The sequence below is a fragment of the Microcebus murinus genome, chromosome 8 (genome assembly GCF_040939455.1).
Source record: "Microcebus murinus isolate Inina chromosome 8, M.murinus_Inina_mat1.0, whole genome shotgun sequence".
Classification (NCBI taxonomy): Eukaryota; Metazoa; Chordata; class Mammalia; order Primates; family Cheirogaleidae; genus Microcebus; species Microcebus murinus.
Genome location: NC_134111.1, coordinates 87,490,009 through 87,561,231, shown reverse-complemented (window position 1 = coordinate 87,561,231; position 71,223 = coordinate 87,490,009). Strand labels below are relative to the sequence as shown.

Here is a 71,223-nt window from a genome sequence, read left to right as displayed (position 1 = left end):
CGAGTTTTTCTTCCAGGACTCTAAGATGGGAAGCCATCAGGACCCAATAAATAAGAAAATTTGTTCATCCATGCATCTAATAAGAAATGAAGAGTCACATTACTGTGTGTAGCAGTGAAAATGTCCGGGAGGGTCCCAGACACTCTGCAGGTTTGGGGGTTGTGACTATGTCCCACACTCCTTGCAGCACACTAAATAGAAACCCACTTCCCAAAGTGACTTGTGCATCTGACCCAGTCCTGAGCCCCTCAATTTCTCCGGCCTCTTGGACCGCCAGTGGCTGCTCAGTCCCTGGCAGCCAGCGGGAGGGCCATGGTCCCTGAAAACCACTGGACCAGGGAGGCTCAGAAGACAGCCTGGGAGCTCCCCAGAGGCCCCCTGGGACACCTGGAAGTGGGAACATGTGGTCGGTGTCCTCAGGGCAGCTCCTTGGGGGACAGCACAGCGGCGGACACCTCTGTGTGTAGGACTGTTTGAGAACCCCTGATCGAGGGCAATCGTCGTCTTGTTTAAAGGACGGGTAGCTCTGGGCAGGCAACACGTGTCAGACCCCGGTCTCTGACATGCCCCCACCAAGCAAAGGCCATGCAAGGGAGGTGCCCTGTGGTCACACAGCCAACTCCCACAGGGCCGGCAGTACCCCAGGCCCAGCCCCTTCGGTCCCCTTCGGTCCCCTGCCCACCCTGCGTTACACCCTTCCCATGGCTGGTCCTCCCAGCCGCTTGGCTCCCTCTGGGGTCGGTGCTGGCCCCGGCTCCCCTCACCCTGGGCCCTCGAGACCCCCACACGCTGGCGGTGCTGTGCCCCCTCTGCAGCAGGCGCTGCCGCGGCATCACTCCCACGTCTCCGTCCGCTGCTGCCCTGCATCTCAGAACCGCCTCCCTCGACAGGGGCGGTTTTCCCGGCCCCGCCGCCCCACGGGAGAGCCTCTGGCTGGCAGCGCCTGGGAAGGCCCGCGGTGGAAGTTCAGCTCACTGCTGGGGTGCACTGTGGGAGCGGGGGTCTCTGGGGGGCCAAACCTCGGTGTCCCTGGAACCTCTGCGCTGGCCTGGGTGCCCCCACCTGCCTTGAGGATTCCGACCTCATCCTCCAGAGCTTCCGAGCCTGCTGTTTGAGGATTACCTGTTGATTACTTCCTCACTGTCAGCCCAGGGCCTGGGCCCCCAACCGAGTCCTCCGGAGAACAGGACGTGGATTTAGAAACGTAAAAGCAGGGAGTTAAACGCACCTTGGTGGGACTCAGCGAGAGGATGCTCTAGATCTGGGTGGGTGAGGTCCAGGACTCAGACAGTCTAGACCTGTGTTTTGTTCTTCTTAACAAGCCTTCCTGCCTCAGAACCTCCTCGGATATGTGTTTAGAATCTAGATTCCTCAGGCCCACTGAAGCAGGGTCTATGAGGAGGTCCTGAGAACCTATACTTTATCCAGCTTCTGGGGTCATTCTAAGCATGGCGAGGCGTGAGAACCACGGACCACATGGGGCCTGGTCCTGCATCCTCCACGGGACTGGTGGGCTTCTTGGGACCTCTTGGGACCTTCTTGGGACCTTTTCTTTTCTGTAAAAAGAGATTGCGTGACTCCTTTTACTTCTGGAGATTTTACAGTGTACACTGTGCTTTCATAGATACGGTCTCATCTGGTTCTCACAAGCACCTAGGATGTGGAAAGGGGAACCACAGTCACAGGACAGGCTGGCCAAGCCAGGGAACGGGTGTAGGGACAGGTGTAAGAAAGGCAGGCAGAGGGTGTGGACACTGGGGTGGTTGAAGGAGCCTCCTAAGAGGGTGCACCCCCTTAACTAAATTATCACAGCAAGAGGAAGAAAGAGTGAGGAGATCTCGAGAACACCTGTGCGGGGTGGAGCTGCACCCACGGAGAGGTGACATAGGGACAGTCACAGGTGAGGCACTGGGGCCCAAAGAGAGGAGGGCAGCAACCTTGGGGGGCCTGATGGAGGGCGGGGCGGAGAGGAAACTGCGGAGAGGAAGAAGCCGGTGTCGCAGGGCCACCGCGCCAGGCCAGGCCGTCCTGGGAGGGCGCCGGGAGATGCCACCCTCACCAGCGTCCTGGGCCTGGCAGGGAGTGGCCACCGTGGTATGGGCACGAAGAAGTCACCATTCCTGAAGGAGACATCTGTCTGTCTGCGTCTGTTTCCAGCCAAGCGGAGCAGGAAAGACGCCGGGATGGCTGCGAGCCCAGGGAACCACTTGGGAAGGAGAGAGGGGAGGAGATGACCAGGGCATAATCCTTTCTCCTCCCTGCCAGCCACGGTTGTCTCCTTTCTCATTCTGTTTTCTCTCCATCCTGGTGGCCCAGAGCCAAAGGGCGGCTCTTCCCTCCCACCCGACAGAGGTCCCCCGAAGGCCCCTGCCGGACTGCACACCCAGCTCCACCGCCTGCAAGGAGAGGGACCAGGCTGCCTTTGCCTTGACAGGCTATTGTTTTTTGAGGCTGAAGAGCGCGATCCAACATTACGGAATAAAGAATGGGTCCACACGCAGGCCTTCAAGCAGGACTGCAGGACCGCACGGGGGGGACACCTTATACCCACAGAACAACAAGGCGCCTCGGGGGCCATCCAATCTGGACAGGATCCTCTTAAAGGATACAGCTTCGCCCACCTGTCCCCTCCCTCTATGTCCCTGTCTTCTCTGAACACAAGAACACCTCACTGCAGACGGGCGGAACAACGCCCGCGCCATGGGAGCGGGGAGGCCGCGATTGGATTGCGCCCGTCCGGCTTGCTCTCCTCGCCCCCCAGCCTCTCAGAGCAGCGCCCGCCTCGCTCGGAAGCTGCCCGGTGTTCTCAGGAAGGGTGGGAAGAAAAATGAAAGGATCCCAAACCAAGGTTCCAGAGCACTGTGCCAGCCTGGGCATGCTGACAGCCAGGACGGACGGGAGGGCGCAGGCCCTGCACTGTTTGCAGGGACCCTGGGGTTTTGTGAACTCGGCCTCACTTGGGCCAGACGCCCTGAGCAGCAGCCCGGCAGGCAATGCAGACGGTCACACCTTCAGCTCTCTGGTCCCCACACACAGGTGCATGTGGGCCACCTGCTTTATTGTGCTCCCTTCTTTCTCCCGCAGCAAAGACTTGAGCCCGAAGAGGGTTCATATCAAGCAGCAGAAAGGAGAGGAAACATGTTCAGACAGTTGCAGGAGACAATGTCTGTGCCCTACCCTTGTCCCCTCTTCTTGAAGGCCACCTGCCCACCAACACCTTCCCACCTCAGTCCCCAGCACCTGTCTGCCCCGGGGCTCTCTCTGGCCTCAGGAACATGATTTGCCCACACCTGGGGGAGGTTGAGAGTGCGGGAGAGTCAGTGCCCTGGGCCAGCCCATGAGGAGCAAGGTTCAGTGGATAAACACCTGGCTTCCTCCTGGGCCATGTGGCTCCCCAGGGATCCCTTTTGTGACTGATCGCAGGTGCCACGTGGGCAACCTGCTCATTAGCATATCTCCTCCCTATCCCACTGTCCCTCTTCGAGGCTGTGCTTCTTAGAATAGCCTCATACATAAATCGTTGCCCCAAACTCATGATCAAGGTATGTTCTGATGTAACTCCAAATAAAAATAGCATGGCATATATAGAATCAAATGTGGGGGTTATCCATACCCCCCTGAACGGAGTGTGTTACTATGCACCACTATTGGCTCTGCCAGGGCAGCAGCCGGCCCATCTGAGACACAGAGACAAGCAGAAAGAAGGAGCTGGGCCACAAACATTGCCTGGCTCTAAGACTGCTCGCCAGAACTCCAAGGCCACAGAGGGGTCGCTTCATCTACTCTGGGCCACTTTTGCCCAGCACAGAGATGAGTGAGAGGTGTTCTGAGAAGCTGAGGAAACTCCAGGGTATGACTTCTGCTCATCAGTGCCTCACCTCGGGGAGTTCAGCCTCGCCTGCCCCAGCCCCTGCAGAGACTTGGGCGCAATCTCCAGAAAACCCAGGCAACCTGGAACACACAAGCCAGTACGCACGGATCAAGAGAATGTCATGTCACTTAGAGAGAAAGAGAACATCTTGAACCACTTTCCAGAGAGCCCCAAACCTGAGGCCAGCACGTAGTCATGAACTTGGTCCTTCCCTGCACACGGCACACGGCCCGTGTCCTGAGCTGTGAGCTGGCCACTCCCTGTGCCTCCCCTCCTTCCCTCACTCATCCCTCTCAGCAGCTGACCTTTCCTTTCTTGGCCCACCCCAGCCACTTGGCCATTAAACCACAGGAGAGAAGGAGGAGTTCCAGGGCGAAGCTGGGAGCACGCTGGGTGGCCGGAGAATGAACAGCCTCAGCAGTGAGCCGATGGGGGGTCGGCAGGGAGGCTCCTGACCCCGAGCCAGAGCCAAAGGGGGCGGGCGGGGCGGGGGACAGGGGTGACCCCGCTTGATTCCCGAGCCCTTGCGTATTCTAGGGAAATTCTATCCATATGTTTCTGATTCATTAACACTTAACTCATCAACACGTTATTTGGTGAGAGCTATTTGAAGTCCAAGACGCCTGTTTAATGAGCCTAAAGAGCTTTTTTTACTCTGTTTTATTTTTTGAGAAGGGATGGGATTTTTATTTTTCCTCTCTTTTTCTCCAGAAAAGCAAGCAATCATATCCTGTACAGTGATTCAGGACTATGAAACTTAAACCTCTGGAAAAACCACGAGACAAAAAGGCAAAAGCCCGGGTGTTGGATTTGGAGCTGCCATGAGCAACGTGAGCTTGTCTAGATCACTCATCTTCCCGGAGCGGATTCCAACACCCAGATTCCTTAAGCGGTCAAAAGCCAAGGGTCCTCACGGCACTGTGGTTCCTGCAATTCCTGACTCCTGCACTTGTTGTCACCTCCTTACCACTTATGCCTTGTCCAAACTTCAGTTAGGTAAATTCTGTTCTTAACTAACATCTTTAGGACGAAAAGAAGTTCGAAGGAGCATGAGTGAGGCACAGACCCAGAGCAATTATGTGGTGGGTATCAGGGCTTAGGTCCCAGGCTCAGCTCAGGCAGGATAAGCAGACGTGGGGAAAAAAGGGAACTATTAGATGAAAAGAGAAGCTAGAAGAACTGACCAGCAGGGACATGGGATCCCAGATTATGAACAAGGGAAATTGTAGGATCTTCCTTCCCGCACATCCTAAGAAAGGGAGACCATACTCACTTTCTCCTCCCTTGCATCTCTGAAATATGAACTCGCTAATTAGCCGTCCTTCCCAGAGGCAGAAGAAGGGCCAGATGACCTTCTGAGGGCACCCGCTCACCCCAGGGCTTTAACTGTCCTCCCATTAGCCCCGCTGAGCTCAGCAGAGCCCACTAAGAACAGAGGGCCATTATGTCATTCTTCCCTAAGTCCACAGACTCCCAGGGATGAAAAGGTCAGATGCTTCCAGTGCCCTCTGGGGCAGCCGCAGTGGCCGGTGCTTTGTCATTCTGGGTGAGGACAAAGACGCAGGAGCAAGCCTGGGCTCTCACAGCTGGTGACTCTAGCCCCCAGCCTCTCTCTCACTCAGAGTGGGTGTGGGGACACCGTGTGCAAGTGAATGTTGAAGTCTGTAGAATCTCAGACAGAGAAGGTTGCTACTGAGTATCTCAGTCCAGCCATCCCTGCGGCAGAGACAGAATCTAGTCCTGCCTTGCTTTTTCCTCCCAAACCAAAGTTCCAGTTTACAGATGGAACAATCAATCCCTGTGTCAATCAATGCACCTTTTTTAAATGCCTAGGAAGAGAGGGAGAGGGATAAGGCACCCAGGACAGAGGCCTCCGTCCTTTTGCAACCTAACCTTAGAAGTGGCATCTTGTTGCTTCTGCTGTTTTCTATTTGCTAGAAGCAAGTTGATAAGTCCAGCCCACACTCAAGGTGAGGGATTCCTCCAATGCAGTGAGTGCCAGGAGGTGAGGGTCACTGGGTCGTCTTGGCGGCTGCCTTCCTCATCCCACCAGGCTGGAAGCCAGGAGATGTGCCTTCCACTGGTTCCGTCTCTGCCACTTTCTGGACATAGGCTAAGTCTTCTCATGCCCCTGGGATTTCCATTCCATCTGCAAAGCCACTGAGTTAGGGTGATTTCCCAGTTGATAAGAGCCACAACCTGGTGCCATTGAAGAGTAGGTGACAGACTTGCCTGGTGGCTAAATGCCTTGGAAAGTCAGCCATCCCTGCCTCCTTATAGAAAGTCTTCTCCCCAACCCATACATGTGAGCCCAGAGTTTAACAGCCCCTTGGGGAGGTCACCACCTCTTCCACTCTCAGCCATGCCTAGACTTCTCCCTCCTACTGTCGGGATGTTTCCTGCAGTCTCTCCTTCCACCTGTTCCACCAGAGCCTTGTCCCTTCCTGTCTGTGCCTGGTCTCACTGGTATGTAGAACAGCTTTCCCAGGTGTCTCTCTCTAATAACCTCACATCACCTGCAGACAGAGCACCTGGCCTCCTAGGAGCCTGGGTGACAGACGGCTTACTGTTAACAAGCTGGGTCCCTGGTGCCTGATTCAGACGAGAGCAGGTTGTGTCAGCTGCCCTTGCCCACGATGCTCACTCTCTGGCTGCCGTGCCCTATGGCTCTTTCTAGACCAGATCCCATCCAGTCAGGAAGACACTGGAGAGATGGAGAAAACTACACGGAATTACAAAAAGAGAGGAAGAGGAGGAGGCTGTCTGGAATTGAACTTCACACCGCTTAGCACTCAACACTGCAATCTCATGGTCTCTTCCGGGCAGACCTCTGTGAAGGTCATTTTCTCATGGTCTGGAGGAGACTCAGGCTCTGTGTCCACACCTAGTTATGTGTCAGAGTCAAGATCAGGCCCAGGTCTGTTTTACATTAAGCTGTGAACCACTCTTAAATCTTGCCTTGGGTTCATTTGAGGTAAAGCAAATCCTTTCTTTAACCGATAAAAGAAAGCAGTGTCAGAATCCTGTTCAGGTGGAATGGACAAGGGCCACCCCAACCTGTGGTTGGTTGTCTTCCCAGTGTCTTCTGCATACTCCAACTTCCTTTAGGGAGCCAGGCCTCATTAAAACTGTGGCTGTCATCAGGGACAGATCAGCAGTGAGAACCCAGGACCCAGCCAGAGAATGGGTGGATCCTAACCCTAGCCCTCCTCCCCATGACCGTGTACAACATGGGCAGGCCACGTTGAGGTTAGCCCGAGTGCTGGGAGAGGCTAGACCATCATTCCCACCTTCCACTTCTCTCCTGACCTCCTTCTTGGAGCCTCCTAGGTCTGCGAGGAGAAGGCACCTCCGTTTGTGCTGACTTCTTTCTGGACCATGTACAGCCTGGCTAAAGAGGAGGCAGAGCTCATAAATGACCTATGAATTTTACTTAGTGCCGTAAACACATCAGAACAATAAGAACTTGATAGTCCCTCACGACCTCCCCGTCGCTCGCCTGGCATAGAGAGGAGAGCCTGAGAACCACCCACCAGGGCCAAGTGTGCCTGAGGCTTGGGCACATGCCCCTCTGCTCAGGGGACCTCCCAGTGCTCATTAGTGAGTGACTCATGGATGAAAGCAGCAGTCCCCAAGTGACTGCAGAAGTCCCCCGTCCTGCTACGCTGACCTGGTGCCCGAACTCTGCCTGCTCAAGTGCATAGAACAGGTCTGTGCTTCATCTGCGAAACCACGAGCCCCTTTCAGTGGATCGAAGGGCTGGAAGCACCAAACGCCCAGGGTGTTCACTACGATGACAACGCACCAGCGGCTGGAGTGCTGGAGGCTCTGCATTCCTGCGTGGTAAGCATTATCTCGTAATCCTCAGAGTAACCCTCTGAGGCTACGTGCAAATGAGAAAAATGCGAATGAAGGAAATAAGAAAGAAAATGCAGAAAGTTACACAGCCAGAGTGGTTGAGCCAGGACTTGGACCCAGGCAGTCTGGCTCGACCATGGCCCAGTGAGGCCCCTGGTATTCCACAGCTCTCCCTAAATGCAGCTGGAGATAGCATCTCCCTGTTTGGAAACATCTCCCATGAGTGACTGACATGTCAGATGTCTGCAGGAACAAGCTCTCCCTAGGGAGAATGTTCTCCCAAATCAGGCAGCCAACTCGATCTGAGGGCCTAGGAGATGGGGACCGCTTTGCCACCCTTCATTCTGGGGTAGCACTATTAGATAATAGCCATCCTCCCCCACAGCCTGTGCTCAGTCTCCTGAGGGCCCCAAATTTTGCAAACCAGGCAGGATAACGGGAGGGTCAAAGGGCAGGAGATCCCCTACTTGGAAACCAGAGTCCAGCGTCTCCGCAGCCTGTCATCAAACCCAGGGCTTAGCCCCTGTGATCTGGGAACTGGAAGGAAAGGCAGGACAGGCATCTACAACCTTGGCCATAAAGCTACTATCTCTTGAATTGGGCCCCTGGCATGTGCGTCCTCTAACTGCTGTCCAGACGTGGCCCTGATGACATCACTGAGAAGCGAGTGAAGCAGGGGACAACACAGCAAGGCAATTTCATGCCTGCTGAAATTCCTCTGTGGACACAAATGCCCTAGCTGCCGGGGGCCTTAGGAATTGCCCCGTGCAGTTCCTTCATTTCACAGACGAGGAAAAGGAATTGTAGAGAACTGCCTTCGGAACCCTTTGCTGGGCTGCATCCAGTCCCGGGTGACCTAGTTAGTGCATGTGTCTCCTATGGCTCCCACCACCTGCATCTAGGAACTCGCCAGAACCTCTGGGAAGCTTGCAGCTGGCAGTCCCAGTGGCAACTCTTTGGCCCAGGAATATTTATGTTTTAAGAAGAGGCACTCTAGAAAAATGAGAAGATTCTAGATAATAAGACTATGTGGCTTATTATCTAAACTGATCCACTTTTGTGAAGGTTGGAGATAAGGGGAAACGAGGAGAAAACGGGACAGGCACGCTAACAAGGGAGACCTCGGGGTCCCTCCTGGGGGAGAAAGAAGCATAGAGTAAGCATAGACTTGGGGTACAGGGGCCTGGGCTGGCTTATTTGTCACTCAATAGACACTTCCTGGACACTAACACCATGACCACTCCGGCACTGAGGACACAGCCGTGAGCAAACAGGTAAGGGCCTGCGCACACGCAACCTAGATTTGGGAGGTTCAGCTCCTACTACCAACTAGATGTGCCTTTCACAAGTCACTGCTCCTCTCCGGGCCTCATTTTCATCTTCAGCAAATAAAGGCATTGAGCCACATCACCTCCCAGGCCCCTCCCTTCAAGCTGTAGCGTCTGGGAATCCATGGGACCCCTGGCTGAGAGAGGGGGTCCCAGCACAGCAGCCCCCACCTTGCCAGCCCAGTGCACTAACAGCAGAACACATGGCCCGGCCCCTCCCGCAGGCTCCCGGGCCCACCAGCCTGCCCCAGCCCCCCTCGCCACATGTTGGAGCTCTTCCTGTTCCGCATAGAGGGACATACTGGGAGACCCTGGGAAGGGGCTGCAACATAGATATGCACACATGCACACACAAACACCATGGAGTCAGAATAAATATTAAAAGCCACGACATTCAAACAAGTGCAAAGGACACGCCAGGAATCCCCTGGCACTGCCTTCTGCGAAGCACCTGGTCATGTTTAACCCGAGCTGCAAATCCGATTTCCACGTGGAGACTCCCAGCAGGGGTGGTGGGAGGCAGACTGGACGTCCCCAGCATGGGCCAGGCCAGCCTGCGTCGCCCTGTCTTCTCTTAAGGGAAAGGCTCCACCCCTGCCAGCCAGCATGTGACAGAGAGGGAGAGTGCTGGCCCTCCAGTCTCTGCCATGTCCTCGCTTCAGATGTGCTCCTTAACCCCAGCTCTGTTACCACCTCCCCAGGAGCCAGCAGATGGGGGAACAGAAGGGAGATGGCAGGTAGGGCCCACCAGCTTCCCGTGGAGGACCTCAGCCTAATAGAAGTTGTCATGTGTCAGCTCAGGGCATGAGCAGAGCTCTCCCGGGCAGCAGCTGCTCCAGCGGCTTGTGGCCAAAATGGCGCTGTCCAAGAGGCTGGACAGGGGAAGTAGCCCAGGACCCATGGCATGAACACAACCAAGCAGCAGGTGAAGGGGAAAGAGACTCTAAATACAAAAGTGGCTTTCCTTTAGCCAGCCCAGATGCTGGTATTTAAGGACACTGCCTTTCAGGTGTGGTGAGAAACAGGAAAGCAGGACGGGCCAGATGATTTGGAACCCACTGTTAAGCTTTGTTCAACTTTTCCCCAAAATCCCAGATTTTAGAGTTACAGATTCAGAGGGATCATGGTGTCCAGCTCTCTTATTCTACAGATGAGACATTCCAAGGCCCCATCCTATGCGGTTCAGCTGGCTCAGTCTGAGTCACGCAGCCTAGTACTTTGCTTTGGACTAGGTTCTCTTCCCTACTCCTCACCATGAAGATGTATAAACATCATTATAAGGTCAGCCATGGATTTATTCATTTACCCTCTTTAAAAATATTGTAACATTTTTTGTTTTAAATCTTTACAAATCTCAAAATATCACATTTTTGCAAGTAACGATACTAAATTTTATAATATGGTGTATCCCAATAACATTTTTACTTAAAATAGTTAAAGTTTAGAAGTCTATAAAAAATTATTTAAAATCATAAGGAAATTATAATATTTTACCAACCACCAAATTTTCTTTATAAGTAGCCAAGACACACTAACTGTTTCTGATCCTGCAGTTCCCCTTTATGCAGCATTTGAAGATGTAATACATGGATCTTCTCGTGATTTATGTTTTCCTTGTTCATGAGGTCTTGAGTGGTCATGAATTGTGAGCTCTTCTGTTGGGAATAATTAGAAAAACCAGTTACTGTTTGCAACAAATGGGTAAAGGAAGTACAATTATTATAGGCACGTTGAGGATTTTGCAATTAAGTTATAGAAGAGAGAAGAGTGGCTAAGGGCAAAGCTTTAAATCTCATCCTGAGGCTGTCCTGTACCAAGTATTAGGAGGAAGGGGTCTGAGGGATAAGCAGGTATTGGTTAAGACTTCTACAGACCAAGCCTTTGAAATCGCATGTGTCAAGAAGGAGGCATAAAAAAGGCCCACCCCGCCCTTCCAAGCACGTTCAGTAAAAGTTAACCAAAGTGTTCAAACAATCCAACTTACCAGGGCTTCTCTGGGCCCTTTGCTTCCAGAGGCTTCCCTAGCATCCCAGCTGTAAAATCATGTTGGCCATTTGTGTGGTGAGCAGATGCAGAAAATGCACCTTTTAACACACTCATTATAGGCAGCAAAGCAAAATGATCGTCCAGCCTGTCGTAAAACAGCAGGGAAGCAAAATCCTGAAAATTTCTAGCAAACAAGGGAAACAAATGGAAATTAAATGGATAATAATGGATCGACTGTACCAAGAAGATGTGTAAAATGTCTTTAACAAAGACAGAGCACTGAATAAGTGCACCATATTTTACTTCAGTGAATATATTTATTCACTATCTAATCCTCTGTGGATTTTCTTGTGCCCTCAAACCAACCCCCTCCACACAGCCTCCTTCTTGGAGTTCTTAAGTTTGCTAATAGTAAATTAACAAATTTTCCTACCATTTTTATGTATTTGTTTCTTTTTTTAGAAATCTTGCCATCCTCTTAAGACAAACAATTAAACACATACACACCACACACACTACACTAAGAAAGAACTAAGAAAAATCAGGATTATGACTGATCAATAACAAACCTGAATAACTGAGGAATGGCAAAGGCCTCAAGCTAGTGGCTTGCATATGCCCACAATCCAAAGTGAGATGTAGTATTGGCAACATGGTGACCAGGTGACTAGTTTAATGATCTGTCAATAGTTTTAACTAGCTCTCTGGTTTGAAAGACAGTACAGTGGAGATATGGACCTGAAATTGATTCTCATTTCTGCCCCTCCTTAGCTTTGGAACTTGGGGTAAGTTATTTACATTCTCTGAGTTTTCATTCCTTCACTTGTAAAATTAAGGAAATAATGCCTATTCTATAGCCTTGTGGTGAAGATTAAATGAAATGATGTTAAAATCTCTGTACTACCCACAGTGATCTACAGAGTTAATGCAATCCCTATTAAAATACCAACATCATTTTTTGCAAATCTAGAAAAAAATAATTCTACATTTCATATGGAACCAGAGAAGACCCCATATAGCAAAAGCAACAGTAAGCAAAAAGAACAAATTAGAATGCATCAATTCATCAGACTTCAAGCTATATTACAAGGCCATATTAACCAAAACAGCATAGTACTGGCATAAGAACAGAGACATAGACCTATGGATCAGAGCAGAGAACCCAGATATAAAATCGTTGTCATGTTGCCATTTAATCTTTGGCAAAGCAGACAAAAACATTCACTGGGGAAAAGGACCTCTGTTCAATAAATGGCTCTGGGAAAATTGTGTAGCCACACATAGAAGACTAAGACAGAATCTGCACCTCTTACAACTCACAAAAATCAACTCATGATGGATAACAGACTTAAACCTAATGCATGAAACCATAAGAATTCTAGAAGAAAAGGTTAGAAAAACTCTTATAGACATCAGCCTAGGCAAAGAGTTTATGAAGAAAACCCCCAAAGCAATCACAGCAACAATAAAAATAAATATATGGGACCTGATTAAATTAAAAAGCTTTGCATGGCCAAGGAAGCAAGCATTAGAGCAAACAGGCAACCTACAGAAGGGGAGAAAATATTTGCATGGTGTTCATTCAATAAAGGGCTGATAACCAGAATCTATAAAGAACTCAAGCGAAGCAATAAGAAAAACTCAAACCCCATTAAAAAGTGGGCAAAAGATAGGAACAGAAACTTTTCAAAAGAAGATAGACTAATGGGCAACAAACATGAAAAAATAAATTACTCGGCATCTCTAATCATCAGGAAAATGCAAATCAAAACCACAATGAGATATCACCTAACTCCCGTGAGAATGGCTTTCATCAAAAAGTCCCCAAACAACAAATGTTGACATGGAATGGAAAGATAGGAACACCCATATACTGCTGGTCTGACTGGAAATTAGTGCAACTTCTATGGAAAGTAGTACAGAGATACCTCAAAGAACTCAAAGTAGAACTACCATTTGATCCAGCAATTCTACTATTGGGTATTTACCCAAACGAGAAAAAGACATTCTATAAAAAAGACATCTGCACTCAAATGTTTATAGCAGCACAATTCACAATTGCAAAGATGTGGAAACAATCCAAGTGCCCATCAACACATGAGTGGATTAATAAAATGTGGTATATGTATACCATGGAGTACTACTCAATGAACTTGGTTCACAAATGTTGAACCACTTTTATTAACCTGGATGGAACTGGAGACCATTCTTCTAAGCGAAGTATCACAAGAATGGAAAAACAAACAGTACCATGTACTCACCATTATATTGGAACTAATTGATCAACACTTATGTGCATATACAGAAATAACATTCATCAAAAATCAAGCAGGTCAGAGGGGGGAGGAGGGGATCAGCAAATTCACACTTAACAGGTATAATGCACACTGTCTAGGTGATGGGCACACTTATAACTTTGACTCAAACGGTACAAAAGCAATTTATGTAAGCAAAATGTTTGTACCCCCATCATAGTCTGAAATAAAAGTGAACAAATAAAAGTACTTTATAAATTCAAAAAAGGAAAAAAAAGAAATGATGTTTATGGAAAGTGGCTGGTGTGCTATAAATTGTTTTGCAATTAGTATTCTAGTGGCTAAAACTCCAAATCTCAGTTTAGAAGCTGAAAGGTGATTTTTAAAAAATTAGAGAGAAAGAAAATGAAGGTAAAATAAAATATTTTATTTTTCTTTTCTTAATTGATCTAACAGATAATAGTTTGTTCAAAAGAACATTACCAAAAATGTCTTTGGTGATTATAGCTTATGGATAAGTGAAATGAATGACAGCAATGTTATAAGGGACAAGAGGAAGAATTGAGAATACTTTGTTGTTAAAATGTTCTTGCACTACCCATGAAGTGGTACAGAATCTTATGAAAGTGAACTTGGAGTAACTGTAAATATACACCACAAACTTCATAAAATGCTCAATTAAAACAAGAGAAGACAGGGGAGAAAAAAGTCAAAAAGAAATAAAGAATGAGAAAATGAATGGAAAACAGTTACAAATACGGTCACTATTAATCCAACTATATTAATAATCACATTAAGTGTAAATGATCTAAATACATTACTTAAAAGACACAGATTGTGAGAATGGAATTTAAAAAGGACCCAATTATATATTGTCTACATGTAGCTTTACTGATATTTAATATTGATAGAAAAGCATGTATATAATTTATAAATACACACATTAGAGTTATGTACTCAAAATATTTTTTAAAGATGGGAATGAGCAATATGAAATGTTACAAAGCTATTGGTCTAGAGCAGAAGCAATTCTCAAATTTTATCATGTATAGGAATTACTTGGGGACATTTTTACAATTCAGATTCTGGATCAGTGAGTCTAGGATAGCTGAGATGATATAGCTGAGATTCTGCACTTCAAAAGATACTCCCAGGGTTTTTTGTTTTTGTTTTTGTTTTTTTTTTGAGACAGTCTCACTTTGTTACCCAGGCTAGAGTGAGTGCCGTGTCATTAGCCTAGCTCACAGCAACCTCAAACTCCTGGGCTCAAGAGATCCTCCTGTCTCAGCCTCCCAAGTAGCTGGGGCTACAGGCATGTGCCACCATGCCCGGCTAATTTTTTTTTCTATATATATTAGTTGGCCAATTAATTTCTTTCTATTTTATAGTAGAGACAGGGTCTCGCTCTTGCTCACACTGGTCTTGAGCAATCTGCCCACCTCAGCCTCCCAGAGTGCTAGGATTACAGGCGTGAGCCACGGCGCCTGGCCTCCCAGGGGTTTTTATGCTGGCATTCCTTTGACTAGCAAAGATGTAGTAAATGTATCCCAAGCCCCAATAACTGGTTGCATCTAAGAAAGAAAGAAAAGATCTTTGTCATTGAGATTTTTCACTTCCTTGCAATGACAATACATGCATATATTACTGAAGAACTTTTTTTTAGGGCAAAAAGAAGTAAGAATGTGTCTATATAATAAGAAAAAAATGAATGAGAGAAAGAAAGGAAAGACAAAGAAAAGGAATGAGAACAGAGGATAGAAGAGAATTAGGAATGGAGAGAGGAGGTGCTATGATTTATATATTTGTCCCCTTCAAAATTCATGCTGAAATTTTATGCCATTATTGTGGTATTGAGAAGTGAGACCTTTAAGTAGTGTTTGGATCATGAGGGCATCACACTCATGAATGGACTAATGCCATTATCACAATAGTGGCTTTGTTATCTCAGGAATGGGTTTGCCTCCCCTTGCTCTTTCTCACTCCTCTTTGCCCTCTGGTCCTCCTCCATGTGATGCCTTCTGTCATGTTGTGATACACCAAGAAGGCCCTTGAAAGATGCCAACACCTTGCTATTGAACTTCTCAGACTCCAGAACTGTGAGCCAATAAATTTCTATTCTTCATAATTTAGCCAATCTCAAATATTCTGTTATAGCGGCACAAAATGGACTAAGACAGGAAGGTAATGAACTAGAATACAAGAAACCATTACTCCATCTTGGGCATCATAAATCAAACAAAGTTATATAGAAATTGAAACTTATAGAGACAAAAAAATCAAGATCTTACTTTTATGACTCATTTAGGCCACGTTAAAACTTATTACACTATAAGGAATATTTTGAAATATGGATCTAGGGAGCAGGATTTAATTTTTCACTTTCAGCTTTTATGGCCACTGAAGGAAATCTTGTGATGGGACCTCTACAAAGGAGCTGTGGCAGAGAGCCAAGTCATATCCAGCATTTTCAGTTCTTGAGAGAGTGTTTTGGGATCAAAACTTGATTGTCTAGCAGTAACATGAAACCAGAGAAAGCAGAAGTTCAAGACCAGCCTATAGTGAGGGAAAGAGCAGCACAGGCCTAGATGTCCTGCTTTCGCTTTGGCCAAAGCAAATGCCCGAAGCCCTCAATAGGTGGGCTTAAGGTAGATATAAATTATTGTGAGAAAAGAGGGTAAATTTACAGATTTAGAATTATAGGGTTACTTGAACTACTTTCACACTACTGATGTATTCCTCAATATACTGAAACCTGGTTTCCACTCTCTACTCCCTTTATCTTCTTCCCACTGAAAGTGATAAGTTCACCTATATCCTCTTAATTTCAAAATCCAAAGAACATGTCTCAGTATTTCTAGCAGAACTTTTGGCAGCACCTGCCTCTAGAGTCATTAAAACAATAAATAAAACAACAAATAAATAAATGCATACATATATACATACATACATAAAAACAAATAAATACATAGGCTTTGAGAAGGAGAGAATGATCCAGAAATTCTGGGTCTCTTCCCACTTTCCTGATAACATGTCAGACACCTCCTTTGGCTCCTCTTTCAACCAGCTTTTTAAATGTCTGAATGTATCTCTCTTAAAATGTGATTCCCAGAGTTAAGTCATTTATTCCATGTGAGGTCTGACCAAGGTAGACCATTATCACTTTTGTTGACTTTCCTAAGAAAAAAGGAAGTCAAATGCAAGAACTAGAGAAGGGAGTATCATGGTGGCCACCCTAAGGTTGACCCTGTAGATTGTATACTGAAAATTCTTCACACAAACGGATCTAAACTCCCTTTCCACCAGCAAAAACTATGTAAGTGCAGGATATTAATAATATAATATGATATTAATAATAACAAAATAAATGCAATTAATTCATAGTGATTTCTTTTTAACAAATGTTCTCTTTTCTGAAATAAAAATGCTGCATAGGAAAATAGTATTGAGGATTACTATTTGCAAAGAATCCTGTAATTTCTTGGCAACTCCTATTAATAAATTATTGTCCCATAAAAGCAAAACCTAAAACTATTATTATAAATGACTCCCTATCTATCTTGTATAGTTGATTCAGAGACCATTAAGTGGGTTGAATGTTAATGAAGCTAGATGTTGCAGTTAGTAAAGGCTGCAGTAAGCAATTGACTCCTAGCAACATCCCTCTTTGCTACTGGCTCTGCTATTTGGCTTTGAACAAATCATTTCCCTGTTTAGCCCATTTCCCTCCTGTAAAATGGGCCTGTTGGATTTCTAGCTTTGTTTTGCCTAGGTTGATCAGCCTGGCCACATTCCATCTTCTCAGCTCAAAACAAGCCATGGCCTTGATAACATCCTTTGTCTCTTTAGTCCTGTCTTCTAAGATCACAGTCATCCTCCTGCCAGGATTCCCATCTCCCTAGACCTAGCTCCTCCATTTTTCTCTTCTGGGCACCAGTTCTATGGCTTTCAGAAACCATACTGTCTACCTCCCACCCCGACAACAATGCACCGATTTGCAAGAACAAAGAAAGAGCATCAACAAACCCTAGCTGAGGTTTGTCACATGCAAGTACATACACAACACAGATATGCCACTGAGATTAGTTTCTGTGTTGCTGACTTCTATTGGATTCCTTGGGACAGCAGTGAGTACAGTCCCTGAGAACAGCCCCTGAAGAAAGTGACCTGTCACCAGGCCTCTTGTGGGGACACAAGACCTGCAGTGTTAACGTGGCTCCACCTGCACTTTAAAAATAGACCCAGCCTATTTCTGGGTTTGCTTCCTTCCAAGCTGCCTTCGGAGCTTCAGCTTATCTCCTTCACCCTTGCAGCTGCCTCAGTGAGTGGCAAAACTGGTTTTTCCTGAGGTTCTTTGGGGCACCTTTGACTTCACTCTTGGTTTATTCCCTCCTCAGGACCCCTTTTAGAGTAGAGGCCAGTATTATCTTGCTTCCCACTTAAATTCTCCATTTTCAGGTTTCTTTTCCATTGAGTAAAGACCTGCAGGTCACAGCATAAGGAGTAGTGTGGAGAGTAATGTGAGTTCCCAGTCCCCAAGGGTGGCCCATTGCCCTGTCCTGCTGAGCACACAGCCATGCAGGAGCAGACAACCCCCACACTGAAGGATGCCAGGAGTTTGTCCTCCTCTGAGCCCACCTCTAGAAAGTCCCGCCCACAGCGATGGCACCCCAGTCTGCTGATGGAACTCTCTACAGAGGAGGTTCTCACCACCTCCTTTAGTCATCCATTTCTGTACTTAATACAGGAAATTCATATATTTACCTGCCAGAATTTACCCAAGCAGCCTTTTTCTGAGGACAGACAGTATTTGAAAAGAACCACTGAGAGGGAAAATAAAATGAGCAATGGGTTTCTTGCATTTTCAAGCCAATCCCGAATAAAGGAAGCCAAAGGCAAAGGTCAGCCCTTTCTTTATCCGAGATTTTATTCCATTTATTCAAATCTTCCTGGCATTTAGATTAGCATGACAATCTGTCGTCTGAAAAGTTCAAGAACTATCTGCTTTGAGATAAACCCTTCCTGTGTTCAGAAAACTATGATGTTGTGGCTTTAAGAAGGGCAGTCCCACTCTCTCCTCGCACCAGCCAAGCTCTCACATTCAGGGGCCTTGAGCAGCTGAGCTAGGCAGATAAGCCCCCAGGGGGTTCAGTGCAGGGGTCCCTCCTGGGGCCCTGCCAGACCAGTCCTGCCACAGCAGAGGACAGCCTCACCCACGGGCTCACACTGCTGCTTGGTGTGATGATTGTGCTCTTAGAGCGGCCCTTCTCGAAGGTGGGGTGATTTTGCCCTCCGTGGACATGTGGCGACATCCAGACACAACTGGTCTGTGTGTGTGTGGTGGGCAGAGTGCTGTCAGCATCTAGCGAGCAGAGGCCAGGCCTGCTGCTAACTAGCCTGCCATGGCCCGGACAGCCCCCACACCAAAGAATTCCCCAGGTCATGGAACCCATTCTACTAAGTGATGTATCTCAGGAATGGAAAAACAAGCACCACATGTACTCACCAGCAAATTGGTATTAATGGATCAACACTTAAGTGGACATACAGGAATAACATTTATCGGGTGTCAGGCGGGTGGGGGGGGGAATGGGCAATATATGTAACCTTAGCATTTTACCCCCATGATATGCTGAAAAACTAAAATAAAATTAAAAAGAATTTTCAGCTCAACATGTTGCTGGCGCTGAGGGTAAGAGACCCTCCCTTACAGTAACCAATTTGGGAAAAGAGTCACTTCTGATATGTATTTTCAGGCCCACCCTCTCCCAAGCTCCAATTCTGGATGAGTTCATTCCTTCCTTCTAGATGCACAAAGTGAGGCCTGCAATGGTATGCCAAACCCCGTGTAGGTGCTGAATCAAATGGCAAGTGGAAGTGGCTGCAATCCTTGTCCTCAAAGAGGAGATCAACATCAAGAGTGGATACCTGGAGTGTCTTACTCTATGGCAGACACTGTTTTAAACACTTTACTAATCCATTTAATTCTTACGATAGTCCTATGGGGCAGGTACTACCATGTTTCCCTGAAAATAAGACCTACCCATAAAATAAGCCCTAGCAGGATTTCTAAGCATTTGCATGATATAAGCCCTACCCTGAAAATAAGACCTGGTGATGGACGTGGCTACGCAGCGTATCTGCACAACCCATGCATTTTGTGGCGGAGTGGTAAAGAAGACGAGCAGCCCTTCTCATCTGCCCCATCGTTACAGCTATTATCCCAGAGGTGACCGGAAAGGTGTGGGAGACCCCACCAACAAGGTTGTCTCCCCCTGTCAGGTCCCTCAGCTGCATGCTGCAAGTTGAGGCTTTGAGGGGAAAATAACACATCCCCTGAAAATAAGCCCTACGGTGTCTTCTTGAGGAAAAATAAATATAAGACCCTGTCTTATTTGCGGGGAAACACGTTATTATCGTTCCTGTTTCATTAGCGAGATAATCGAGGCACATGTAGAGAGGTCAAGTGGTTTGCACAAGATCACACGGACAGCAGGTGGTGGTGCAGGATTCAAACTCAAGCCACTGGGCTACGGGGCCCATCTGCACCTTTAACCTGCACGCTATGCTGCGTCTCATATAAACGAACTCACAGCTGGGTGATAGCAAATTATTAAAAACGACAGGAAACAAACCCTGAATGTCTATTATAAAAGGCTCTGAAGAGGCCTCCTGAGGAAAGGGCCCTGAGCTAGGCTCTGAGGAGTCGACCAGACAACCAAGGGAGAGCAGAGCCCTCCAGACAGCTGGACAGCGTGTGTGTTAGTTTTCCATTCCGGGGATAACAAGTCACCACAAACTCAGTAGCTTAAGACCACACACGTTTATCCTTCTCACAGTTTGTGGGTGGGACGGGCGTTGGGGGGACCAAGTCCTTTCTGAAGGCTCAGGAGGAATCTGTTTCTTTGCCTCTTCCTGATTCTAGGGGCCACCTGCATTCTTTGGCTTGTGGCTCTCTTCCATCCCCAGAGCCAACAATGACAGGATGAGTCTTTCATCAAATAGCTCCAACCCTCCCTTCTACATCCCTCTCCCACCTTTAGGGTCCTTGTCATCGCATTGGACCCACCCAGATGATCCAGGATGACCTCTCATGTTGAAGTTTGCTGACTCACAACCTCAATGCCATCTGCAACCTCACTTCCCCTTTGCCGTGCAATCTAACATAATCACAGGTTCTGGGGATTAAGACGTGGACATCTTTGGGGACCACTGTTGTGCCTAGCACAGAGAGCATTTGCAAAAGCCTTGCAGAAGAAGAAAAGAGGAAAGTATGAGGGGTAGAGGAAGGTCCACATGGTTGAGACACAGCAAAGGAAGAGAGTAGCAGGCAGGAGGCCAGGCCAGAGGGCCAGACCTCATGGGCCTTGGAGGTGAGGTTAAAAATCTGGTCATGTTCCTGAGAGCAAGGGGGAGCCTCTGGAGTATGCTAACCAGGGCATTGGCATGACTGTGTTGCCATTTGGAAAGGTCACTCTGGCTGACGTGTGACAGAAAGAGAGTGAAAGAAGGCGCTAGAGTTGGGCAGGAAGACCCGTGAGAGGATGGGTCGTGGCAGGAGGCTGGATAGGAAATGGTGGCAGTCTGGACTGGATTGAAGACAGAGAGAAGCAGAAAGATGGAGATTCGAGAGCGAGATTAGAAATGAACCCCCAACAGGACTTGGGGTTGAGTGAGTGGGAAATGGAGAATGAGGGACAGGGAGGAGTCAGGCAGGCTCCCAGTGCTACAGAGAAGAGGTAAGATCGAGGAGGAGCGCATGGCAGGGGCGAGGACCCAGGTTTGGAAGCACTGAATTTAAAAAGTCCAAGAGGAAGTGTCGGCTGGGCAGGTGGATCTGTGCATCTAGAGCCCAGAGGAAAGGCCTGTTCACGGTTGGTGCACTGACTGTTGGGTATTTCCCGCCCAGCGTCCTGCTGGCAGCTCCAAACCAATATACCTCAGTCCAAATCTGTTATCTTCCCCAACCCCACTCCAGCACCTGCATCCTTTTCCTTGTTCAGGTACCACCCCACAGGGTCAGATGTCTCATCTAATCCATCTTGTCTGGCCCTACAAGGCCCAGCGATGTGTTTGGCACTTTGTAAGAGATGAATAAATGTGGTAGAATAAATAACTGACTAAACCAACGAATTCATCAATTACCTCCAGGTCTCTCTCTAGCTCCCTCTGTTCCGCTCCCTGCACCACGCTCCCTCATCCTGTTTCTTTTGGGCAAAAAATCTGGTCTGTTTATCTTACAAAGATCTGGGGTCAAATTGTGTTTTGACCCCTAGCACCTGCAGCTGCAGGACCTTTGACCTTAAAACTGCAAAGGATTCTGTTTCCTCAGCAGCTCAGCCGGACGGTCAGAGAGAGACTTAACAGAACTGGCAACCATGTCTGGGTTATATTATGTGTTTGGGTGTCTGAAATCATGCTTATATCCTATAAGAGATATGCTTCATAAAGAATTATCATAAATGTATTTGTTTAAATATAACATTATAGCTTTTTCAATCAGATAAATATTCCTGTGTATACATTATTTTGTGCATTCATGTCCTTTAAGACAGCAGTCCTCCAGGTTTTTGGCATCAGGAACCAGTTTCATGGAAGACAATTTTTCCATGGACCAGCGGTGAGGGGATGATGATTTCAGGATGATTCAAGCACATTATATTTGTCATGCACTTTATTTCTGTTATTATTCCAGTGTTATATATAATTAAATAATTGTCCAGGCACAGTGGCTCACACCTGTAATCCTAGCACTCTGGGAGGTTGAGGTGAGTGGATCATTTGAGCTCAGGAGTTCAAGACCAGCCTGAGCAAGAGCAAGACCCTGTCTCTACTAAAAATAGAAAGAAATTAGCTGGACAACCAAAAATATATAGAAAAATTAGCTGGGCGTGGTGGCACATGCCTGTAGTCCCAACTACTCGGGAGGCTGAGGCAGAAGGATCACTTGAGCCCAGAAGTTTGAGGTTGCTGTGAGCTAGGTTGATGCCACGGCACTCTAGCCCAGGCAACAAAATGAGACTCTGTCTAAAAAAAAATATATATATATGTATATATATACACACACACATATATATATATGGTGAGTTGTATAATTATTTCATTATATATATATAAAATGTATATAAATAATATATATAAAATAATATCTTAAAATAATATATATAAAATAATAATATATATAAAAATATATGATAGTTGTATAATTATTTCATTATATATAAAATATATAATAATATATATAAAATAATAATATATAAATAATATATATTAATATATAAATATATATATATATAAAATGAAATAATTATACAACTCACCATAAGCAGCATCTAGTCCTGCCACCGATCTGACAGGAGGCAGAGCTCGGGCGGTGATGCAAGCGATGGGGAGCGGCTGTAAATACAGATGAAGCTTTGCTCGCCCACCTGCCACTCACCTCCTGCTGTGCAGCCTGGTTCCTGACAGGCCACAGACCAACACTTGTCCTCAGCCCCAGGGTTGGGGACTGCAGCTTTAAGGTTTCCAGGAACTCAACACTCATGTACCACACAGAACTTAGCAAAGAGAGGAACAGCTGCTCGCAGAGGAATGTTTTATTGGGTCAGAGCCTCCCCCAGCTTAAACCTTAATTAATCAATCCGTCAGAAAAGCATCCATTAAGCTCTGCTCTATTAGTCACTGCAAAAAAAAAAAAAAAAAAAAAGAATTACGTAGACATGTTCCTCTAAAAGCTTGCAGGCTGAGATTGTCTTCTGCTTTCTGTTTTTTGCACACCACTTGTTAGATTGCTAAATAAGAAATTGGACAAAAACATAGCAGAATGTGTTTTTTAAGTTCTAAAATTCTTTTTAAGTCAAATGTTGTTAGTTCATTAAATAACAGCAAAACTATAGTCAGAGAATTTTCCTTTTCTTCATTCATTCATTATATAAATTTTATTAAATGTCTATTATTTGCCAGGCAAGGGAATACAACTGGGAACAGAAGAAACCTGCTCCAAATCCTGGCTGGGGCTTACATTTGAGAAAAGGGAAATAGTCAATGAGCAATAAATAAACAAGAAGATACCGGGTCCTCATGATGGAAACAGGACTGTGTGAAATTAAGGAGGAGGTGCTGTAAGTTAGACTTCTAGGAAAGGCCTGCCACAGCAGTTGACATTTAAGCAGGAACCTGAATAACAGGGAAAAAATATATTAATACAAAGATCTAAGGGAAGCATCCCAGATATTTTTAAACTAAAATCTCCATCAAGCAGGGACTGAGTCCTATTTAACATTATAGTAGCCAGAATTACTACTACAGGATGTTAGCTCTTCAAGGCACTCAATAAGGACCAGGCGTTTGTGGTTTTTAGAATTTGTTTTTCAGAATTTAGACTCCCTAGGGCCTACCTGACATCTTCTTGCTTTGTAATCCTCCCTGAACCAGTATCATAATGGCTAGGGAGCTATGTGTTGAACCAGCAGATCCAGTCCTTTTCCATACTGGGCCACAAAGACTCTTTCCTAGGCTGGAAGTTGTCTAACCTTGACTCTTTCTTTCTAACATTTTCCATTTCCCATTTACCTTTTACTGGGCTCAAGGCTTTGCCCAGTTTCCAGATGGGACCTGCTTTGGCACCTTAGGAGTAACAGCAGGGAAACCTGTCCCTTCACTTCTGAACCACAGTAAAGGACATGACTTGGCTGGAAAGAGCCACCCACTTAGAGCCTGACCTCCCTCTGTACCAGCCTCCTCATGAGCTGATCAGATTCCCTCAGTCTTCTCTTCTGGGATGTCACATCCTCCGCCAGAGGAAGTTCTTTCTTATGACCAGTCCTTCCAGCTACAACCTCGTTCCATGTCTGGAGAGCTGGTTCTTGCTGCTGAAAACCAGTGGCTGACTCATCTGTAGACTTGACACAGCTGGAGAAAAAATCGGTGAAGCTGAAGGTGTATCAATGGAAATTAAACAAACTGAAACACAAGGCAAAGAAGGGTAGAAAGCATAACAAAATGAAACAAAAACAGGACAGAGTATGTAAAAGCTATAGGACAATAAAAGTCAATGCCTGGAAATGCAGTGGTTATATATTCTGGAAGAATCCTAGAGCTATTAGTTCAACCCATCCCCCTCCATTCCCTAGACAGAATTAACTTTGAATCCACTTGAAAGTCAGCTTTCAACCTTAGTTTCTAAGACATCCTCTTGGCTAGCAAATTCTGGGATCATAATATAGAGAAGGTCTTAGTAGTAAAACAATGTTCTTATGGTATAGTTTAGGGGCCATCAAAATAGAATTGCCAGATAAAATGCAGGACATCACTTCAATTTGATGTTCAGATTTTTAGTATAAGGTATGTCTCAGGCAATATCTGAGATATATTTATACTAAAAAGAGCATTCATTGTTTATCTGAAATTCAAATTGAACTGGGCATCCATATTTTTATTAATATTTGCTAAATGTGATAACTCTGCATTAAAAGCCGCCATACAACCCACTCAAAAGACTCTAATTTCTGACCACCCACGGTCCTAATAAAGCCTTGTCATAGATTGGTTTGTCAGGTCCACCAGGCATTGATCTACTTAGCAGGTACCTGATGAAGCACAAGAGAGAGGATGGCCAGAGGAAATCTGTGGCAGAGGAGGCTAGCTCCAAATCTGGAATCAGAACACCCTGTTCCAGAACCAGCTCTGCCTCTTACAAGCCAGGCCCCTCACTGAACCTCTGTGACTCAGCTTCCTAGTGCATAAAATGTCAATGACATTTCACTTAGTAGAATGGGTTCCAGCAAGAATGGAAAAACAAGCACCACATGTACTCACCATCAAATTGGTATTGACTTATCAACACTTAAGTGCACATACAGTAATAACATTCATCAGGTGTCAGGCAGGTGGGAGCGAGAGGGAGGGGATGGGTATATTCACACGTAATGGATACGGTGCACACCGTCTAGGAGATGGATACACTTGACTCTCACTCTGGTGGGGCAAAGGCAATACATGGGCGTGGGACACATTGGAGACAGGAGGACTTGTTATCAAAGGAGGTCACCGACAGCCCTGTCCATGACCCAGGGACAAGAGGCTATGGCAGGACTAGAAGGAAAGCTCCTGAGAAGGGGCTACTTGTGACTCGAAGCCAGAGCACGTCTGAATGTCCACTTGGAACACACAACATCCCTGGAACGTCTTCAAACGCACAAGTCTTCTTAATGTCCAGCTCTGGCGACAGGAAAACACCGGGCTTCTGGTTCCTCCAGACAGTCAAAGGCGAGCCGCGGCCAGGCCTATCAACCCCATCCTCGCAGGGCCCAGTGCATCAGCTGCCCTCTCACCCACCATGGCTGCCACACTGGCCCTGCAGGTCTAGGGACCTACACAAGAATGAGATAGCTGTGTGCCCTTGCACACACAAAGCCCACCCAGATCAGGGGCTCAAAAGTGCAGTCAAGGGAGGAGAGGTCAAGAGGGGCCCACAAGGAAATCGAGGAAAGCACAGAAGGTCCCCAGCGGGGAGCCACCTCTGGGGCTCCCTTCAGAGCAGCAGCAGCTATCGGGCCTGGGACTCGCCCCTCCCGGCTCTCTCCGAAATGGCTTCTCTCTGTCCCTCCAGGCCAGATCTGGTTTCACCAGACTTGGAACTCTCCAAGCCCTTTCCTGCTGTGAACTGATTTATTTGGATGCGTCTGTCACAGCGTGACTGAAGGGCGTCTGGCCGCCCGGAGCCCAGCTGTGGCAGATGTTGCCTTGGAACGGCCTGCGAGGCCAGGCTCGCATGGATTTTGCCCACCCCTTCCCTTCGTTCCTCCCGTCTCCGTCCTGGGAAAGACTTGGAGGGGGGTGAGAACATCCGCACAACCCAGGGGAAGCAGGAAAGAGAACAGGACAACCGGGAGCGTGGAGGAGGCTGGGTGTGCTGGTGCCGCCAGTGCCGGGGGCAGGGTGCTGCCTGTGGCTGTGAGCAAGTCTACGGCCCCCAAGCCCACCCCTCCGCTCGTTTCTACCTCTGAGACTCAGCTCACCAACTCTGACAAGAGCGTTCCAACCCCCAGGACCAAGTACGCTCCTCTCCCCCATCCGTCACACAGCACCTGACTCTCCCCCGACAAAGCAATTGACACAGAGCAGCTACAGCGGCAGTGATCTGACCAGGGGCTGTGTTTGGCAACGGCTTGCACAACTCCTGAAAATTTAGCAACTGGGACCCAGGGAAATCTGGCTCAATGCTCCATTGAGCTGCCTCCCCGTCCCCCGACAGTGGGCCCCTGAGGACGGGGGCCGGGCCTGTCTATGTAGACTCTCTGCAGCATGACAGACAGACCCAGCCAGCCACCGCAGTTCAACATCCAAGCTGTCCCCTGCATTGAGCCTGCTCTCCTTAATTCACCCAAAGAAGAAAGCCAAGCAAGCAGGATCTGATAAAGTAGGAGCAGGTGTCAGAAGGGAGCGTGGCCAAGGACTGACAGTGGCAGGTGGTGGGCAGCCAAGACGACTCACAGACAGTGATGCAGAGCCTGGGGAGGACTGGTGGACACGGGACGGGGACAACAGAGGTCAGAGAGGACTGGTGGGCACAGGACACAGGGCTGCCTTCCCTAGCACCCAGACCCCTCCTAGATACTGTCACTCAACAAATATTTATTGTCCACTGTGTGTGAAGCACTGCTCTACATTAAACAGAGTCCTGCTGTCACGGAGATTAAATTCTACTGATGAAGAGACCCAAGGCGCAGCAACGAGAAGCCCCGCGTGGAGGACGCTGTGCTAGTGCGAGTGCACGGACTTGGCTTCAACGTGAGGAAGAACTTGATGTGGGACGTAATCCTAGGGACGTTAGACAGGTGCTTCTCAAGGAAAAGTTAATCATGGCTAAGCATGGAAAAACGACTTTTTTTCATTCAGAACTTCCCAGGCCCCCGGGTGTGCTGGTGGGGGCTGACAGGCTGCAGTGCTTATGCGACTTGCTTTAGGGATGGAAGGGAAAAAAGTAGGTCGGTGGCGGGGAGGGGTCCTAGGTGAAGACCCAGAGGCTCAGATGTCCTGTGGAGCCAGCGTAGGAAAACGGCTTCAAAGTCCAGGTTACGGAGACCCTAGCAGGGAAACCAGAGGAGGGAAGGCTGACCCAGAAATGTGGCAGCTCTGGCCGGCTTAGCCACTGCTGCTTAGCACCCTGCTTCCCCCAAGCTCCCAGGGGAAAAGGGTCCCTAGTGGCACTTGGCTGGGGAAAGCACCCGCTTCGGTCCTTCCAGTAGCAGGGCCGAGCCCCGTGCTGGGAGCACAGCTTGGCAGGTCAACTGGCCCCTGGACCACAGTCCTGGGCAGACCCCTGAGGGAGCACTGGAGCCTCCTGGGAGCTCAGGGTGAGACACAGGCCTCCAGCGAACCTAATAACGTCCCCAAGGGTTTCTAAACTGAGTCCCATGGGACCCTAGGGGTCCTCCAAGGCGCCTTAGGAGGCACTGAGAGAGGTGACAGAGAAGCTGAGGGTGGGGCTTCTGGCCCCTCCTGCCCCAGCCATGCAAGTCCCCCCGCAGTCTGTACTGGGCTGTGCACCAGACTCATCCCACACTGAAAAAGCAAAACAAATTTCCAACACGCCAAGGCTCCAGCATTTGCCTCTGGCCCCTCCAGACAGACAAACAGCCACCTCCTAAGAGGTTCTCCCCTCTTAAGGGTCCTATGCCTGAGCCATGGACTTGGCAGCTGGCCAGATGCTCTTCCTCACACACTCGGGTCCACCTGTCTCCCGCTCTGGAACAGGAAGGCAGAGGACGAAAGTCAGACCTGGGAAGGAGATGGCACCACAGTGAGCAGAGAGCAGGGCGGCCCGACAAGCACTGCGTCAGCCACTGCGTAATCCCAACGTCCCCGCTGACAGCCCCTGCCATCCCTCACTCCCAGCCCAGGATCCCGCCTCCACCCCGGGCTGCTGCTGCTCCAGAGCCCACGAAGACCCCTCTGTGCCTTTTGGCCCTTCTTTGTTTCTCTCACAGCAGAATTTACCAATTTTTGAGCCAACTCTGAATGACAACCATTTTCCCTGGGATTAAAAATCCTTTTAACCGATCCTTCATGCCACACAGGCTGCGCCTGGGAAGAACATCTGGGAGGCACGTCTGGTCCTGTAGCTGACCTCCCTTGCAGACGAGCCTTTGTGGGCACGAACCCTGGTCCCAGCTGTACCACCAGGATGGGGCTTTGGGTCCCAGCTTCAGGCAAGGACTTGCTCAATCCCTGGAGATAGTCGTTGAACGTCTCTGAGCCCGTTTCCAGCTCTTTACAATGTGGGGAGACCCTGCTCCCCAAGTCCCCTAACCATGCACTGCAGCGAGAAGCGGGGCAGTAGCTCAGGGAGGTCAGCATCCTCCAGGAAGGCAGAGAATCGCAGTAAGCCCAAGTATCGGTTCTCAGGCATGAGTGTTGAGGGATATAAAGACATTTTTGTGGCAGGCTCAGAAAGTCTCAGTACAATTCCTCACTCTTTCCTTCAGCTGCCACCCCTAAGACAGCCTGACCTTGACCTATGCTTTTGCCAGTGTGATTTTCTAGAAGCCCCAGATAGCTGTGCCTTATCTTTCTTGGGAATAAAGTTGCTGAGGGCTGATTGGAAAGGAGGGAGCGTCCACCCAAGGACCAGGGTGTCATGGAGGAGAGATGGCGGCAGCGGTGGGACCCACGGGGTGCGGAGAGGGTCAGCCGTGTGAGCGGCTCCACTCCTGGCAGCGGCACCGCCACGGACCTCCCTGGAGCCAGCCAGTCCGGTCGGACTGATTAGGCCAATTGGCTCTTTATCTGGGACCAACAGATAAGGCTGCTGCCCAAGAGAGGTGACTGTGGGATGTGCCCAGCAGGAAGGAGACCCAAGAACACTGCAGCTGACAGCTGACAGGGAGGGCAGAGCCTGCTCTGTGGGTCACAAATGGCTTCCTGTTGAGATAGGGACACTGGGCCCCGCCTGGACACCCTGTGCTGGAGGCTCTTCCACCAGAACCACCTGGAGGGCTCCCTCAGTCACCTGACTCAGGCCAGGGAGGGACTAAGAATTTGCATGTTCACCAAGTTTCCAGTGGATGTTGGTGCGGCTGGCCCCTGAGAACAGCTGCCACTGGCCCTTGACCAAACCTCCCTCATCCAGCGCCCCAGACCCCAGCCTCGTCCTTCAGCTGTTCCTCAGGCACCCCTCCCTCGATGCTCGGGAGACCTTGCACCCACGGAAACCCCCGACAGGGGCAGGAGCGGCCTTCCCCTCCCCACCATCTAGGGGTGTAGGTGCTGAGCTATGGGGCCTCCTGGGGCTCCACATTCCTCGTTTGTGGGTTGAGGAGTTGAGCTAAGGAATTTTTCAACAAGCCCCTTCCCACACTGGCGTTCCCTGGTTCCATGAAAGGAAGAGGAAGGCCAAGCTTCACCCTCAAGCCAAGGCAAACCCTGTTCTTCCTGCTACCCCAGACAGTGTATTAAACAGACGAGGACTTCGTCTCTAACGCCCAGCTCCCAAACCACAAATCCACTCACATCTAAACCTGTCACTATCTGTCTGAAGATTCTAGTTGTCAGCTTTCCCCCACTCTCCACCTCTCTGTTTCCTTCTCTCTGCCTCTTCTCCATACTTAGGATTTAAGCAGAATTTAAGTTCTGCATATAAAGATGTTCAGTCCCTTTTTTAACACCTCAACCAGCCACCTTTCACCCGGGGGCATGCTGACACCCTCCCAGAATGGAACCTCGTCCGCAGTCCTCTCTCCACAGGGCTTCCAGATGCCACTGCAGCCAGTATCAGCAGGCCAGGCTGTACTGGAAGCCACCTGCTGCCCTGGTCCCAACTTCGGCCCAAATCACAGCGGGGAGCCCTGGCAAGAGGCTCAGCACCCGCCCTCTGAATGCCCAGCACGGTCTCTGGCACCCACACCGAAGCCTGGGAAAATTCCACACATTTTTCTGAGGAGGAAGTGGCCCTGTAGACAGACAACCCCCATTCCATCACTATTCATGCTTTCAAATGACAGAGGACTCCTCACTCTTCTTTATCAAGACTTATCCCCCCAGCACCCTCTACTCGTCTTTAATGCTCCTCCTAGGTACCTCCTCCGTGACATCTGGAGGGAACTCAGAGTCTGTGGGTCAGAGCTTTGGCCCCTGCAAGTGAGAGATGGGCAGGGTGACCGCAGACCCCGCCTGGGCTGGCATTCTCTGGGTCTGTGGGTCTCCAGAGGAAGGTTGCTCAGTGATAACCTCCTCTGCCCTCCAGGTGCCCTGCCTGACAAATCCTGGGGCTGGTCAAAGGCACATTCTTCTAGTGTTGCAGGGGAGAGAAGCTGAGGTCCCAAGAGGAAAAGGGACGTGCTGGATGTTGCATGGCTAATCCTTGGTGGAGCTGGGCACACAGCCGGGTCTCCCCCCACACTTGAACACAGCCCACTTTCCTTTGCTGCAAGTCGGCTTGGTGTTGCTGCCGGAGCCAGATCTGATTGCATGTGCCAGGGCCAGCCTGACCTGGTCAGACCCTACTCTGTAACCGGACACAGCCATGAAGGACACCAAGGAGGGAGCAGGGAGCAGAAAAGATATACAAAGGGATTGAGCGGATTTGGTTACAAAGTTGCACCAGCCATTTCCTGGAATCCAATGGGAGTGAGTTCTGAGAACCAGAAGGGGTGGGGAAGCCCAGGGGGAGGAGAAGAAGGCAGATGACCGTGAGGTTGGGAGGGAGATGGGCCCTGCTCTCGGGGCCAGCGGCCAGTGGGCGAAGCGTCCGAAGACAGAAGGGGCCCAAGACATCTGTCCCCAGCTACTGTGGACAGAAGCAGCCCAGGCCTTCCAGCAAAGCTCCCGCCCTCATCCACCCAGGCCTCCTTCACTGGCCCACTCTAGGCTTGAAAGCCTGGGGGGTGGTGAGTTTGGCAGGGGTGGCCAGACAAAAGGGAGTGAAGGTGCTCAGCCCAGCCACTGCCTTTGCCCCAGGAAGTCGGGAACAAAGCTGCAGCCTGTCCTCTCCTTCCTCCCCTTCCAAGCCTCCCTTCCCCTTCCTCTCACCTCCCCTACCCCTTCTTTTCTCACCTTCACCCCTGCCTCCCCTTCAAGTGCTTCTATTCTCTGTTCAGAACTCCTCTGCCTCTTCCTTCCTCCACCCCTTTGGTGGCTCCAAATTCCACAGCCACCCAGCCATAGACAGATACGGATCCTCGTCCGAGCCCCTGTCCATGCCCAGCAAGTGGGGTTTGGAGCTGAGAGCCACAAAGGGGGCCTCGTTTCTCTCTGTCCAAGCCCCCTCCCACAAAGGGGCATCGCTGGGCCCAGTCGCTAGCATGGGGAGGCCAGTCACCCTGTTTCCCCAAGCAGCTCCTGCCCCGACACACCTCATCTGTCTTTTCCCTTGCCCTTTCCCACCACCCACCAGACCCAGTGACAAATGAGACTGCTCAGGTGTGCATACCTCTGTGTAGCTATTGTAGCTATGTGCATTGGCATGTAGAGCACAGAATTGCAAGGCAAGATGAGGCAGCTTGGCCCATCAAACCATGGGCTCCTTGAGGGAGGGACCCATGCCTTTTGATAGTACACAACAAAGCCATGGTGACCACACTTCCCAAACTAACATGTTTCCAATTGGGACTATTCCGGAAAGTCTCCCATGGAGGGAGACTATGTATACGGTCTACAGCTGGGTCTGGGAGAGCTATGGAGTAGGCGTTCAGACAGGGGCATCCAATTGCTTGCTTATTTAGCTAGAGAAGTGGAGACAACATGGGTGGGAAGCCAAACCAGCTGGAAAGCCAAATGTGACCAGCAGCCCCTGCCGATCGTGCATCCACACCCCTCCTGGTGTCTGCCGTCCAGTTACCAAACAGATTTCCCTTAAAAATAAGCCAAGTCAGGTGTCTCCTCCAGGAGGAGCCACAGGCAGTGGCTGTCTCAGGACACTCCAAAACTAGCATATGGAAGGCAAGTCCCTTTCTTTAGTAAGAAAATCATTTTGTCTCAACCCTGACTTGTTCCTAGGGCCAGCTGAGTGGTGTACACACTGACCAAGTAATATAGATTAAATATATATATATGAATTTGGAACATGATCCAAGCAAGCTCCTTGGCCTTGAGTATGAATCTCACTAAAGTAGCCCATGCCCCTGGACTTGTCTTGACCGTTCTTACGACCAGTTTCTCAGCCTGGAAAGCCCTGTCCACCCCTCCATCTCAACCTCCTCTGAGACACTCTCTGATTCTTCTTGACTTTTCTGATGTTTCCCATCCCTGAACTCCCAAAGCGCCAATTGCCTGAATCACTTGTCTGGCGCCTGTAGCCTCTGTGTGTATCGTAAGCTGGCTTTTTAGATGTTGAAACCACCAGCTCTGTGCAGATCCCCATATCCATTTGGAAGCTCTTTGTGCACTCCTCCAGATCTAGTGTGCTTTTCCTCCCAAGGGTCACATATGGGTGGCTCTTCTTTGGGGGGAGGGGTGCCTTTGGCTCATTGGAGCATTTCTCTAGCTTACGAGCTGAGAGCCTGTTATGACTGGGATGCTATGAGCTCATGGGGTGACCCCTGACTCCCTTATTCTAGGCCATATATCAGTCAGGATCTAATCTTAGGAGACAGAAACCATATCAGCTATTTTAACAGAGAGAATTTAATATAAGAAATTACTCAGTATTTATCACAGCAAAGGCCAATATAAGGGTATCAAAGAGGTAGCAATTATAAGCAGTTAACATCCTTCGTCTAGGGGAACAAAAGAGAGTATTAGAATTATTCACACTTAAAAGCTTGGAGGAAAACTCTTACAGAGTTGGGGGCTGCTGCTCTACTGTGGGCTGAAGGCCCACAAAGCTGGGACCCAGACCCCTGAGAAGGGGGAGCCCCATGACTGCTGATGGCATTTCTGGGGGGAAACAATGGACCTGACCTGGTTCTACAAGTGTTGAGAAAACTGCAAACTAAAATCATTGGCCGTGACTGGAAGGAACTGCCTCTGCAGGGGTGAAGAAGCATTGCTGAGTGATACCAATAGTAGCAGGAAGGGTAACGAAGAACAGAAGCAAACAGGAAGGAGCTCTGGCCAAGCCAAATTAGGGGCTACTTTGCAAGGACAGCATTAAACTTACTCACCTTCAGAAACATTACAACCACATTACCTGCCCTGTATGTGGATTCCAGGGGCAACTTGACATTAACATAAGACAAAGCCAAAACTGAAAAACAGATATTTTCTTTTGATTCAACATGCCCATGCTCTAATATCATGCTCAGGAACAAAACTGTTTCTCTTTCATACATGGGTTATTTGGTTATGGGAGACAGTAAAGAAGATGTCTACTTGAGACAATTAACCAACAAAGACCTTGAATATGAAAACTATAGACCATCCCTAATAGAAAGGACCCCAGGGATTGGTTGGTACAACCTACCCATCTCCTCCCAATCATGATCACACATTAACAGTTGACAAGAGAATCACAGAAAGACCAAGTGATCAGAAAGTGGCAGGACTGGCCCTGGAACTGGAGACAGCAAGCATTGACCGAGCCTCTATAGTTCCAGCCACAGGTCTAGGTTCTTGGAAAACATCAGTGAATAAAAATCTCAGGGAATTGGGAGACCTGAAATGTAAGCTAGACTGTGACAGAGAGGTTTTTGTCTGCATCTCTTCCCTCCAAGGTATTCTCTTTTTATTACTAGGGGGAGCGCCTTCATTTTTCACTTATTTTATCAGCAGACCTCCTTATGAAACAAAACACAGCGAGTGATTGTGGTTAAAAGGGAAACTCTGAGAAGGCAACAGAACACAAGTGCAACACAAACTGTTTTCTCCCATGTTCCACTGGCCACCATAGTTCTGGGAACTCTAGGACCATCCCAGTTTCAAACATCCTGTTCTCTGTGACCAGTATGTCCTAAGAAGCTTGTGCCTTGATGGTCTATATATGTATATCTCCACACTGCCCTTGGAAAGAGATGGGTGCCAGGGGAGCACCACAGCTCCCCCTGGTGCTCTGGAGGAATGGCCTATCTTAAACACTGATGACCAACCAAGTTAAAAACCAGCAGATCACCTAATTCTTCCATAAAAATAACAAAGGAAATTTTAAGAGATCTAGTGGGAAGACTTAGAGATAATGGAGAAGTCAGAGTTTATCTGAGGGATGAAAATCCTTAGGTTTCATTCTCCACATTTCCAATGACACCAGTTCCATTTTTCATTGGTGACAGACAGGAAGGTGCTCTGAGCCCATAAAATAAGAGAGGCAAGAAGGCCAAAAAGGAAGGCAGAGGAGGCACTGGAAATACAGATGTGGCTGCATTTCATCCTCCACCTGGGTTCTAATCAAGGAATACGGGTCATACCCATTGATCCAGGGGATGCACTGAAATTTGGATTATTTCAGTGTGTGTGTTTCCCTCTTTTTTTTCCCCCTTGATCTCCATTTTTAATCTCTTTTTCTTATTTACTAGTTTAACCCATAGAAAATGAAAGGGACAAAGGAAAATTAAGTCTCTTCCAATTGTATCGATCAATAGCTTGAGCCTTTTCTTTGTCAAATTTTCTTCAAAGCGTTTGGTGACATAACTTGAAATTCAAAGAGTCCACATAATCATGGAAATTTGAACATGGAACACCTAGTAACCCACTTAATACACTGATGCATGAAAGATTAGGGTGTGATGATGTGATGGTAAACATAGAACCTTGAAAACTCAATTAACTATCCCAAATTGGAATTCTTTTTGGAGAATCTGTTCCACATGTTTTGTGTGTATGCACTTTCAAACTTCCGGGAAGACAAGAAATCCAGAATGAATATCCTCCATCCCTTTTTTATTCACGTAGAACACCATCCTAACCTATCTTAAAAACATACAGGCCTCCACTGTGCAAAAAGTCTTCTAAGCAATAAGATTTTCCAACCTGTCTTAGTGTTCCAGCCCAGGTCACTGCCAGAGCTCACTTTTAATGCTCTCTCACACTGCTGAGGGCACTACAGGTCAGTAAAACCTCTCTAAAAACCAACTTGGAAAAAACACAACCCCTTTGGCCCTATAATTCTAGTTCTATAGTTGTATCCTAAGAAAATACAGAAAATACTAACAGTATTCTGAATACAAACATAAATCTATGTATGTACTTTTAATAAAAGTAAGTAATTGTAAATGTACTAAATATAAGATGTTGGTTAATAGATTACATAAATCCAAATAATAAAATTCTGCACACCATAAAATACGTGCACACCATATTAGAAGGATGCATTTTCTGTCTTAGTTTTGGCTGAGGCCCTAAAATGCAGAGAACAAAGTAACAGGGAGCAATTGTCCCCACCTATCAAAGGTGCTGGGCAGCCCATAAAGGGGACAATTAGCATTCCCAGGGGAAACCTTCAACTAGTAGGAGGTGGGGATCAGTGGATAAAGGTCCTAGCCTCCCAGCACCTGGAGCAATAACTCAGAGGTGCTTTCCGCAAAGCTCCTCAGAGGGTCTCCAGCAGGATTGAACTCCAGCTGTCTACGACAATAGTCAGCTCAGTAACATACTCTTTACTCTCTGCCTTCCCCGTCCCATGTGTCCTGCCCCCTCCCTCTTGCTTCCTGCAATCTACTTTCCACAATAAAACCTGGACTCAAGTCCTTATCTCAGGCTCTATTGGAAAGTGAGATAAAATTAAGTCACCCCTCCCCAAAACATAATACCTCCTTGAGTTCAGGTTTTTATATTAAAAATTCAGGAAGGGAGCTATGTACAAAGAGCTTCTGTTTCATCCCCAACCCAAAGCAAGAAAACTCAAAATGAAAATGTGGCCGCCTGCTTCAAAGCAGGGGAAGTGCACTGAGAACATACACAAACTAATAATTCAGTGAGTTAGCCTGTCCCAACATTGTCACCATCACCACCATGATGATTGTCAATCACCAAGGACGCAGATAGAGGTCAGCTGGGGTCCCTGTTCTTCGAGGACTCACAAAACCAGAAAAAGGCTCACAAGGCTGTGTCTGCTTAAGGCAGTTCCTCAGCCTAGTGTAATTCTCTTGCTGCTCCAGCTGTTTAGAAGGGCTTTGGTGACCACAGCCTCATAGCCACCAAAATACAATACTGACTCTCAAGGGCAGGAGGACTTCCCTTTGTTATGAGTCTCTTGTCCCAATCTGGAGCCCAAGTCACATCCAGCCAGACAGCTACTCCTTTTTTCCTTGGTTATAATTCATTAAATTTCCTCATGGAAATTTATGCTTCAGGGAAAAAGGGTATGCTGAGGCTAGGGAGTGAGCCTGACAATGTGTGGTCCCAGGACTCAGTAGGAATCCATAGGAAAGAAGGTTCCCCTGTACCAAAGCCCAGATTCTTGTCCTTGGCTCCCCTGCCTAGAAATTCAGACTTGCCTCTGGGCTGTCTGATAAATACAGGTGGGAGAGGTGGAACCAACAGGGTCTGTAGTGACAGCTACCAAAGGTTTACGACAGAAGTTGCAAAGTCAAATGTCTTCAGGGTGCAGGCAGGTAGTAAAGTAACACAAGTAGGAGTTTGTGGAGACACCATCAAATTGAAGAGTGCATGGCTATGCCCCCTCTGAAAGGTGTTTCTGAGCTCTAGCCAGCTGGGATCCAGTGTTGACAGACACTGAAAAATTTTAAGAGCAACCAAGAAGTCAAGTATCTAGATTTTACATGAAAGCGCCTGACTTTTCTATGATAGCAACTAGCTCAAATGTTTTTTGTTCACCCCATGTTGGCCTGCATAGTATGGTAAAGAAAACATAGCTGTGGGCTATGTGTTCCTCCTAGGCCAACAGCTGGACATAAGTAGTGAGAGTAAAAACATCTTCTGTAATTGGAGAATGTATTGCAAGCCCATACTAACAGGCAACTATAAAATTTTGAAAGGCAGAAAGACTAGAGAAAGGTTTTAGGGTATGAGTTGTAAATAGGCAAGAGGAACTGCACTCAAATTTATAAGCTTATGATCTTAAAAGTAATTTGGGGTCAGTTTCAGCACTTAATATCATGAGATGTAGAAGATAATGGTGGCTGTAATGTTATGACCAGCACTGCGTCATACAAGGCCCTGTTAGCTGCCTTCTTCCTGCCACTGGCTTAACGGCCTGAGTAGCATCTGGTTTAGGACTAACTAGTAGCTTCTGTGCCCCAGCCCCACTTCCTTACTCCCATCCCCCACCCCAAAAGACCCCTTTATAAGAAGTCTAACACTACCAACCCCATCAAGACAAGTAGAAAGACAGCCCACATCCAGAAAGAGGCAAAGGCCCCTGAGTAGAAGAACAAGCTGCCACAAAGGGTTAATGAACCTCTTAGGAAAACCAAGCATAGTGTTGACACTCAGATGGGGCCCAGAGAAGGATCCAACCCCACAGGAGGCTAGCGTACTATGAGGGTAGATAGAGTTCTACAGGTGGGTCTACTGCCCTCTGTCTTCATGTGATTTTTTTTAAAATCACATGAAGAGTGCATGGCTATGGTATAATAGTACCACTCTGGCTTGGGTCCCAACTCAAGTACATTCTAAGCCATCTGACCTTAAGCAAGTTAATCACTCAGCCTATGTCAATTACGAAATTGGGATACTGGTTATGTTGATGGTACGATGGAGATAAATGAAATAATGGTTAGCACAAGCTCCAATGCAGGGCTTGACAAGCTACAGCCCACAGGCCAAATCCAGTAAGCATGTTAGAACAGGGCCACGACATGCACTTACTATGGCTACTGTCGCCTGCACACACTGCAATGCGTGCCGACTGGCCCTTTACCTCTCAGGGGGCTCTTGCAAGTGGCCCTGTCACCTCACATATCTCAGGGGTCACAATTGCTTACCTCACACAGGACTTTCATCAATAAATATTGAAGGCCTTAGTTGCCAGATTCAAACTTGTTACATCCTAAAGTTTTCCTCCTTAACTTCAATGCAGGTTTTCTTGGAAGCTTCAAGCTTTGGACAACTGAGAGGCAGATCTCCCTGCACTGTTACTTTTATTCCGGCTTTCTCTGGTTTTCCCCTAGACCATAAGTATGATATGTACATGTCATATGTTAACATGTACATGTGAACAGGACCTGACAGAGTGCCTAGCACATGAGAATTATTCAATAGCAAAAACAAGTTCTATGTAAATGTAGCAAAAATGTGAGGGTGATATTGATGACCGGAGCCCCAGTGAAGCAGGGAAGGCTACTGACCCCCTTTGTTTTGCCTTCTCCCCGACATAATTTCCTTGTGTGCACAACATTACTACAACCTGCTCCCACAGATGTATCTAATGTACAACTATAACATATTACTGCAACCTAATACCGCAAGATACATTATTACTACAGCATACTACCTCAAGACGATCTGGTCTTGGGCCCAGAACCACCTGCCGTAACATCTTAAAGCAATAAATTGCCATCTCTCCCCACCCCTGCACTGAGTAAGACCAAATATTACCCCAGAAAGCCAAAGACGATCATCAGAGAAACCCAAGAAGCTCACCAACATTTAGAAAGTAAGACAAAATCCTGGCGTCCACCTAAACTGGCTGAATAAGAAGGCAGTTTATTTCTGTTCCAGTTTCTACATCTTTCACGTTCCAAAGGAGACAGGAGAATTGGGTTTTGAGGCCTCAACCTTACAGATGAGCTCTGGCCTTGCTGGCATATGGTTTGTGAAGATTACATTTATGATCCCTGAGGAGAGGCAAGCTGTGCTTAGCAGAACTTCTTCAGTTTAATGGCAACGGATTGGAGTAAGAGATGATCTGGCACCTTTATGTAAGTTACACAAAGTTCAAGTTCAATTACGCAAGGGATTACAAACAGCTGTAGGAATTATTAGACCCCCAAATTGCCCCAACACTCCATGATATCTAGGGTAATCTTCTAGGAGAAGCTCAAGGATATTGTCCTTTAAAAACTTCCAAATACATGTATGCTATTCTAGGCCTATGTTATGTTTTTGTTCTTCTTCATGTTTATAATTCCTGGGCTTCATATTGGTATGCCCTGGGCTTGTTTCTAGAAAAATGTGCATCTTATTGCCAACTAATGAAGCTAGAAGCGTGAGCTGATGGTAACCTGGCGGTTGTCTCCCTTGGCTCAGCCTGCACGTGGCCCAGTTTAGAGGGTTTATCAAACCAAGTAGGCTCTTTTCACATCCAGAAAGTATTTCAACCTGCCCCAAACCCAAAACCCAACTATGAATTTTGCTAGCAAATATCTAAAACAGGAAAAAAGGGGAAACTACCTATTTCCTCCTGACTCACTTGGTTCTCCTTCTACTCACCACACGCTACCTGTCTTAGTACATGGAACAAATAGGCTAAGTTGCTAAGCTCACCCAAGGTCACTCTTTGACTAAACAAGAACACTCAAGAACACCATTTGGCAGAGAGAAAGGAGAGAAATTTTATTTAGAGACCCTGGGGTAGAGTGGAAAAATCAACAATGATTATGGTGGTCTTGGGCCGGTACCAGAAGCTTGTCATTGTGTTGTCTGTGGGAAAAAACATGACGTGGACAAACTCGGATTCAAACAGCTTCTTCAACCAAAACGAGGACATATCCTGCTGACTAAAGAGGCAAATGAGAAAATTTAAGATATACATTCTGAAAACCCATGTGTTTTTCATACAAGGACCTTCCCAACTCAGTTTCCCAGAGATTCTATCAGAGGCGGGGTTTCCAAGAGTTTGAGAATCCCACCTTCCAGGAGGCAGGTACAGGGATTGATGCCTGTCTCTCCACCGAGTGGGCAAGCTCTGGGGGAGACTCTGCAGCAAGAGGAAGCAGGCGGCGAGCACAGAAAGCCTGGCTCGGCACCACGAGGACCGGACCGTGGGGAAGTAGGGAAAGAGTCTGGTGGGGATTTGGGGGGATGGAGTAGGAAGGGGTGGCTAGAGAAGAATTGGGGCAAGTCTTTTGAAAGTGAATGGAAAGCTTTGCTTTTGACAAAGGCATGACATTTGGGGAAATTGATCACACTAGGATGACAATCCCTCAGTTCTGAGCATCCCCATTGGAGTCAGAGAATGCCACCAATACCTTGTCTTCTTTTTCCTTTTCTGACATAACTTCCTTGTTTTTTGTCTCTGTGGGGAATCCTTCAGACAACATGCTGAACACCTACATCTACAGACTTTCACCATCTTCTTATGTTCCCCAGCTCTGGTCAGCAGTGGGGTTCTGCTCAAAACAGCAGCCTCTGTCTGCAACCCCCTCTCGTCCCCCTCCCCCACCCCAAGTCCATTTGTCCAAAGCAGTCCACCCATCACTTCCTTTATATGAGTGGCTGTGACATGGTCCCTCCTGGTAAAAGGACCTGATGATTGATGGTGTCTTGTCACAATGGCCGCAGCTCAAGAGGAGAGCTTGGTTAGGTGGTTGGGGGAATACTGAGATATTGGATAAGATCAAAAAGGACCCCCAAGAATGATACAAACCAAGTAAAATTCTCTTTGCCTTTCAAACACAAGTCCAGCCTTTTTGAAGCCTTTGTCTGCTGGTACATTTAAACATGCATTCTTGGTTCCACTATCTTATTTCTAGAAAGAGCTCTTGAATAAGGATGTGTACAATGTGAAACTTCTTAAATCAATTTATTCAAGTACAACTGGCATACAATAAACTGCACATATTTTTAGTGTACAATTTGATATTTTGACATAAACATACACCCATGAGCCAACCCATCACTACAAAGCAAGATAATAAGTAGTATATCCACCATCCCCAAAGTTTCTTGTGCCCCCTTTGTAATCTCTCCCTCCTATCACTCTCTAAGCCCTAGTCTAACCCCCCAAAAATGTGGAATATAAAGCTCTAGTCCCACTCATTTTTTAAATTCACTACCCCTGCCCCAATCCCCAGAACCCCACGAGGATACTACTTCAACCTCAGGAAGTTTGATGTTTGGAAAGAGAAGACATGCATACAAATAAAAAATTCTGGCCATAATCTTATAAATGATATAAAAATGTGTCCAAAAGATGCCTTATGGGAGTTCATGGAAAGAAGTAACCATAGAGTTTATGCCTTTTGTTTGAGTTTGAAGGACTATAATTGGTGAAATAGTACAAATCGCTGAGTTTCCCATGAACATCTGTTCTTGTTCTACTTTTTAAATAGCCCAACTTGGCTAGAACAGCAGAAGCTGTCTGAGGGGGAGAATACAAGACATGGCTAGAAAGTGAGGCTGGGATTAGGGGGTGGGTACGCAAACTGAAATGTTGCGGTAAAAATGTCTATGTCTTATAGACAGTAAGGAGTTTCCCAGACTTTTTGAACAGAAGAGTGACATGATTCACTTTGCTTTAGGAAGTTTCACTGGGCTGCAGTTTGCATGGAAAAAGAGACACAAGCTGACACTGCAATAATGTAATCCAAAGGTAACAAGGACGGATTGGGGCTGCCACCCTGGATCATGGAAACATGGGCCTCATGAACGGAGACCCTACAAAGACCAGAAGGGAGAGGCAAGAGTCCAAGGAGGCATCTTAGCCTCAAGCCTAAGTAACGTGGTTGTTGGGTGTTGCCAACCAGAAAGGTCAGGTTGGAGGACAGTCGCAAGAGACAAGTCGTCCTCTCTCTTCCTTCAAAGCCTGGTTCAACACTCTTCCTGAACAAAGGCTATAATGACTCAACCCTGTTCAAGAAGACCAACCTCATGTAGAGGCAGGGGAGGTGATAATCCAAGCACCTCCTCCAGCCCCTCTAATATCCTGCCTCTTGCAGACACTAAAAGGCAAAGAATTCTATAGTTCTCCTGCCATTTTTTTTTAAATAAACCTAAGATTTTAATCTGGCGGAGTGCAACAAAGGCAGAAAAGAGGAGAAAGAGAGAGGAATAAAGAGAAGGAGGTGGAGTAGTATTTGAGCTGTGTGTGTACATATCTGTATAGCTGAACTTGATTTATTCTATCCCCTCTTCTCATCAAAAGTGACTAACAATCAGTTTGTGTCCACACAAAAAGCACTCAGACATTTAAGCTAAAGGATTGGAGTCTATGATCATAATATCATGTCCTAGAGATGGTTTGATAGAGCAACCAATTTATTCATCCAAATGTGTGCTGAGGATCTGCAGGATCTCCCTAACCTCACCTCTGCCCCTTTGTGTTTTCGAGATCTTTCCTAGGCATTCAGAGGGGCATGGATCTGTGTGGAGAGAGTGAGGTAGATGCTTCCATGGGATCCCAAATTCTGATTAAGAAGAAGCCACTAGCAAGATACACATCAATGTCCACCACCACCACTAGGAGCAGGAATACACCCTCACTTCATGAACACCATACCCTTATAGAAGAACTTTGTTTTGATCAACAATAGGGATCCCCGGATCCCCTTCTCAATCAGCACCGATTTATTGAATACCTGACGATAAGGGCCACCTGTGAAGAAACTAGCCCTCTGTGACTTGGCTTTCCCAAGTCACAGAATCTATTGCATGCCTGTCTTTAAGTATTTAAAAAGAAATGTAAAATATGAAATAAACAATCTTATATGAGAAATTATTCCAATTTCTTATGCATGGAGACCCCAGTTTCTCTGTTTACTAGCTGTGGGACCTTGGGCAAATTACTTAATCACCCTGATCCTGGAACATAGCAATGACAGTACTCATCTCATAGGGCTGGTGTGAAGATTAAATGGGTTAATACCCCTAGAATACTTGCCATACTTCAGGCCCTGGCTCAAGCGTGAGTGATTATTATCTTGCCTCTGTTCTCCCAGAGTGTAAGGTCCCCAAAGGAAGGCAGAAAGGGGAGATAACAAGACAAATCAAACTGGGATGTCATTCCAAACTGCAGACTTCACTATCGCTGAAAGAGGAGAGTAACATCAGATGGGGTGATGGACAAAAGGGTAAGGTGAGGCAAGAAAACCAAGAAGTCTTATCATTTTTTTCCTTATAGGAGAGCAATAGTGGTTGAATAAATGCCCTACTTCTAAGAAGCTTGGCTATGAAGGGAGGGGAAGGGTGGTTGCTAGGGAGATTATCTTTCCCTGCTCACAAACACCCTCCACCCTCCACTACCTCACCCACCACCTCTTCCTCTGCACTGCACTCCTGCCCACATCCCTGACTGTGTCTCTGCAGGAACCTGAGTGTCTAGTGTTCTATAGGAACCAAGTAAAGTGAGGCCTGAAAAATTAGATGAGGTCCCTTAATTGCCCACACACTGCCTGGTCCCCAATAAGTGCTATGACTACCCCACGCCTGGCAGCTTCCAGCCTTGAACTGCTTCCCATTACCTTTCAAGGCCATTCTCTCTTGAGCCTTCTTTTGCTCTCTCAATCATCTTCCCTGGCTCTGTCCTCTGGAAAACTCTAAGGCTGATGGCTACCATAGCTTTGTCTCTAGAGCATCCATGCCCATAGATTTGACCACACAAAACTACCTTGCCAATGCCCAAGTCTACATCACCAGGCTCAGTCGCTCTTCTGAGCCATAGATACCTCCCTCCAGTTTGTCTAGGGAGCATCGGGTGGACATTGGATCTGTCCGGTGGACATCTCCACCTGTGCAAAACTAAAACCAGTCCTTTCTGTCCCAATGTGTTTCCTGCTCCTAAATTCACTCAGCAGTCATTCACTTAGGGTGTAAGTCTAGGATTCAAACTTTCCCTTCACATCCCTCCATCTCTCATCAGTCACCTTAATGTTTTATAATCTACCCCTCCTTCTCCATCCTCATGGTTGACTTGGGTGAGTTTCTGTTGGACTTTAATATTCAGGTATTTTGTTGATAGCTCCCTTCGTGGTGAACATCAAGTAAAAGGAATCACTCTCTGGGTGATTAACCACCTCCTTCTGCCTGCCCACCATGGCAGCAAACACATCAGGGGGTATATCACGCACAGTATACACACTAACACTACATAGTTGTGGATTTAAATCCAGCTCTGCTGCTCAGTGCTTGTATGCCCTTGAGCAATTTCCTGAAGCACTGAGCCTATAAAGAAGTGATCTCCACCTTAGTTTCCTCATTAGTAAGGTAATAGGACTGTCATTGAATCTGAGCTTTCCTCCCTTTCACTAACAGGATATTTTTAAGACCAGAGAAATGAAATGATTTGCCCACGTTTAGTAAGTTGGGAAGCTTAGATCCCCAAAACCTAATTGTTGGAGGAAACCATCCAGGTGCTCTGGTCCGTGCTTCTCTTGGAAATTTGATCACTGACCTCACATGGACTTTGTGACATGTCAGAGTGGGGAAAGCCAAGTCACAGAGGGCTAGTTTCTTCACAGGTGGCCCTTATCGTCTCAGGGCTGGGAATACCACCTGCAGGTAAATGACCAGAAAGCCCGTGTCAGGCTCCTAACACCACTCAGGACTGAGTGTGAATGCTGTGTGTGTGTGTCCAGTCACACAGGATGCAGCAGAGCTGCCCGTGCCCCAGGATGCGGCGGTTTCCCCGCAGGAACATGGAAGAGAGCGCCCCGAAGGGCAGCAGGGAGGAGAGGAAGCAGGCGGCCGAGTGGAGACAGTGGTGCTAGCTCCGGCATGAGAAGGGACTGGGGGTGCCATGGAGCCAGTGCTCAGGCACAGGACACAGCCGCAGGAAGAAGCAGGCCTCTCGCAAGTGTCCATCAACTCCCCATCACGAAGAGGACATTGGACCCGCTCTCCGGGACTGTAAAGATAAATGAGGTAGGGATTTTCCAGTCTCTTACCTGTGTGTTTACTGTAAGAAGTGCCTTAAGTGAGGAGGGAGAGGCAGGGCAGGCTTCACAGGCAGGGGACCTGTATGTCACAAACAGCTCTGTGCTCACTTACCTGGCCACGCTGACCCCAGGTTTGTGCTCTTCTGTCACTGTCTTGAGATTCTTAATAATGTTTTAGCAGGGGGCCAGAGTGTTCATTTTGCAGTGGGCCTCTCAGATAATGTAGCTGGTTCTAGAAGACATGGCTTCTTTACCTGGAGAGGATGTCACAGGAAGTAGCAAGTGAACTACGCCAAGTCACAGATCTGAAGGGAAAACCCGGAAAATGTCAAGTTGGCCTTGTGTGCCCACCCAAAGAACCTCCTGAGACTCTCCCACTCTAACCAGGGACGTTTTTAACCTCAGTTTTGTCTTTGCTTCCTTGCAGTGTTAAGAAAGTGCTATTATCACTATCGTAGGACAGTAGTCTACTGAGAGAACAAATATCTCTGCATGCTGACATGGTCCTTACCAGAATCCCAGGAACATCTCTGTGGCATCACCTCCCACATTTCCTCCCAGAAAATATAAGGCCTCCCAGTGTCAGGAATTTCTTGACCAATAAAATCTGATCGCTGAACACTCAAAAGCATCTGGGTCTTTCTTGGGTTCTTGCTAAAAATGGAAGCTTTGCTTTGAGGATTTCTCTAGACCAGTCCTAGCTGCTCCCCCAGCACGGGGGTGTGAGAAGGGTGAAGTGTCATAAGCCTCTGTGCTTTGGATCACAATTTCGACACTGTAAAGAACAGTGAAGAAGTTACTTTGTTCTTTTGCTTTCGTATAAATACAACTAAACATACTTTTTGAGGTCTCCAAATATGAGACTTCTGCCCAAAGAGCACTAGGGAAGCCATGTCGGCCATGGCACTGTCAGCAAAGCCTTCGCTTTTGGCCCCATCTTTCCAGGGTCTCAGGACACAAAGAACAACTATGCTTTCAACCTGTCTCTTCTTCCTCACCCTCCACTGATCACCGCTAAGACTAGGAGACAGAGGCTCAGCAAGCCAGGTCAGCGATGTGACAGTCTCTCTTGACCAGCCTTGGCCAGTCGCTCTCTTCTGTTCAGTGCTCTCTGCCAGCATGATGGTCACAGCGCTTTGAAACCATCAATTGTGGAGGCATTGACCTTCGTGTGCACCAACCTCAGTCTTTCTCTCTGGTCCTTTGTCCCTCTTGGTGGCAGCTCTTTCCCCTTTCAAAAGGCCCCGGCATCCTCAAGCTCCATGAACTTACCGTGGGATGATTTCAAAAGGGCAAGGGCCTGGCACGTGGCTAATGGAACACGGAGGGAGAAAAGCAGAGAAAATGCACAGGGGGGAAAAGAGACCTGAAATTTCAGCACTTTGTGGCACAGTGGCAAGAAGCCCAGACTGGGAACTGGGAGATCAGGGCTTGAGATCTGGTTCTGCCTAGAGGTTGTGACTCTGGCCAAGTCACTTCATCCTCGGCCCTAGCTGTTGTGAAATTGTTCTCTAGCAACCCTCCAACTCAAAGCTCCTTACTCCAGTTGGTAGATGGATTAAAAGATACTGTTCCTAAAGACCATATCAGGCCAAACAATTTAATACGAGATATTTTAATACCATAACAGCCCTTTCTAACATCCTAAGGTGCAGCCCTACTTTTATCTTATCCCTGAAGGCAGCTGTATTCCCAGTGTATTTGGAAGGGGACACTTTCTCTGTCACTGCTGTGGGTGGGGATTAAAGTTAGTGAAGACAGGGAAGTGGTTACTAGGAAAGCATAAAATTTGGATTTTCTTTGTGCAGAGCCTTATTGTTAGTGATAACATAAGAAGACAAAAGGAATAGAAACAGTCAAATAATTTTTCAGACATCCAAAAATAACTAAAAGCAAATGATCGTTTGACTTATCTCAAAATGAGGTCTTCACATGTGTCCAGGGGACCTCCTCAAACAACTGACTCCCTTCTCCAAGTTCTCCCTCTCCCTCCCACAGGAGAGCCCTTCTCTGTGCAAACAGAGTGGACAGTCGAGGGCAGATTTCTCTCTAAGCCAAGTAGGGAAGGCACTGTGGTGTAGTGAGCCGTGCTTGGCTGGGGACCAGCAGTCTGTGTCCATTCCAGGCTCTTCCACGGCTTGGGGAAGCCCCTTAGACAGGCCTCTCAGCCCCCAAAGGAGCAGGCAGGTGGCCCCTGGGGAGTCCCCCGTGACCATCACTTTTGTGATGAGTCCCCCACCTTTAAGCATCCCAAATGCTTTGCTCCTGAAGACACAGGAACTGTGTGGGAAAATTGGGAATGCCGTAGTCCCAGAACTGGGTGGGAAAAGGTGAGTGGGGTTGAGGCCCTTCCTCCCCTCTGCTTTGAAAACTACCCTTTGGCATTGGTCTCTGGGCGATTTTTATTCCCTAATGAGGACACAGGATGTGTGCTGAGCTCGGAGAGCTCTGTCCCTGGTGGGGCCCCTCTCCCGGCAGCTTCAACAGCATCCAGGCTGCCCCGAGCCCCCGGGCCTGTTGGAATGACAGCAGCAGCACAGTAGAGAAGACGAATATGTGTGTCAGCAGGGCAGAGGGTGGCCCCTTCCCCACAGGGGTCAATATCTGGAGAGACTCAGATTGCAGAGAGGGATTCGGACTGAGTCACTGTCATGCGTTAGGACTGTCAGTATCTTTCCGTGTTGCCTCCGAATAAGCCCCAAGCCTCAGCCTGCTGGGAAGATGCAGCCCTGTGCGTACGTCCGTCGGACTCCCCAGGTAAATTAATAGAGTCTGAATTGGAGACGCGAGATGGGCTCCAACTAGAAGTCTGACTTCCAAAACACTAAGACCCTAAGCCTGCCCTTCCTAATCCAGAAATGGGGCTGTGAGAGCCCTGGCCTCCAAGCCCTTCCCTGTGCTGCTGCTTGGGCTACGCTTCTAGGAGGTACAGACACCATTCTGTCCATCCACCTGCCTCCAGGCAAGACAACACTCAGCCCCAGGAAGAAGGAGCCTGAGAGCTCCTCTTCTCAGAAGGCCAGGAATGCAGTTCTCTCTCCATGTGCCATTTCCTTTCATCAAGAGAAACAAAAGCTGAGTCCCACCTGGAAGCTGAGGAATAAAGGGAACAGGTCTGTTGGGCTGTCCCTGCTGCTCCCATGCCGAGCTATATGAAGGAGCTCATGTGCCCTCTTGGTGCAAGACAGCAGAGAAAAGGCAGGACACAGGTGGCCAGCAGACTGGGTTAGCAGATGGTTCTCAAGGAAAGGCCCCACTGTGGGCCCTCTGAGCACAGAAGTGAGCTCGATGCGCCTACCTAAAGTGCCGTTGGTTCAGGCCACACTAGGGCAGAAGTGGGAAGAGAAACAGAGACAGGCAGCATGGCCAGTGCTCTGGCCTGCTCCATCCTCGCTCCAGGAGGTCTGACGCAGGCGCCAACCCACACACCCCTGCAGCCCCACCTTGGACTGGCCTGTGCCTCGCCTCCCTCCACCCCACCCCCCGCCACCACCACTGCTTTTCTGCCGCCAGAGTTGCTCAGCTTGGGTGTCTGGAACCACAGCTGCTCCTCAGCCCTACGCAAGGGGGACGTTTTTGTTTGTTTGTTTCTTCATCAGTTCTCAAGTCTGGCTGCTTCTTCCCTGTGATCTCAGCTTCTCCTTGGAAGAGCAGGTCTTCTGGGGGTGGAAGGGATGAGGGAGAGAAATAGCATCCAGTCTTCAGGGCTGACCAGAAAATGCCTCTCACACCAAAGAGGCCAGTTCCTCTGCAAACGTTTTAGCAGCAGAGTCAGGCGTGGGAGGTGAGCACAGAGCGCCAGGGGACCTGCTCTGAAGACAATGTCCATTTCTCCTTTCCCTGCCTAGAAATGCCCCCACTGGTACCAAGTTGCTCCGATAGCATCAGACTATCTGTCCTCATAATATACCAAAGCAGCTAGACTGAACAAATATGCACTGATCACCTGCTGTAGACTATGCTAGTGGCTGGGGAAAATGCAGTAGCAATAAAAGATAGAGTCCCTAACTGCAAGGAGACTACTGCCAAAGTCAGATAATCTCAAAGAACACCTAGCCCAACCTGCTTATTTACGAAATAAGGGGGCTAGAGTCCAGAGAAGTCTCAAGAGAACCAGAGCCCTGAGACACCACTTCCTGTTGAGACCAGCCTAACACACACAATATACAGGCACAAAACAGGGGTCCACACAGTTAGGGTTGGTTGTCTAGGCATTAAGTCCAATGGTACAGTAACCATGGGCTTTGACAAAATTTTAAAGGACAATGAAAATTCCATAAGTTGGAGAAATCTTCTTTGGAGATGTGGAACCAAATGGGGAGGAATGAGTTAGAAAAATAAGAGGACTTTTTATTTATTGAGCAAATGTATTCCACAAATATGTATTGAGCTCCTACTCTGCAGAGGACTGTTTAACACTGAGGGAATACACGGGGCTAGGCAAGTTCTCAATTCCTGTGTTCACAGATGTCCCTGCTTTCCCAGGGCTTGGTCACAAGGAGAACGGCTGGGCTGGAGAGGCCTGAGAAGGTCCAGAGACACGAAGAGGCATGCCAGCAGCCTGCTCCACACAGCTCTCCCTCCTTGTCTGATTGAAAGTCACCAATAGAAGGTCTCCAGAGAGACCTGCCTGGAAACATTGTCATCTATGGTGGCTATTGAAGGAATCTGGGTTTCAAAACATGATTTGTCATCTTATCTGTAGACATCAGAAATACAGGAAGTGGGGCTTGAACAACATTCTCTCTCCTCGTCAACCAGCTTTTGCTAACAACCTCCTGCAGGCAAGGAGGTTGAATGAGGCTCAGTTCTTGAATGAGGATAATGGCAGTGGAGAGAGGAGGAGGGACAAATGGAGGAGCAGCTGTCAAATTCTACCAAAATTTGTTTCAAAGCATCCAACATGAGGTATAAAGGAGGAAGGGAAGGTTAGATGACAAGACCCCCAGATGAACACTCAACAACTATTCAGTTCCTCTATTTGGAAACCTCAAAGGCACTTCAGACCATATGTCATAGACTAAATGCATGGTCACCACACTCCCCATCCTGATCTTTGTCCCCATGAGTGGTACCAGCATCCAGATAGCTGCATTACACAGAAAAGCAAAAGCCACACCCTTGACACCATCTGCTCTGTCCTTCCAGATCAATCCATCCCAAATCATGGTTTCTATCTTCTATACATCTCAACTGACACCCTCCCCAGCCCAGGTCTAGGCCATTATCAAATGTTCCTCTCTACTGGGCTGCTGCTACTGACAGCAGCACCTTCCTTTCCTCACACATCCCTCCCAATCAAGCCATTGCCCACCCGGAACCCTCTAATCTCATCATGCCGTCCCCTTAACATTTTTAAGGCTTCCCAATGTATTTGAGCATGGTTTGGTCTCTGCCTATCTCTCCAACCTCATCCTATACCCTCTGCCCCACTCCAGCCACTGATTGGTGCAGACACCTGATGCCTTTTTCCCCACTTGGCAGAAAGCCCCATGAGCACAGTATCTACATCTGTTTTTATCCACCACTACTTCCCCACCACCTAGTCCATGGTGCAAACTATGTGATCTATATCTGTGACTACATTTTTAAAAATGACTAGTTCAGTGATTCTTAACCAGTGTGACTTTGTCCCTTATTCCCCAGCCTCCCAAAGGGATGGGCAGCCAAGATTGGTAATATTTTGGTTGTCGCAGCTATGGGGGCTCCATTGGTATCTAGTGCTCAAGGCCAGGGGTGCTGCCAACCATCCCAGTATGCACAGAACCCACCAAAAGTTACCCAGCCCATCGTGCCAACAGTGCTGAAATTGAGCAACCCTGAGTTAGGTGAAAGAGAAGAAGTATTTCTATTTTGATCATACTGAACTGGATTTCCTAGAGTCAAATCCTCATGGAAATACATTTGTCACCACCAGATGCTGTGAGAGACTGAAACACTCATGCATATGCACATACTTGATGACTGATAAATTTCCTACGGGCAGGAGACACAGGTTAATGGTTTCTTGGACTCCCTAGATAGCCAGCACAGGGCTGGGATTTAGTTGCTCAAGAACACCTGTCTGGAAAGCCCCACTTAACACAAAAAGGACTTCAGAGTTGAACGCAGGCCTTGAGCTGCATTAAAAGGGCCATCTTATTCATTTCACATATATGACCAAGGTGCAGCAAAGGCTAGTGACAGCACAATAGGGCCCCACCCGCCTGCTGGACCACACCCCTTCACCCTCACAATGGCCAAGGGCTTAAATACCCAGACTCCTGGCCTCCGGCCTTGCAAAGCCCCTCATTTTGGCAGAAATTGCGATGTCGACCAGCCGCAAATTAAAGAGCCATGGCATGAGGAGGGGCAAGAACCGAGCTCCCCACAAGGGAGTCAAGAGAGGTGGCAGCAAGAGAAAATACCGGAAGGGCAGCCTGAAAAGTAGGAAACGGGGCGATGATGGTGAGTGAGAGATGAGGAGGAGAGTGGGCAAACTCAGGGGCACGTCACCCCAGCACCCCCCTCCTGGCGGCACCCTCCTCCCACGCCTCTGCAATCTCAGCCTGAGATTCTTGCCAATGACTAAACTCAGACAGGGGCAAGAAGAGTATTTATGGGTGGGTGTGTTCTAACACGTGTCCCTGTCGCAAACCTGTCCTTCCCCACAGCCAATCGCAATTACCGCTCCCACGTGTGACCCGCCAGCGGGCTCTGCCCTGGTGGATTTCAAACAGCACCAGGCAGCGGCGAGAGGACAGCAGAAGGGGGACTGCTAAGGAGACCTTGTTAGACCAAAGCCAGAGGAGAGCCTATGGGGTGTGGATAAAATGCCAGTCGTGACGAAATGAGGAATGTATATGTTGGCTGTTTCTCCCCAACATCTCAATAAAATTTTGAAAACTCAAATGTTTCCCTTGATGTGCTTGGGTTTCTGAGCCGGGTGGATTGGGGAACAACTCACTGGCTTGTGTGAGACCATGAAAACAGGACTTAAATATGGTAGCCCACCTCTGGCCATCATATTTAGGTCTTCATCCCAGAGATTTAAAAAAGGGAGAAATAAGTATAGGGCCAATTATAAGCCAAGGGACACCATCTGGTTTTGTCAAGGGGCTTAGCAGGGAGGGATGCTAAGAGATAGAGAACACTCAACTCTGAATGGTCCTTGAGTTCATCATCCAACTCAGAGGACCTCTTAATTCCTTGACCATGGGAGCAGGATGAGGAGGCTGTATAAGCGGAGCATATGTGGAAGATTCAAGCCAGATGGCATGATGTGACTCTGATGTCATAAATAAAGCTTAGTCCAGTGTGCTTTGAAGTGGGAATTATCTCAATCTGGGTGAAATTTATTGATCCAGAGCTGTTCTTAGAGATATAGAGATATAAAGCTGGCTCTTCTCATTCAGGAAATTCCTAAGTTCTCACTTTACCCAGTCTTTGGGTAAAGTTTTAACATGGTTTATAATGTCTCTGGCCAGGGATCTGACATCGCCTCTCAGGATTCACCCACTTGACTTGGGGGGTCATGCTTTTAAAGTACTTCCTGTTGCCTCAGAGGTAGCACCAAGGATAGAATTTAGACTATATGAACTGACATGGTTTCTGGGGAGGTAACCAGGAAAGGAACAGAAAAGTATGAGGGGCCTCAAGGTTAAACATGAAGTTTCCAACAGTCGGGACATGAAACAAGGTGACAGTTTGAGCCCCATGTGGATGTGTAGGTCCCAGGATGTCAGGATGGGAAGACTATTATTGACCAGGGGTATGTGGATCAGATTCTAGAAAAGCAACAGAAAAGAACATTTCTCAGATCTCTCACACTAGAAAATCCAGGTCATTTCACCAGGTTGTTTGGTCCTCACCCTCTCACAACCTTAGAGAACACACACACTCCTTCAGAACCATTTTTTCAAGTTCACGTGAAAAATCATCTCCCTTGCCATCAGGCATACAGATCCTTCAAACTCATCTTTGAACTGAACTTCACTTTCACTTCTAACATTGCCAGCGTCCTCCTCTGTAAATTGGGGATAAAGAAAATACTCTCTCCCTAGCTCATGCTCCGTGGATATGCCTGATTTACCTCTTAGATTTCTCAAACCAAGCAAGTCTCAAATAATCCTCCACATGTTTGTCCATAGTGCGACTGAACAAAGTTCTGGCTCCTGAGAAGTCATTGCACACTTCTGCGTCCCTAAGTGGTGGCCAGATCTCACCCTTCTCCTGTGCCCCCTGGCAGTTCCTCTGCTTCTGCATAAAGGCTGAAAGCTCCTTGCAACACACAAAATCCATAAAACAAATTCAAAAAGTAAGAATTGTTACTTTCATGTCAACCTTTTGCTGCTCTTGCTGTAAGTTCTTCTAGACTTACCCTCGTAGGTCAGGTTCTCAGGAAGCAGATGCTGCTCTCATGGGCCAAACTAAGACACAGCGTGAACGCAGGGTGTTCCTTAGAGGCCAGCACTTGAAGGAAAGGGACAGGCTGCAGGAGTGTTCAGAGTCAGACAAAGCATCGGCCATTCCATCAGGAAGTATAGCTGATGTTCAAGTATCCTGCATGGGGTTGAGATGGCCAGGCCTTTGAGCCCCACCCATCTGGGCAGGCAGGCCAGAGGCTAAGGGTGACCTGAGGGGAATGCTATCTGGGGGCTTCTGGCTTGGATTGCACACCCCACAATCTAGGCAGCTCACCTCAGTGTCCATCACAGTAGCTTGCGGGTAGCCTGCGTTTCTTCCCAGCCCCCAGCTCCAACTTCGCCTGCCCCTGCCCCTGCACAACTCACTGCCCTGTGCTTCCTGCCACGACAGGGTGCCCTGAGTCTTCAGATGCCCCCATCACAGCTCACCCCTTCACACTGTGCACCCCACTGCCCCTCGCAGTTCACCAATGTGCACAAAGATGACCTCCCCCATAGGCAAAGTCAGGAACAACCCAGAATAGCAGCGACAGTGAGAGGGCACCACCTACTTCCCCCAGGAACCTGGTGATCAGCAGGAAGTCAGGCTGGCTAGGCTCTCTGTCCATCAGGAGCTGGTCCAAATGAAGATCCTTTATCCAGGGGACTAGTTACAAAGGAGAGACACCTGAAGCCTAGCAATGGTGGCCTCAGACCCTTAGAGAGGGTTAAAAGGACAAAATAGCAATACAGGAGCCAAACCACGTGTGGGAGGGGTGGTGGCGGATGGACCTTCCGGTAAAAACAGATACTGCCTATCTCAGTATTTCTCCAACTCCTGCTGCTGCTGTCATTGGCCAAACTCAATCAGATAAGGGATCCCGGGTGACACAGAACACCAGGGCCCGCCTGTTGGGGCATCAAAGGGCAGAGAATGTTAGATCATAGCTCTAAAAATCCAATGGTGATAGCTAGCACAACTTCGTAGGCAACATTTCTTTTCTTTGGACATCTTAGAAGTTTACCACGTTAGCATCCTGCTTGCTTCCTCCACGTAATGTCACAGACCAAAGTCCCTTCAGGAGCACCTAGCAGAGAGGCAGAGCAGAGACAGGCAGGGGCTCAACACCAAGCTCCCCAGGGGTCTTGAACCCTCACCTGGAAAACCTCTTTTCATGTCGTTTACACAACAGCATTATCTCCAACCCGATATAATCCAGTGTTCTAACACAATGCTGTATTTTCACAATTCTCTAAACACAGAAAGGGTCTAATTAATCATTAGGACGGGCATGCGGTGAGCAGCCCAGACTAGTCGGGGCGGACAAAGCCTGGTGACTTCAGCCTTTGCCCTCCTAGGCTGTGGAGGAAGGGCAGCTGCCCAGAAAACCCTGTTTTGCAGCAGGAATATTTTCCAGGCCCACATGCTGGAAACCTTCCAGCGCTGGCATCGACTTCGCCCCTGCCCCCCAGGGACCTTTCCTCAGTCCCTTTCTCCAGCACCTGCGGGCCCGGCACCTGCCAGGCACACGCAGCGGTCTTTCCACGGCGGTGACTCTCCTCCAGGAGACTCAAAGACCTCGCCCGCATGCGCTTTTTATTCCTCCATCTCCCTGACCAAGGAAGACCTTGTTCCCCTCCCCAGTTTTTTCTGGAACACTAAATCCTGAAGTCATCGTTGGTGTGGACTTTTTGGAAAATGAAAAAAAAAAAAAAATTAAGAATCTTGGCCACAAACCCTTTTGGGTCACCTTGACCTTCATGTGAGCTGACTTGGATACAGGGCCTCGGCTCCCTGGCTGCAGGGCCCGATGCGAGTGGTGAAGCCCAGGACCCAGTGTGGGTGGAGACAGCCCCGGGGAGCTATGGAGAGCACGGCCAGCGCCCACCTATGTCACCAGGCCTCTGCCACATGATCCCGGACGCCCAGGGCTGTGCTGAAGAGGTGAAGGCCCAGAGAGGACAGCGGGGAGGGGACTCTGTGCCGCGGGGGTAGCTGGTGCACGCCAGACATGGCCTGGGGCTTGCCTGTCAAGGTCACCCAAAGGTTCTGTCTTTTGAGACCGGAGAACAGCAGCAGCTGAAAGCTATCTCGCTCGCTGACTTTACAATCTGAGCACTCACAACCAGGCCTCCCCTGGGAGCGCCCAGACAAGGCAGGCTCTCAACTGCTGACCCCCAGGAGCACTGCATCTTGGCTTCCAGGTTGGTCCGCCCCCCCAAGCTGAGCAGTGAGGCTATTGCGCATCCACAGAGCCTGCCCCTCCTTGTGTCTGGCCCCACCAAGCCTCTCTCCCTCTCCAAACTTTCATCACTCCAAACATGAGTCCCTCCTCCAGCTGAGCCCTGCAGCCAATCCTGCCATGTGAGCTCAGTGCCCCTCAAGCAGTGCAGCTGATAACACTCCCCACGGCACCATGGCATGAGAGAGTCCAGAACCGAAACCCAAGTGTCTGCATTCCATCAGAGCCGACTCTTCGCAATATGTGACCCTGGTCAGCCTGTCAGCGCTGTGTCATTCCGAGCTTTCGCACACCTCCTCTCCTGCAGCTGGAGCCGCCTCATCTCTTCCAGGCCCAGCTCCACCCTCACTCCAACCCAGCCTGAACTCGGGCAGGAGGGAGGGCGGCACGTGAGGAGCCTGCGTGGCACAGGATGGGACAGGTAGGCACTGGGGTGATCCGCCCTGAGCCTGAACGCCCGCTCTCCCAACTGTGTGATCCCTGTGGATTTTATCACCCCCATTTGCCTCATCTTCCTTATGAGTAGAACATCAGTCATAAAATCTGCCTCTCCAGGTGCTTATAAGAACCTAAAAATGCTATAAAGTCTAAGTCCTGAGTAAGTTGGATGCCCTCTCATTTCTCTCTCTGCTTTCATTCTGCCTGTCCAATTCTGACCCATGCATGACCCTGAATACCAGACCTTAGTCCCCAAGTGCAACACCATGTGAGGTGGCCCTACAAGTGTGGACAGCCTCCCCCACGGCCTGCCAGCCCTGCAGAAAGCTGCCCCAAGCCCCATTGTGACCTGGCACCTCAACCTCTCCTGGCCCTTTTGCTTGGGCCAGGTCCTGAGATCAGAAAGCACCTACCTCTCCCTGAGCCTGCTTTCCTCTCCTATAAAATACAGAGTTGGGGGTGATAATATCCCCCCAACCAGACTGTAGACTCCTGCAAGCAGGCGGCAAGCCATTCACACACTTGAGGGACACAGGGCCACATCACACAAACAGCCACTGCGTTTGGGAAACAAATTGATGAGCTCACCTCTTAACATGTAGTGAATAAAATGTAATAAATGAAACAAGCATGGATGCTGGGGAAAAAGGATCGAGGATAGATTAATAAACTCATCACTTAGAATGACGCTTATTTTTTTTTCCACTAGCAACAGGCAACCGTCCCTAGAATTAATTAGCTGTGAAATGCTCAAGTCTAAGACACAGGTAGTTTTTACTAAAAAGACATAAAGATCTTGAATGTCACGATCAGCAGTATCATCCTTTAAGTGATTTAGAATGGAAGCTCTGAAGAAGGGACACAGTCCCCAACAGGACTGGAAACTGGACCCTTATTTGGCAAACTACTGATTCCTTCAGGAACACAGAGGAACAACGGTACCCCAGGCCTACGACAACACTCCCAAGGCTGTGACGTGCACAGAATCACCTGGCGGTCCAGCCAAGGTGCAGGTTCTGATTCTGCACGTCCGAGAAGCTGGCGCTGCCGCTGGACCAGCAGTGTACCATGAGCAGAAGGACACACAGAAACTCAATCAGAAGCCCAAGAGCAGCCCCTAAAGCAGCTCTGTCCAAACTTCCGCGAGAATTCTTTACCCCTGTCTGGAGCTGAGACCATAAGAAAGAAGTGAGGAAGAGATGATCTCTCTAAAGTGTCTTCCAATTCTTACAAAAATGTCCTACAACTCTAAGAGATGAGATAAAAGAAAGGCAGCCTCGCAGCCCACACGCCCCTGACCTCTCCTCTTCTAGGAATAGAAAGCAGATTCGCAAGGATGGAGAGGGCCGGGCTTGGCCTTGGCCTGCTCTCAACTCTGAGCGGCCCACGCCACCTCGGAACATGGGTGTCACACTTCCCCGGGATGTCGTAAGGAGGAAGTGAGAGAAGAGATGAGAAAATGCCGTGCACACGTGAGGCTTCTCCCCACCACGGCCACCACTGGAGGCTTGGGCGGGGGTCTCTGGTTTAACCACTTAACCCTCTCTGTTTTCCTTTTCCATTTGTTCCCCTAGGCCAGAGATCCCCAACCTTTTGGGCACCAGGGACCATTTTCATGAAAGACAATTTTTCCATGGACCAGGGAGGGGGGAAATGGTTTCGGGATGATTCTAGCACATTGTATTTACTGTGCACTTTATTTCTATTATTACCACATTGTCATATATAATGAAATAATCATACAACTCACCATAGGTTGGGGACCCCTGCCCTAGGCCACCGATCTTGAGCACCATCACATCCACCTGCTGCTCAAAACATGCTTGTGTTTGCACTTGGTTGAGACCAACAGAAACAGATTCCAGCTAACCTGGGGCTGGGGGGATGAAACCTACTGAAAGGACATGGAAGAGCTCAGGGAATAGAAGGAAAAGCTTCACAACTGGACCTCACAATGGGCGACCTCAAGGGTACTCTCTTCTGATTGAAATGGCTCCAGTGGTTTTCCATTCTTACATCACTCCCCTAAAACTTCAGTCCTAGGAGAGAGAAAATGCGGGCTACTTCATGCTGCCATGGAGCAGGAGTGGCCCCAAGAGTAAAATCCAGAGCCTGTCACCAAAGAAGGGGATGTGCACACTGGCTGGCCAGGCTCCACGACGTCCGCTGCAGATGCCAGAAGATGGCTCCCTGCAGCACAGAGGTAAAAACTTAGCTCACAGTAGCCCCTTTCTTGAATCCCTACATCTGTGAACAACTTACAACATGCAGTTTTCCCTGTACTGTAGCTATCTTAGCACAAAGCACTTGCTTAGAATACATAACGTCTATTCTACTTTCACCACCAGAACCAGAAGTTGACTTCATTCTCAACTCCACGTTTTTCCCCACGTGGAAAGCTTCTATCACAGCAGGAGAGGTGACAGAGCTGGGACAGCAAAGGGAGGGTCAGAGCACTGGGCCACAGAGCTGATGCTGGAAGGATGGCGGGGCTTATTTGCTGATGCACACGTTTTATATTCATGCCTCAGCAGAAGTAAACGTGCCTGGGAGTCACACACTCTCTGGAAGAGTCCAGGATAAAGGCTGAGATGTCCAGGAGAGCCAAGAGTACAAGGAGGCAACGGCGGGGTGAGAGAAGGAGGCCCTGACCTCAGGGCACTCCACGTCTCCCTCCTCTTTCCCTCTTTCCCTCCCTCCACTCCGGACAGCCAGGAGGCAAGACGTGCTCTGGCAGACTCAGCAAACAGACGCTCCTCAGGGTTAAGGTCTATGTTCTCCGGGACGGGAGACAGAGGCCACGTGGAGCTCCCGAGCACGCAGAATACGACTGGTGTGAACAGAGATGTGCTCTCACTGTAACATACATACCAGCTTTCAAAGACTTAGTATGAAAAAAAGAACATGAAATATCTCAATAATTTTTTACACTGTGTAAAAGTAATATTTTAGATAGATTAGGTTAAATAAAACAAGTAAAATTAATTTTTACATGTTTCTTTTTGCTTTTTAAGAAGTGGCCACTAGAAAATTTGAAATTTCAAATGAGACTCACATTACCTGTATTTCTGTTGGCCAGAGCTGGCCTGGGTGGCCCTGGATTGTCACAGCTCGGGAACGCCTCATTCCCCTGGTGTCCTGCTCCACTTGTCACTGGGCCCTGTGCTTGCAAAGCCCACAGCTACTCTCACCCTTCCAACTCTCTCTCTCTCCCCTCTACTTCTGTCTTGATTAATTTAATCCTTTAGGTCTAGAAGTTTAGCAGGCGGTTGCCGTGTTCTGCCCTGTTATTCTTATTGGTCTCATGGTCATCCTTGCTGCCTTTGATGTGCCTAAACGATCACTTCATCTGGATGTCTGGGGGGAAAATTGCCCTCCACTGTGTGTTTATCTACCTTCTACCAGGACAACTTTTAGCTCCTCATCACTGGGCTCAAAGTTGGTTGGTTTATGAGCATATAATACAAAAAAATTTAAAAATGTTTTATTCTTTTCAACATATCAGGAAGTTTTATGTATCAAACACATGGAAGGGGGGGTGATAATTTGACATTTAATTTTCACTACGATCTACTTATATCTCTACCTGCCAACTAACACACACACACACACACATGCATATTAGCAGGCAAAAAGCAGAGAAGAACATATCAGGTGGGTGTCACTCAGCTTTAAGTTGCTACTAAGTTATTTTCCCTATATTTATTGGAAAATAGTGGAATTTTAGAAACTTTTACATCTAGAAATAACAGCAATAATGTAAAACACCCATGTCAGATACTCTCCTAAGAGTGTTATGCATATTAACTTCCTCCACCCTCCTCACTCTCCCATGAGGTAGATACTATTGTGATCTCTGTTTTGCATGAGAAACTGAGGCATAGAAAGCAATTTGCCCAAGGTCACTGGAGTTTGAACCAGGCCATCTTCTGTGTCTGTGCTTAACCACTAAGCCGGGCATCTTTGTCTTACTGGTGGAGGAACTGAAGCCCAGAGATTTAAAAAGACATGCTGGAGATGACCCAGTTTAGTGACAGAGGCAAAACTGGAACTCTGCTCCTTACTGCCCACCCCCTGTGTCAGTCTCACTACCCCCTAAACAAACCACATCAGGGTGCAAAGTGAACAGGGATTTTGATGGCAGACGTAAGGTACTTGGGGGTGGAAGACAAGGAGAGGCAGCAGATAGATGACATTTCTAAATCTCCCTCCACCTGGCAGGGACAGGGTCCAACTGGTTCAACCTGAGTGACAAATTATAATGGAAAGACCAAAGGCTTCAGCGACAGGCTGTTCTAGACTAGAATCTTGTCACAACAGCGCAACAGTTTATGTAGCCTTGAACAAGTTATCCCAACTTCTCTGAGCTCTGCCATGTGCTCTGTAAAATTGAGTTGAAAACATCGTCCAGGATCAGCACGAGGATGTGCAGAGGATCCACGTGCAAAACAGCTCACACCAGACCCAGGGTACCCGATAAGTATCAGTAGGTACTCAAAAAATATTACCTCCTCTCTGGACCACCCCCACATCCCTCAACCTTAGCTGGAACCAAACAGGGGCCCCTGAAATCTCTGCAGAAGGGCCTATCGTGGAGTAAAGTAAGCATGTAGGTCTAGAGAGTTGCCCCAGGGGCCGAGGAGTGGCAACCTCCATGCCGTTCCCCACGTAGCAAGCCAGGCAAGGGTTACCCCCAAGAGATGCACCCCGCGGCCTCACTCTGTGTTGCTAGAGAGAAGGAGGAGGTATTGTGAGCTCTTGCTTGAGTCACAGAAGCCTTTTGTGTCTCCCAGGAGAGGGGAGGGTGGGGCCGGGGCTGGGGGAACAGCGGTAGGTGGGGTGACCTGGCAGCCTCGACTTCATCTAAGAAAGCCTGGCGGGACGCCCAGCCTGGCACGCTGCAGGGCCGGTGGGAGGAGACACCCTGTGAGCTTGAGACAGGTGTGCCCAAAGAGCAGAGACTCGTAAAAGGAGAGATGTCTCTTTCTTACTTCTTTTAGATTGCATTTTAACTAAGCTCCATTTTTAAAACTTTTTGTGCTTAAAGTGGGCCCATTTTCCATGCCTCAGTTTCCTCACTGAAAAGACAGGAACTCAAACTGTCACAGCGCTCAGAGGACATCCTGGGCCTATCTCCCCCTTCTGCCTGCACACAATGCAGACTGCACTCAAATGGGTGAGACCCCGAAACTCCCAGACACTAGAGACTCCCTTCTCTTTTTAGGTCAGCTTGACTTTCCATGGAAGGTAATCAGGCCAAAGACCAAGGGGAAGTTCCCCTCTTGAAAGGGACTCTTCTGTTTCTTGCTATCACCTCTCCTTTTGAAATTTTTCCCAAGTTTTAAAACATGGCTCTAAGGATCTTTTCCTACTCAACCCAGGCATCAATGAGTGGGCTTTTTCACCCCTCAGTTTCTGGATCACTGTGCTTGTGCTTCTTCTAGAAGTCCTCACCCGCTATGGATGCAATAATCCCATAGCTATTAGAGTCTCGTGGGCCTGGTGGAGCGTAAATTTCCCTGGATACAGAGCCATCATTGGCTCTGTCTCATCCATGTCACTCACCACAAGGCCTCTTGGGTTAGGACAATATCCTCCCCACTAAATCAGGGTTTATGGAATGTCTACCTGTATTTATAGTTTCTCACAGTCACCCAGGATGGCAGCTGTGTTCCGTAAATGTCTGTAGAGTGAAAAGTCATCATGCCGCACATTGGTGCTTATGTCCAAAGAGTGGCCCCTGGCACCCCTGGAGCCCTTCAGGTTGTACACCTCTCAGGTGGGCAGGACATCAATGTCAACATGAAAGAGGCAGGTATTCACCAAGGGTGTGCTGAGTACCTGACAGGTGAAAGGCACTGTCCTGGGCCCATCAAGGTGCGCACCAGGAGTCCCCAATTTGCTCATTCCACACACCTAATTTCTAAATGTGGCGATTCAGCCAAAGAATGTAGAGGAGGGCTCCATTGACCCCAACTGCCACTCCAGGCCTGGACGTCCCATGAGGACAGGCAGTGTGATGTCTCATACCCCACTGTGTTCCCAGCTCCTGCTAAAGTACCTGGCACATAATAGTTGCTCAACACGTATGTGTTGAATAGATGGACAGATGGGTGGAGTTGACGCTGCTAGCAAGTGGCCTGTATGTCTCCCACTGGGAAGAAGAAGAGAATGAAGAAAAGAACTTTGTAGTTAGAACAGACTGTAGAGTTTTTCTAGACCAGCCTCTTATGTTTAGATTAGGAAATGAGGGCCACGGTCGGATGGTGGAATGGAAAGGGCACTGAACCAGAGTTTGGGAGAGCTGAAAGCCCTCATTCTGACCAAATGAAATCTAAGAATAAAAAGAACTGTCCACACGGGGTGCTGGAAGTAAGGAAGTTTTCCTGGCTATACCACCACCACCCCTCCACCTACAAGATCAGATCCTCTTAACGCTCTTAACGCACACACGTGTATGCTCTTTAACATGACTTTTCACATCCATGATTCTCTTCTTATGTAATTCTCCGATTGTGAGCTTCATGAAGTTGGGAATCATGGTTTTGGTTTGTTCATTTCTTTCTCACTGACCATAGCATCCCCAGCATCCACCACCATAACTGAATTACATGATCAATATGTGTTAAATACATGAATGCATTAATTAAACATTCCGTCTCAATTACATGCTAAATTTTTGATGGAGTCTAGAGTGGCTCTCATTGCAAACGCGGCCACCTTGTAAGTTGTATTGGAGAAAGCTGATCAGAGCTGAAGAGGGTTGAGTTCTGCCCTAGAGAGCTGGTGGGAGGCCAGAAAGAAAATGTATAGCTGTTGGACCCAAATAAAGAGATTCTGCTTTCAAAAAGGATGGGGTGTCTTTCAAACCTCAGATGAACACTAATCTGAGCTGAGAGAGCAAATTTGAGGGATTTTCTCCAGGGTGGTAAGTCTGGGGAAGACAGGAACGCAGACAATTTTGCTAAAGGAACTAAGACAGCGAGCAGCCAGTGGTAGCCAAGTAGCAGCTGGGAGAAAAGTTTGAACCTGAATTTGGGAAGGTTTGCACCTAGAACACCACTGGAAAGAATTTGGCATCCTCCAAACTCAGGTAGCAGAGTTAGCCAAAGAGTGAAACATAAGCCTCACATTTTTAACTCTGCTGTGTGTTAAGTTGTACTAAGTTCTGCGGCTATGAATTGTTCTCCAATATATAAATGGCATACTAAGATTTTGAGTTCTAATCAGAAAACTGAAAGCCATATCCATACAATGAGGTTGATTTATCATCAAGAAAGACTTTAGATTTTTAACTTGTGTAGGCTGCTAGATTATGGTTCTGAGGTCTGGTCTGAAGAAGAAAATTGTGACAAACTAAACAAGGCAGCCAACAAGTCCCATTGGCACCCATAACCTGTGAGGGGAGCCATGGGGCTGTGTCAGGGCTGGCCAGGAAGAAACTAGGGCACTAAGATTTCTGAAAACTTGATAGGTAGAAGTTGAAACAAACAAAAAAGTTCAAGAGTTGTTCTACTAAGAATGCAAATGGGCAAACACTTGGACCCAGAAATTTCACCTGTAGGCCACTGCTATGATTTCAATGTTTGTGTCCCCTCCAAAATTCATGTTGGAACTTAATCTCCAATGCAACAGTATTAAGAGGTGAGGCCTTCAGGAGGTGATTAGGCCATGAGAGATCCACTGTCGTGGATAGGATTAGTGCCTTATAAAAGGGCTGGAGGGAACTAGACAGGCCACTTTCTGCCCTTCCATCTCTGCCACGTGAGGACACAGCATTCATCCCATCCGGAGGATGCAGCATTCAAGGTGCCACCTTGGAAACAGAGACTGGCCCTCATGAGACACCAGACCTAGTGCCTTGATCTTGGAATCCCCAGTCTCCACAACTGTGAGAAATAAATTTCTGTTGTTTATAAATTACCCAGTGTAAGATATTAATACTTGGTTATAGCAGCACAAACTAAGATAGCATCTACTCTAGAGAAATCTTTGCACCTCTGCACAAGAAGCATCCAATCATAGTCATGGCAGCATTTAACATTAACAAGACACTTAGCATCGTTACTTAATTAGTAAAAATAGGCCCTCTGGGAAGGCTAATGTGGACCTCTCCATTGCAGCACACCATTGGGGACTACTCATTAAAGTAAATTGCATATACACCATGACATATTCTGTAGCAGTTTAAAAGTAGATATATATGTGTGTGTGCATAGATACACACATACACATATGTACTGATACAAATAGATTTCCAAGTCATATTATTAGGTGGTGCAAAAAAAAAAGCAAGAAGCAAAACATGCAGTATGATATCTTTTCAGTTTAAAACATTTTATATTTAAAGATAATGTGGGTGAGTGTATGTATGTGTGTATACAAACACACATTACATCTATAAGTATGTGTATATATATACACACATTCATATCCACATAATTTTGTACAGTTTTTAAAATATTTGCACCAAGCTGTTGACAGCAATCATCTCTGAGAAGAAGAGTGAAATTAAGTGGTGAACAAAGAAAACTTTTGATTTATCTATATTGTTTAACTTTTATTACACATTACTTCTATAATTAACTTTTTAAAAATTTCTCCAAGCTGCAAGCAGTTTCTATCTGGCAATAAATGGAAACATCAACAGTCTTTTAGCATAGAGAGCCTCTTTGTTCCGAGGAAATTTCCTAAATAAGGCTTTTAATGATATAAATGGACTGTCTTCTGCTCGTGATGTGGTTGCCAGGAGGAAAAGTTCTTTTGGGGGGCTAATATGCCCTGCATTAATGTATCCCCGTGTTGGGGCAGAGCGGGCTGGAGTCGGAGATTTCTGAGGACATGTGTCCTAGCTGACAAAGGAATGAAGACCCAGGGAGATGGCGGGCCATTTGTGTCTCACCCAATAGCAGCATGCTTGGAATTTGAGCCTGTGGTTGGAGGTTTGAGGACAAGAAGCTTGCAATATTTTCATAAGCTCTTTCAGGAGACTCTGGCTGCAAGCTGTGCTCTTTCTATCCCCAGGTAACCAGATGAAGCTGAGTCACAGACACCTTTCCTCTCTGGCCTGCATGGAAACATTTCTGCAGACCAAAGATGAGTGGTCATTGCGAATGGCAACTTTTTCCCATTGCGTTTTTCAATAGGTCATTACTCATATGCAATAAAGCTCTAAAGCTTTTTATATATTTTTTTTATCTGGCCACCTGTCTAATGTCTTATTAGTTTTCCTGGGATTTTACTTCATCCTTTCAGTTTTGTCAGGTATGCCATCTGTTACAGGCTAAAGTGTGCCCCCTTGAAATTCACATGTTGAAGCCCTAACCCCCAGTGTTTCAGAATATGACTGCATTTAGAGAGAGGGGTGATGAAGTTAAGATAAGGCTATTACAGTAGGCCTCAATTCACTCAGACTGAGGTTCTTATAAGAGGAAGATATTTGGATGCCCAGGGGAACAGCAGAGGTGCGTGTGCACAGAGGGACAACCACACGAAGGGAGAGCAAGAGGGGATATCCGCAAACCAAGGAGAAAAACCTCAGAAGAAACCAAACCTCCTGACCCTCTGATCTTGGACTTCCAGCTTCCAGAACTGTGAGAAAACAAACTCCTGTAGTTTAAGCCACCCAGTCTATGGTATTTTGTTATAACAGTCCTAGCAAACCATGCCACCATCATAAAATCAGAAGATACTAAGAGTCGGCCACTCTTCCCCCATAGTTCCTCTGCCACTTATTTCTGCTTTCTGCCTTTTCACATTGGCTACCATATACGTTCTTTCCAAGTTTAAGGTGCACCACGCGAGGGGAGGTCCTCATTTGACTTTACAACTGGCCAGTTTTTATTCACTGTCAGCCTCTGTGAAAGAGCTAGCTTGGAAAGGTATAAGATTGGATATGACTTGCCTTACGAAGTCGACATTGTCATCTTGGTAATTGGATGAGCTGATTGAGGCTCCGTGAGGGTAAGTGACTTGTCTAGGGTTTGAGTTGATAATCAGATTCAGGTTTTCAGTGTCTGAATCAAATTCTATGCTTTCTACCCTTAATCACCCTTTGCTTTCTACCCTTAATCACCCGACAACTGGCCAACAATGAAGAAAGAAAATTTTATATGAGGGGAAAATAAGTATTTACTAACCGGTGCTGTGGTTGCTTCTTTCTGGGGTCTAAATTGTCCTTTCTGCCACTAACTCTTGTTTTCCCTTAAGGGGAAGAGTGTTTTCTCCAAATGGCAGGCAGAGCAGAGAGCTGTATAATAGACACCCGCCTCTTAGGGGTCTGCCTTCCCAGCCCTGCCTGCTCTGTGGCTCAGGTAGGCGGCAAACGACAGTGGCAAGGATTTGGTGTGGTGGGCAGGTTCTAAGAAGATGATTCCTGATGATTCCTGCCTCTGGTATTCAGGCAGTGGCTTGCTTCAGCGAATGAGACACAACAAGACTGGTGATATGTCATCTCCCAGATTAGGTTGGAAAAAGCTTCTGTCTGGCCTGTTTTGCTGCCTTTCCTATCATGTTGATGGAAGCCACCACCACACTGTGAGCCCCCAAGGTCATGACCTTCCTCATCACATCTGGAAGGAAGGTAGGAGCATCTTTGCTGCAGCATTCACAGCAAAAGTCCTGAGGTTCACTCAGACTTGACTAGCTTAAGCCACCCAGAGGAAGTCACTGGAGATTGGATGTGCTGTTTGACTTAGCTCCCCTCAGTGAGCCAACGGCAAAAACGTCTTCCCCAAACCACTTGAATTCCCAAATAAAATTGGAGACCTTCAGGAAGGAGGAAGAGAAAATGAAAAGTTGGACAATAACCAACAAGTATCTGCCATAGATACAAAGAGGTTCTTCAAGTTCGGAGCCCCAGGGTTTTAAAGTGCTTCATAGCCACACCACCCGCCCTTCTGGACTTCTGGTGATGATGGAAAACCACACTCCACCCAGGCGAGGGTGCCCATGCACACATGTATCCTCTTTGGAACAGAAGTCATCATCTGGAAGATGAAAAGTTAGAGTAGATCATCTCTAAGTGATGGCCTACTTCCAAGGTTCCATGACTCTGTGAAGCAGATGTCCCAGTAGGCTCTCTGAATCCACGTGCAGGCCTGCACTGGTCAGCCCTCCCTGCAGATTCCTCTCTGCCCTTCTTGCCCCCAGGGGTGCTCCTAGGATGGCTGTCTATGGACTCTGTACTAGGGAAGCCTTGCTGACTGGTTCTGGTTGGGTTTGACAAACAGAAGACATCAGCAGATCAGGAGTTGGGAGACAAGAGGTGTAAGATGTCTTTCTTGCTCCCTGCCTACTTTGAGCCACATCTCTGGCAGTGTCTCTCCTCTAAGACCAGATATCCTCTTCTCTACAACCCCAATTCTCACTAGGATTCTGGTAACACTAATCCTCTCTAAGGCCTACATGTATTGAAAGCTTTCCACTATTCCTAGCCTCCAAGTTCCTCAGCATTTCTTATTGATTTCTTTAAACCTACCTACACCTTTGAAGTAGTTCTTTATTACTTTCTTCATTCATTTTTTTCCATTTGAACCATTTGAATTGAATCGTGGAACCCCAATTGATACAGTATGCACACTTGCCTTCCTCTGCAAACACCTTTCTAGGCAAAGCATAAGGGTTCCTTATCCTTACATGTATGTGCACATGGACACAGAAATAAATGGCTACTACTCTAGGGATGCAAATAGAGCGTATATTCTATGACAATGCTGCCTAATTGGTAGCAGCTGTCAAGAGCATGAATGTGACCTTATTTGGAAATAGGGTCTTTGCAGATGTGACTAAGTTAAGAATCTCAGGATGAGATGTTCCAAGATTTAGGGTGCACCCTAAGTCCAATGACTTGTAAGAGAAAGGCTTGAGACACAGAGAGAAGGTCATGTGAAGATGAAGCACAGATTGCAAAGAGATACAGCCACAAGCCAAGGAGTGTTAGGGGCAAACAGGAGCTGGGAGAGACGCGTGGCAGAGAGGCTACCACAGAGCATCCAGAAGGAACCAACCCTGCTGCCATCTTGATTTCAAACTACTAGGTATCGGCTCCAGAACTGGAAGGGAATAAATTTCTGTTGTCTTAAGCCAGTAAATTTGTGATTATTTGTACAGCAGCCCTAGGAAAATAATCCAGCCTGCACCCCAAACTCAGCTGAACAGAATACCATGCACAGCCTGAAGCAAGAATCCACCATCACTGCTCTATCAGTTTAGACAGCTTGGAGATCCACTGGCCTATAAGGACATCTGTGCTTCAGTGGGCTTTCTTATGGTAACTTCTAGGCATGAGCATTCCAGAGAATTCACGGGAAATCAGTGAAAGCACCATACCTGGCACTTCAGAGAGTACTAAGAGATGACCCACAAGAGTACGTAGGCAGACACAGTTGGATCCCCAGGTTTATTTGTAAGTGTTGTGTGTGCACACACCCACAACCTGAAAGCAGAGGCTGTGTCTATTTTAGTTAGTTTTCCTTTTCTCCACCTATCTTCCTTGTGCCTATATGGTGTCTGGAACACACACAAGGCACAGGATCAAAGCTTGATAAATAAAGGAAGGAGAGAAGAAAAAGACTTAATTGGTTATTTAGTGAATTTCCAAGCCATCAATTGGAGCCAAGAGAAGCAGGTTGCTCTTGGATACACCAATAAGTCCCTTTGCCAATTGACCCTTCCAAATAGGTGCAAAAAGCTAGACTGAGAATCATAGATCTGTGGGAAAGTCAGAATTTGAAGCAAATTGAATTACCCGTGCCGAGAACTGGTTCAGGATTGTGCAGGCTCTTTCCCACAACCCTCAGACACTCTGTCACTTGCAGTGCACTTAGATATGTGAGAAGGACTAAGTGACCCCGTTAGGTCATTTAAATGTCTTAATTTGATGAACAATGAAGGAAGCATGGTGAGTGGTTTAAGACTCTGGGCTCAGATCCCAGCTTTGCCACTAACCCTTGGTATGACCAAGGGAACGTGACTTAACCTCTCTGCCTCAGTTCCCTTCCTGTAAAATGGGGATAATAACAGCACGACTTCATAGGGTTATTGTGAGGATTACATGACTTCCTATTTACAAACTGCTTAAAACACTGGCTGGCATAGACATAGCACTACATAAATGTCGTTAGTCCTTTTTGCAATCAAGTATAGCTTGACCAACGGACAAATTAGAGCTCACAGAGCTTAGCCCTTGACCTCAGAGTATTTGGGTGTCAGATGAAGGACGCAAGGACCATGTAGACATGGACTCAAGCAAGGGAGCCAGGCCCCTTTTCCTGTGCAGATATCAAGAGTCTGGCCACAGCCCCGGCCCAGGCCCTGGCCTTCCCCGCACCCACGGGAGCCCATGGGCAGAGTGTGAGGAGCTGGTGGGACAGGCTGAGACACAGGTGAGGGGCAGTAGAGGCAGGCAGGAAGTCCTCCATCCTCCAACATGGACAGAAATGCTGCAGGAAGCCCCTAGGCCGCAGACAAAATGCCTTCCTTGCTTTGCATGGCCCTCGACTCTCTTTCTCTCCTTTTCCGAGCTGAGAACACTGTCATTTTGTGAAAAGAATAACAAAGATGAATATATGCCTATAAATGGAAGATGAAGTGGTGGCTGAGGGCTTCCTCCTGCCAAGGAAAACAAGTGCAAGGCAGCTGGGAAGCGGGGAGCCAGGGGGCCTGCGGAATCAGCGCTCCGTCTCCCTGGGACCCGGCTCCGGCCGTGCAGTCCGGGCCTTCTGGGAACAGCCGCTCCCTGATCCTGCGGGAAAGGCCTGCCGGGAACCTCAGGGCCACGGACCAGGAGCTGCTGGAAGCTGGATGCTGTGATATTCCTGGGAAAGAACAGGGACAATCGGAGGCTGGGGTAGCCCAGAGAAACCGCTGTTTAATTCAACAGGCATCAACTGAACGACTGCTGGGTGGGAGACGTGGAGCTGTGGGGCAGGAAAAGCAAGGCTGCGCGTCTTCCGTCCTGGAGGACCTGGCGTCACTGGACAGGGGTCCACGAAAGCGAGACACGTCCAGGGGGAACTGCACCTTCCAAAGCCGTGGAGCCTCGGTTCTGCTTTGACCCAGGAAGCACCAGATTCCTGAGGAGCAAAAGGACATGCTCAGTCTGAGGAAGTGATGTTGGAGGTAAGTTTTTAAAGGACAGGTAGAGACGGGGTCTCAGGAGGGCAAAGTGACCGGCGTGACCGGGCAGGGAGGCAGGGAGACACAGAGGTTCAATTTGGCAGGTTAAGTAAAAAGGTGATAAAAATGTGTAATGCACAGCTGAGTAGAGGGCCCTAAAAGCCAGCCTGGGATGCCTGTGCCAGGTGCAGGAGGTGATGGGGACACACTGAAGTTTGAAAGTCTGAAGAGCACATGGGCCAGGATGACTCACCAACAGCAGGTGGGGATGGATGGACGGAGAAAGAACGGAGACACCTTATGATTATCAGCCCTTGGAAAGAAGGACACCTGAGGCTTTTGTGACACTTAAAAAAATATAAACAAGGCACAGTGATTCACACCTGTAATCCCAGGACTTTGAGAGGCCAAGGCCAGGAGTTCAAGACCAGCCTGGGCAACATAACAGGACACTTTCTCTACAAAAAATTTAAAATTTAAATTTAAAAAATTAGCCAGGTGGTGGTACGCATCTGTAGTCCCAGCTACTTGGGAGGCAGAGGCAGGAGGATTACCTGAGCTCAAGAGTTCGAGGCTGCAGTGAGCTATAATGACACCACTGCACTTCAGCCTGGGCAACAGAGCAAAACCCTGTCTCAAAAAAAAAAAATCTAAATTCCCTGAGACCCTTTACCTACAAGGACCCCACTCTTCCTGTGGCTCCTGCTTCATCTTGTGCTGCCTTTGTGACACTCCAGCAACACTGGCTGGCTTCCTGGTCCTTGAACACACCGAGCCTTTCCTATCTCAGAGCCTTATCTCAACTCCAAGACAGCCACCATCAACTCCTTCCCTTCCCAAATGTACCAACCATTCTCCCTTTGAGAAAGGGAGTCTAATTACCCATGTCCTGGACTCTGAGCTGGCCCGTGACTGCTTTGACCCACAGGATCCTGCAGAAGTGACTCTAGGCCTGTCTAGGTCTAGTCTTCAAAAAAACAGGCAGTTTCCTCCTTCCTGCCCACTGTGGAGAAAGGCAGGCTCCACGTAAGAAGTCCAGCCATGCTGAGGCCTCCATGCTACTAAGAGGCCCAAACCAGCCATGTGCAGAAGCCACATGGAG

At 47.8% G+C, this 71,223-nt stretch overlaps 1 protein-coding gene and 3 long non-coding RNA genes across 6 annotated transcripts; 3 read left to right on the top strand and 1 right to left on the bottom strand.

The window, feature by feature from the left end:
- Nucleotides 1-23,267: 23,267 nt before the first annotated feature.
- On the bottom strand, nucleotides 23,268-46,910 carry LOC105882625 (uncharacterized). Of its 3 annotated transcripts, XR_001159334.3 has the most exons (3): nucleotides 45,051-45,605; nucleotides 24,029-24,206; nucleotides 23,268-23,471 (listed from the first exon to the last, which is right to left on the bottom strand). It is a non-coding gene; the product is annotated as an uncharacterized LOC105882625 (long non-coding RNA). The 3 variants fall into 3 exon arrangements; XR_012920619.1 differs by lacking the exons at nucleotides 23,268-23,471; nucleotides 24,029-24,206 and adding an exon at nucleotides 39,655-39,844 and having other exon boundaries at nucleotides 45,051-46,910; XR_001159332.3 differs by lacking the exons at nucleotides 23,268-23,471; nucleotides 24,029-24,206; nucleotides 45,051-45,605 and adding exons at nucleotides 39,655-39,844; nucleotides 40,316-40,529.
- LOC105882624 (uncharacterized) lies at nucleotides 44,834-45,566 on the top strand. Its single transcript, XR_001159333.3, has 2 exons — nucleotides 44,834-44,924; nucleotides 45,366-45,566. It is a non-coding gene; the product is annotated as an uncharacterized LOC105882624 (long non-coding RNA).
- Nucleotides 46,911-51,216: 4,306 nt separating the features above from the next.
- Nucleotides 51,217-51,829, top strand: TNP1 (transition protein 1). Its single transcript, XM_012785187.2, has 2 exons — nucleotides 51,217-51,385; nucleotides 51,592-51,829. The coding sequence occupies exons 1-2, from the start codon at nucleotides 51,247-51,249 to the stop codon at nucleotides 51,618-51,620; spliced, it is 168 nt and encodes a 55-aa protein (XP_012640641.1). The 5' UTR covers nucleotides 51,217-51,246; the 3' UTR covers nucleotides 51,621-51,829.
- A 6,290-nt stretch (nucleotides 51,830-58,119) lies between these two features.
- LOC105882626 (uncharacterized) lies at nucleotides 58,120-58,623 on the top strand. Its single transcript, XR_001159340.3, has 3 exons — nucleotides 58,120-58,206; nucleotides 58,352-58,422; nucleotides 58,538-58,623. It is a non-coding gene; the product is annotated as an uncharacterized LOC105882626 (long non-coding RNA).
- The last annotated feature ends 12,600 nt before the right edge of the window (nucleotides 58,624-71,223 follow it).

What these genes read in the sequence shown, in the direction of transcription:
- TNP1 (XM_012785187.2), top strand. Translation starts at nt 51,247, where the DNA reads ATGTCGACCAGCCGCAAATTAAAGAGCCATGGCATGAGGAGGGGCAAG. An exon ending in TAGGAAACGGGGCGATGATG is followed by an intron (nt 51,386 to 51,591) that starts GTGAGTGAGAGA and finishes CCTTCCCCACAG; the next exon opens with CCAATCGCAATTACCGCTCC.